The sequence below is a fragment of the Balaenoptera borealis genome, assembly GCF_965194805.1.
Source record: "Balaenoptera borealis genome assembly, chromosome: 12".
Classification (NCBI taxonomy): Eukaryota; Metazoa; Chordata; class Mammalia; order Artiodactyla; family Balaenopteridae; genus Balaenoptera; species Balaenoptera borealis.
The window spans coordinates 68228554-68300487 of NC_138869.1; the positions used below are offsets into that span (position 1 = coordinate 68228554).

The 71934-nt window shown below is 41.3% G+C and overlaps 3 protein-coding genes across 6 annotated transcripts; 1 reads left to right on the forward strand and 2 right to left on the reverse strand.

Moving 5' to 3' along the window:
* Positions 1-6303: 6303 nt before the first annotated feature.
* On the forward strand, positions 6304-13994 carry LOC309607996 (HLA class II histocompatibility antigen, DRB1 beta chain-like). Its single transcript, XM_082347246.1, has 3 exons — positions 6304-8570; positions 10291-10390; positions 13824-13994. Exons 1-3 carry the CDS (start codon positions 8264-8266, stop codon positions 13849-13851), a joined length of 435 nt encoding a protein of 144 aa, XP_082203372.1. The 5' UTR covers positions 6304-8263; the 3' UTR covers positions 13852-13994.
* A 1784-nt stretch (positions 13995-15778) lies between these two features.
* On the reverse strand, positions 15779-45553 carry LOC309607989 (HLA class II histocompatibility antigen, DO beta chain). Of its 2 annotated transcripts, XM_082347236.1 has the most exons (6): positions 40853-45553; positions 28150-28419; positions 27410-27691; positions 26846-26956; positions 26553-26584; positions 15779-26387 (listed from the first exon to the last, which is right to left on the reverse strand). In XM_082347236.1, the coding sequence occupies exons 1-6, from the start codon at positions 40941-40943 to the stop codon at positions 26361-26363; spliced, it is 813 nt and encodes a 270-aa protein (XP_082203362.1). In that variant the 5' UTR covers positions 40944-45553; the 3' UTR covers positions 15779-26360. The 2 variants fall into 2 exon arrangements, with proteins under 2 accessions (XP_082203362.1, XP_082203361.1); XM_082347235.1 differs by having other exon boundaries at positions 15779-26584.
* A 13159-nt stretch (positions 45554-58712) lies between these two features.
* Positions 58713-71654, reverse strand: TAP2 (transporter 2, ATP binding cassette subfamily B member). 3 transcript variants are annotated; one of them, XM_082347192.1, is made up of 12 exons: positions 71459-71654; positions 70538-71038; positions 70343-70457; positions 67955-68085; positions 67505-67710; positions 66717-66914; positions 66433-66561; positions 64378-64506; positions 64007-64180; positions 63665-63824; positions 59772-59908; positions 58713-59472 (listed from the first exon to the last, which is right to left on the reverse strand). In XM_082347192.1, exons 2-12 carry the CDS (start codon positions 71028-71030, stop codon positions 59242-59244), a joined length of 2103 nt encoding a protein of 700 aa, XP_082203318.1. In that variant the 5' UTR covers positions 71031-71038; positions 71459-71654; the 3' UTR covers positions 58713-59241. The 3 variants fall into 3 exon arrangements, with proteins under 3 accessions (XP_082203318.1, XP_082203316.1, XP_082203317.1); XM_082347190.1 differs by having other exon boundaries at positions 64318-64506; positions 71459-71653; XM_082347191.1 differs by lacking the exon at positions 71459-71654 and adding an exon at positions 71146-71289 and having other exon boundaries at positions 64318-64506.
* Positions 71655-71934: the final 280 nt, after the last annotated feature.

Sequence of the window (71934 nt, forward strand, 5' to 3'; positions counted from 1 at the left end):
AAGAAGTAAAACTGTCACTGTTTGCAGATGACATGATACTATACATAGAGAATCCTAAAAATGTCACCAGAAAACTACTAGAGATAATCAAGGAATTTGGTAAAGTTGCAGCATACAAAATTAATGCACAGAGACCTCTTGCATTCTTATACACTAACAACAAAAGATCAGAAAGAGAAATTAAGGAAACAATCCCATTCACCATTGCAACAAAAAGAATAAAATACCTAGGAATAAACCTACCTAAAGAGGTAAAAGACCTGTACTCAGAAAACTATAAGACACTGATGAAAGAAATCAAACATGGCACAAACAGATGGAGAGAGATATACCATGTTCTTGGACTGGAGGAATCAATATTGTGAAAATGACTATACTACCCAAAGCAATCTACAGATTCAGTGCAATCCCTATCAAATTCCCAGAGGCATTTTTCACAGAACTAGAACAAAAATCTTAAAATTTATATGGAGACACAGAAGACCCTGAATAGCCAAAGCAATCTTGAGGGAAAAAAACAGACCTGGAGGAATCAGACTCCCTGACTTCAGACTATACTACGAAGCTACAGTAATCAAGACAATATGGTACTGGCACAAAACCAGAAATATAGATCCTGGTACAGGTTAGAAAGCTCAGAGATAAACCCACGCACCTATGGTCAACTAATCTATGACAAAGGAGGCAAGGATATACAATGCAGAAAAGACAGTCTCTTCAGTAAGTGGTGCTGGGAAAACTGGACAGCTACATGTAAAAGATTGAAATCAGAACACTCCCTAACACCATACACAAAAATAAGCTCAAAATGGATTAGAGACCTAAATGTAAGACCAGACACTATAAAACTCTTAGAGGAAAACATAGGAAGAACACTCTTTGACGTAAATCACCACAAGATCTTTTTTGATCCACCTCCTAGAGTAATGGAAATAAAAACAAAAATAAACAAGTGGGACCTAATGAAACTTTTGCAAAGCAAAGGAAACTACAGTCAAGATGAAAAGACAACCCTCAGAATGGGAGAAAATATTTTCAAATGAATCAACAGACAAAGGATTAATCTCCAAAATATATAAACAGATCATGCAGCTCAATATTAAGAAAACAAACAACCCAATCAAAAAATGAACAGAAGACCTAAATAAACATTTCTCCAAAGACATACAGATGGCCAAGAAGCACATGAAAAGCTGCTCAACATCACTAATCATTAGAGAAATGCAAATCAAAACTACAATGAGGTATCACCTCACACCAGTTAGAATGGGCATCATCAGAAAATCTACAAACAACAAATGCTGGAGAGGGTGTGGAGAAAAGGGATCCCTCTTGCACTGTTGGTGGGAATGTAAATTGATACAGCCACTATGGAGAACAGTATGGAGGTTCCTTAAAAAACTAAAAATAGAATTACCATATGACCCAGCAATCCCATTACAGGGTGTATACCCAGAGGAAATCATAATTCAAAAAGAAACATGCACCCCAATGTTCATTGCAGCACTGTTTACAAGAGCCAGGTCATGGAAGCAACCTAAATGCCCATCAACAGACAAATGGATAAAGAAGATGTGGTACATATATACAATGGAATATTACTCAGCCATAAAAAGGAACGAAATTAGGTCATTTGTAGAGACGTGGATGGATCTAGAGACTGTCACACAGAGTGAAGTAAGTCAGAAAGAGAAAAACAAATATCGTATATTAACGCATATATGTGGAACCTAGGAAAATGGTACAGATGAACAGGTTTGCAGGGCTGAAATAGAGACACAGATGTAGAGAACAAATGTATGAACACCAAGGGGGGGAAACTGACGGCGGGGGGTGGTGATGGTGGGATGAATTGGGAGATTGGGATTGACATATATACACTAATATGTATAAAATAGATAACTAGTAAGAACCTGCTGTATAAAAAATAAATTAAATTAAAAAATTTTTTAAAGTGAGAGAAAGGGAAATATCCCCAATTAAATGAGGAAGTCAAAATGGGAACTAGGAGGAAGGGACTGATCACTTTTTCACATAAAATATTAATTATTCTAAAGCAGAGTTGCTGTGCCAAAGGCTGATTTGAGTCCTTTATCAATCTCTCAGCCCCCTGTAGAATGTGATTTGGACATTGACCCTATTACACTGTTAGTTACATGCTCTACAAAGGTACATTCAAGACCCTCCATTCCACATGGAAGGTCTTGTAGAATGTGATTTGGATATTGACCCTATTACATTGTTAGTTACATGCTCTACAAATACCTTCAAGACCCTCCATTCCACAAGGATTGCCCCCGATAAGTCACTTTCTCTATGTGTATCCTGGAGGTCCCACTAAACTCAGTGACAGCATCTGGAGACAATCCTGAAAACCTTGGGTGACCAGCACAGAGCTGGGTCACGATAGGGCCCCAGTTAAAATGTTACAAATACAACTAGATCAAACCTTTAAAGCACAAAATTAAAACAATCCTCCTAAGGAAGGAAATCGAAGTTTCAAAAGAGGAACTTCATATTGAGTATCTAACCAGCAACTGATGATGATATTCACAGATGAATCTGATTGGTTCTCCAAAACTGAGACGACCCAATCCAGGAACAAAGAAATGAGTTCCTTGGTTGGTAATATCTGAGATGTGGGTTGGAGGAGGGTCCTAGTCCTCACTGAGATTTGTCTGCTCCCCTGCACCCTGTCTTCTTCTCTTCTCCTGCATGGTGTGCCTTTGGTTCCCTGCAGGCTCCTGGACAGTAATTCTGACAGTGATACTGATGGTGCTGAGCCCGCTCCTGGCTTGGGCTGGAGAGGTAAGTGCACACCGTGGATGGTGAGCTATTTTGGGGGGTGGGGAAAGGGAGGGAGTTAGGTTTGTCTGGGTCCAGGCCATGTCACTTAAAACACCGACATCTTCTTCAGTGACTACTTACCTTTATCACATGGATCCTCAATTCCTTCCACAAACAAAAGGAGCCTGGATACTCGCTCTTTTTATGAGACCTGCATAAGGTGCCTTCGTATATATACATATAGGCTATTTCTTGTCAACTCTCTTCTAATAAAACCTCTCCAGCCTTACATCCCATTCCCTCGGGGTTTTGAGAGGATTTAGAAATGCTTTCAAAAATAATCTAAAATGATTATTAATGATTTCAAAATAATTCCCATCCATGGTTCCCTTTATTCTGTTGAGTTATGCCAGAAAATAGGAACAATCCTCTGAAAATTTTATGGGGACTCAAAAGGAGTTAGAAAGATCTCTCCTAGAAGATCCTGCGTTATGTCCATGGGATCTGTGATGCGGCTACCTCTCGCTAATACGTGAGGATGTATCAAGAGACCTCACCATTGTCTCCTTTTCTTTTCTTTTTTTTAAGTTGAAGTATAGTTGATTTACAATATCGAGTTAGTTTCAGGTGTAGAGCACAGCACTTCAGTTATATATATATTTTATATATATATATTATATATATATTTATATAATATATATATATATATATATATATATATATATATATATATATTCTTTTACAGATTCTTTCCCCTTATAGGTTATTACAAAATATTGAGTAGAGTTCCCTGTGCTGTACAGTAGGTCCTTGTTGGTTACCTATTGTCTCCTTTTCTTTCTTCCTAAACCCTGCTGTTTATAAGGCCTGTATGCCTGTACTGGAGGTACTCTGACAAAAGTTGGGGTTAGTTTTCTCCCTATTTCTCCTGCGTAGAGCACCCTGGACCTGAAGCAGGGATCCTTAGTACTTAGAATGACCCTGTAGTTAAGGAGCATCTAAGGGGCATTCTATGATGTCTTAAAGAACTCATAAGAACTGAAAACCTGACACAAGTTAGTGCTTATTAGTGCTTATTCTATTTTGAACCTTTCTATTCTATCAGTTTCTCCTATATCTCCTCTTTCTCTGACCTGAACCCACAAGAAGAGATTCAACTAGTACAGAATAAATTATATGAAATTATATTTTTATAAACCCAAAATAGTCAAATATCAGCAATTTCATATGGTTCAAACCATACACCCTAAGCAGGATACAGAGCGTGTGAAGGCTGTTTCCATCCCATAGGGCTGAAAGCCAATAAGGAAGTCAAGGGAACTCATTGGCCTCTTGGAGTCTTGGGCCCAAATTTCATAGGTTCATTCATCATGCCATCTATTTTCCATATTTAGCCATCTTTGGTTACCTCTCCTTCCGGTTTTTCCCTACTCTTTCCCCAAATATGTCATCACCGTTACTAAAAATCCCCAGTTTGCACAAACCCTCAGCACGGTAACAGACGCATTGGATGAAATGAAACTTCATGAAATGTTCCCTATCTCTTAAAAATCACCTTTTCCTTACCTGTGAATGTTTCTTTCAAGTAGTAAGAGGAGAAAGAGGAAGTTAGTCTGAATTTCTCACAGGAAAGTAGAAGAGACATAAGGTGTCATGATTACAAAAGTGTGTTGGACCTGGAGCCCCTTCTTGCTTTACCAGGAGCCCCACAAAGATCAATTCCCAAAACGATGGCTTTATTCATTTAGATGACAAATACTTTTTTGAGCAACTATTATATACTGGGCTCTGTCCTAGGCGCAGAGGATTCTATTTGAATAACAGAAAAAAGGTCCCATATGATCATGGAAGTTACCTAATGACAAGAGAGAAAGACAACAATCCAATAAACATTGAACCAAGAAAAACATTTCAAACAGCAATAAATGCCCTGAAAAAAATATATAAGGGTTAAGGGACTGAGAAAATTGTATTCACCTGACTTCAGTGCAAGTGTCTAGAGGGCTCTCCCTGTGACATTCATCTGAGACATAAATGATGAGAAGAAGCCAGACATGGGAAGGATCTAAGGGACAAATGCTCCAGGGAGAGGGACCAGGGGAAAGGTCAAAGTGTGGGAAGATGTTTGCTGTGTTTAAGGGACGGAAAGAAGGTTAGAGGAGCTGAAGCAGAGAAAGCAAGTTGGGAAGTGGAATAAGATGAGGTTAGAGAGAAAGTCAGGAGCCAAATCATGTTAGGCCCTGATGGCCATAGTGAGAAATTTGACTTTTATTTACAGAGCTATGTGAAGCTACTAAGGGGTTACAAGGAGAGTCCATTTATATTTATTTTAAAAACTAATTCTAGCTACCTCATGGAGATTGGATTGCAGGGGTTCCAAGTGGAGTCACGGAGACCAGTTAGGGGAGAGTAGAAGGGTTCTCCAGGGAAGATGTGCCTGTGACTTCATTTAGTGTAGTAGCGATGAAGTGAACAGATTTGGGATAGATTGTTGAGTGACTTGTTAATGAATTAAATGGTGGGAGTTGGAAGATAGAAAATCAAAAGCTTATCCCTCAGGATTTTGTCTTGCATGATAACTGGGTGGATGGTGGTGCTGTTTATTGAGATAGGGAGGACTATGGACCAGTACATCTCCTTAGACTGGATCCAAAAGTCACCTAATTAATATAAAAGACTCATTTATAGATTTTACCCCTTAGGAAATTTCCAGGGTTTTAGGAGATCTGTGGCAGAAACGAGGATGAAGAACAAATACATGTTTCTTATCATAAATCACAATATCACAGTGACTAATTGCCAAGACAAAGAAATAGTCAACTTTGGTTGGACTGAACAATTTTATTTTATTGGAAAAAACAGCTCTTCACTGGGACCGGCTTCCCAAAAAACATATTTCTTGTAGGACCAAGATTTTCAACAGATATAATATTGGCAAGTTTTTCTATGTCACTCTCAGCTGCTGCATGATTGAGAGTGGTTTCTCCAGGGCATTTTTTTCATATGATTTACACCCAAGGTTCTCACCCAACGACAGCTCAGCACCCTTTCTCCCCGTTCCTTCACCCGCCGCAGAACATTGGCTCCAGATAGCGCCATTTTTAGTTGTCACACAGGGGGTTTCTTTTGACAACTAATTGGGTAGAGACCAGGAAAGCTGACAGACAGGCTACTATGCACAGAACACCTCCCTCTCCCCAACCACAAAGAACCACCTGGTCCAAAATGTCTATAGTGCTGAGGTTGAAAACACTGCTTTATATACACTATGCTGCTTCTAAAAATTCTAGACTTACACTTTCTCCACACACTCACCTTCCAGTTCAGCTCTTCGTGGTTTTATTTAGCTTGTTTCATTACCCCCAAAACTAGACAGTTGAACAAATTCACTACTTTCTTGTTGAATCCATTCAATCAAAGCAAGTTCAAGATCTTCATTTTGATTTTTTGCCTTACGCCATGTTTTTCAAAATGTCACGAGTTCTTGGTCATCACATCTCTATTTGCTTTCAACAACTTGTCTTTTTAACTCATAAATAGTGGTGGCTGCTACCATGTTTTTCAGTAAAATGATTCAAATTTCTGCAGCAATGCTACTTTCCACACTATTAATGATACCAGAAACTTCCATTTATTCTTCTTACTTTTAACCACAGGGTTATTCTTTAACTCTTTTTGACATTTTCACAGTTCAACTAAATCTAAAGACAAAAACATTAAAAATATTTTCATTTTCATTTTTGAAAGAAACAAAAACATTCATTTGAAAACATACATGCAACCCAATGTTCACTGCAGCATTATTTACAAATATCCAAGATGCAGAAGCAACCTAAGTGTCCATCAACAAATGAATGGGTAAAGATGTGGTTTGTATATATATATATATATATATATATATATATATATATATATATATATATATATATATAAAAACACACACACACAGTGGACTATTACTCAGCCATAAAAAAGAATGAAATTCTGCCATTTGCAACAATGTGGATGGACCTACAGAGTATTATGGTTAATGGAATAAGTCAGACAGAGAAAGTCAAATACTCTACATTATCACTTATAAGTGGAATCTAAAAAATAAAACAAATGTATATGACAAAACAGAAACAGTCTCACAAAGAGTGAACTAGGGCTACAAGTGGGGAAATGGAAGGAGGGAGGGGCAAGATAAAGGTGTGGGATTAAGAGATACAAACTACTATGAATAAAATAAATAAGCAACAAGATATATTGTACAACACAGGGAAATATAACCATTATTTTGTAATAACTTTAAATGGTGTATAACCTTTAACAGTATTGAATCATTATGTTGTACACTTGGAACTAACATAATGTCAACGATACTGTAATTTAAGACCAAATCAAAAATATGTGCATTCATATGATATATATGTGTATATTTATGTCTATATGTATCTTTACACACAGTGAAGCTACAGACCACATGTAACCAATAAGAGCTCTAAGATACGTTTGACCCCTTCCCTCAGCAGGTCAGATTTGCCAAACGAATTTTGGCAGCAAATTTTTAGAAAATCTGATTTTCTGAGCTGTCCAGATTTGGAAATGCAGAAAAGGGATTGTGGACCTGTATTGGGGTTATGGTTTTAATCTCCTAAAACTCTTCAATAGTTCTCATTACGTTTAGCATAAAGTCAAAATCCTAATGTCACCTACAAGGATTTTAAGTGCCTGGTTCCACGTGATTTTTCCAGTCTAATCTTTTCCCCTCCTTTCTCTCACTCTCTGTGCTTCAGTGAACTTTCTAGAGGAAGTTCATCAATTCTTTCAGCTTTTCCACACAGTATTACTGTTACCTAAAATGTGTCTCTCTGTTTCCCCTAAACACACACACACACCACACACACACACACACACACTTCCTCTAGCTCACATCCACTTAACCTTTTATGTTACCACTTAAATGTCTTCAGAGACCACTTCTCTGGCACCCTAACCTAATTTAGGTCATCCTACCATTCTCTGCTATAGAACGCCACACTTTTATCCTGACATTTCTCACTTCTGTATAAATTCTTGCGTGTTTGGCTTTTGTCCATCACTTTCACTAAATTTTAAGCTCCACAAGTAGAGGGGAGATGGCTGTGCTCCCTTCCTTAGAGTCCCAAGGGACAGCGAAGTTTGGGCACAAGCACAGCCCTAACCAAGTACTTACAGAATGAAGGAGGCTCCTAAGAGGAGATGGTGATGGGGCAAATCCCGGTCCAGTTCACACTTGGAGATGTCCAGGCGAGCATGGAAACCAAGTGGAGACCGAATGGCTCAGGAGCAGAGGTGGGGGGGGGGGGTCTCTTCCGCCAGCACGTCCTTCCTCCACCGCTGGCAGGTAGAAGATGAACCCGTGGGGTGCCTGTAGAGCCTCCGAGGGAGTCCTAGCGCCCCCGCCTGCGCCCGAGCGCCTGTCATCGGTGGGCGTCACCGCCAGTCTCTTCCCATGCGCCCGGGTGACAACATCATTCCTGTCCCCACAGCACTTTTCATGGTGCAGGTAAAGTCCGAATGTCATTTCTCCAACAGCGCGCGGCAGGTGCACTTCCTGGGCAGGTACATCTATAACCGGGAGGAGCTGGTGCGCTTCGACAGCCACGTGGGGGAGGACCTGGCGGTGAGCGAGCTGGGGCGGCCGGCCGCGGAGCTCTGGAACCGCCAGAAGGACGCCCTGGAGCGGGCGCGGGCCGCCGGGCACACCTTCTGCAGGATCAACTACAAGTTCTTGGAGAGCAGCGCTGTGCGGCGGCGAGGTCGGGGGCGGGGCGGGGCGGGGCGGGGGGAGGGCGGTGACAGAGAGAGAGAGACACAGAGACAGAGGGACTGAGTCCAGGGTGAGTGTGTAGGATTATGGACAAGTACAAGTTACGAGGGTACACGTGAGAGCCTTCTGTGGGAAAACTAAAGTGAGATTTTGTCAATGTGTGCTGGTGAGAGGGGAGAGAGTGTGTGTATGGTGGGGGGAGTGGGCCCGGGGTCTGAGAGGACCGGGGGGGAGGGGTGTATGGGGAGAGGTATGCAGGAGGGAGGGCTCCAGGCATCCTCCGCTGCCACCCTGGGAGAGCCTGGGGGAGGGGAGACGGAGGAAAAGGCTGACTCGGGTGGGTGGTCAGAGATACGGGAAGGGACCTCCAGGTGTCTGTGGTTGGGGGAGGGTAGGGGAGGAGAGGTGAGAAATGTAAAAGGTTTGGGAGAACGTGAGAGGAGCCCCAGTCTGCTCTGGACACACACCCTCTTACTCCTGAAACCCCTGAAATAAATGTGCTGGCGTCTGTGTGCAGGAGCGTTTCTTTGAGAATGAAATTTGTGAGGGAGACTAATCTCTAGGGGTGCAGCGGAGAAGAACCTCCCATTCACCTCCGACCTTTCTGAGGCTACTTTTAGGTTTAAATTTCCAACTACTCTTTTGCTTTCTTAGTGTGTATATTTTTACGTATTTGAAATGATTGTGAAGCTAGCTTTTCAGATATAACTTTGTTACTTAATAATACCATACTGATGTTACTATTTTTATAATGCTAATAGTACTTAAGTAGTTGTGTTTTCCCTTTGTATGGTTGTAAGCAATTTAATAAAACCACACTCCCCATTGTTAGATTTTATTTTCCATATTGCCACTTAGTTGGAAATTTATATCTTATTATTTTTAACTTACATTTCTTTTATTCCTAAAGTTCTTCTCTCTTTTTTTTTCCCCCAATTGTAATGACTGCCCAAAGCATTATCTATTAATCTGTTGCCACTAGGGTCCTAGTGTTTTTCTCAGTAATTTTATGGGTTGTCTATGCAGTAAGATTATTAACACTTTGCTGATACTTGATTCAACATTTTATCCAGTTTGTGGTTTCTATTAGATTCTGTTCAATATTTTCCATGTTAAGAATTTAACATTTTTTACTTACTGAAATAGAAACTGTGACTAATGATTTACCATCGATCTTAAATCTGCTATTTTGTGGTATTGTACAAATGTGTCCCCCATTTCTCCTTTCTTTTTTTTTTTAAATTTATTTATTTATTTATTTATTTATTTTATTTTGACTGTGCTGGGTCTTGTTGCCACATGAGGGCTTCTCTAGTTGTGGCACGCAGGCTTAGTTGCAGTATGTGGGATCTTCGTTCCCCAACCAGGGATCAAACCCAGGCCCCGTGCATTGGGAGGGCAGAGTCTTAACCACTGAACCTCCAAGGAAGTCCCTCTCCTTTCTTTTAAAATAATTGTATTTATTGAAGGCCTGAGAGTGCTAGAGGTTGTCTCAGATGTTAAGAGTCCCAGACCCTGCCCTGATCTCAAATGTCAGTTTAGAAGGAGAGAGAATTCTAAAACGATAACAACTGCAAAACTAGATGTGGCTTTTTTGAGAAAAAAAAAAAAAAAAAAAGAGAGCAAGAGAGAGAGAGATCCATCAGCTGAGTATAAAACAATAAAAACTTTTTAAATGATTAACTTTCCTTGTTCCTTTTCCTCTGCAGGACTCATGCTTTCCTTGAGACACAACTCACAGAGTTACAGAATGACCTCTGTCTATTTCTGCTTCTCAGGGGAAGAACCATTTCTGTGCTGTTTTAAGACATGAGTCCATTGAGGCAGTGTAACCAGGATTTCACACTCTACATCTCTATCTACCCCACTACTGTTCCCTAATTTACCCTTAAGCTTTGAATCACACTTTCTTTCACAGTAAAAACATTCAATAAGTAACTGACATATACTGAAGGCTAAGTTCTGGCCATTTCTTTTTTGGCCCCCCTGTGCAGCTTGTGGGACTTTAATTCCCTGACCAGGGATTGAATCCGGGCCCTCAGCAGTGAGAGCACAGAGTCCTAACCACTGGACCGCCAGGGAATTCCCCCAGCCATTTCTTTACATAGTTTAAGTCCATTAACTCTTTTTTTTTTAATATGATGATCAATATTTTTTTATTGAAGTATAGTTGATTTACAATGTTGTGTTAATCTCTGCTGTACAGCAAAGTGATTCAGTTATACATATATACATCCTTTTTAAAATATTCTTTTCCATTATGGTTTATCATAGGATAGTGACTATAGTTCTCTGGGGCTATACAGTAGGACCTTGTTGTTTATCCATTCCATATACAGTATAATAGCTTACATCTGCTAACCCCAACCTCCCACTCCATCCCTCCCCCAACCCCACCCTCCTTGGCAACCACAAGTCTGTTCTCTATGTTCGTGAGTCTGTTTCTGTTTCGTAGATAAGTTCATTTGTGTCATATTTTAGATTTCACATATAAGTGATATCATATGGTATTTGTCTTTCTCTTTCTGACTTACTTCACTTAGTATCATCATCTCTACGTCCATCCATGTTGCTGCAAATGGCATTATTTCGTTCTTTTTTATGGCTGAGTAGTATTCGGTTGTATATATGACTCATTTAACTTGAAGAGGTAAATTCATATCATTATCCTCCTTTAGAGGCGAGAAAGCTGAGGCACAAAGGGATTTAAAAACTCTCCCAGGATTAACCAGTTAGAAGTAGAGCCTGGATTTGAACCCAGGCAGCCTAGTTACAGAAATCACCCTTTTATTCAATGCACCCTGTGTCTTGCAAAATTTGTAAATACTTCAACAATAAGTAACTGTTTCAAATTATGGAAAGAAACCCCACAATTTTGCTTAACATCTCTCAACTCTAACAGGCCCTGTTTTAGGGGTTAAATTCAAGACCCATGACACTGACTTCTCCTAAGCCACATGGCAGCCTGGCCTGCCCAAGGCTGCATCTGGTCAGGTTACTTACTGTCTCCCTCGCTATTCCCTCTACCTTTTCTCTCCTACTGGAGCCTACAGTGACTGTGTATCCTGCAAAGACCCAGCCCCTGTGGCACCACAGCCTCCTGGTCTGCTCTGTGAATGGTTTCTGTCCAGGCCACACTGAAGTCAGGTGCTTCCAGAATGGCCAGGAAGAGGAGGCGGGGGTGGTCTCCACAGGCCTGATCCCTAATGGAGACTGGACCTTCCAGCTCATGGTGATGCTTGAAATAGTTCCTCAGAGTGGAGAGGTCTACACCTGCCACGTGGAGCACCCCAGCTGGACGAGCCCTGTCGCAGTGGAATGGAGTGAGAAGTTTTCTGACCTTGAAAATTCCTTATGCATCCGGGAGGAGACTTGCTTACCCCGGAGTGTCAGGTTTCTCCTCTCCCCACAGCATATGTGCATTTGCTCCATGTTCTTCTCTCCTTCAGCTTAGGTTATTGGGGCTGCCCTGTGATAACCTGTGATAGAAATCCCCTGATAGTTTACAGATATCCCGTGATGGTTTCTACAAATACCTATACTCCCTGGGGAGGCAGTTCTGCCTGACAAGCAGAATAGAGATGTCCCTGTTTCGAGCCTCCCATGACATCACAGGTCATGGTCACCCCTTGGCCCTGGGCACCAGTCCCCTGCGTCGGGCTGGGCTTGTGCTTCTGACACTCCTGCTCTGAGTTGTTATTGTGACCTGAGAAGGGGCACATCCTCTACAGGGATGTTCCTGACCTGAGGGGAGTTCAATCTCATCCAGTCCCAGGCTCCTCTTCCATCAGATGTTGAAGACGTGTGGCCTTATGCCAGGGCTGTGATACTTAAACGATTCACTGCCTGAACCTTGTAGCCATTCCTTTTCTAGGAATGGCCAATTATTCTAGTTCTTTCAGATCAGGCTTCTCCCCCCAATCAAAGCTCTCAGAGTCTCAGAGAAGTTGGATTCAGGGTAAAAATCACCCAAACTAGCTTCTTTTCTCAGGGACACAGTATGAACCTTCACAAGGCAGGATGCTGAGTAGACTCGGGGCCTGTGTTATGGGTCTGCTCTTCCTTGGGGTGGGTCTGCTCTTAATCAGGAATTAAAATGGTAAGGAAGCTGTTAGCAGCTGAGATGCCCCGCAGGTTTTTTGGAGGAAGAAATACGGCTTTGTTCAGTGAGTTCTCTGAATATCAATGACCCTATCCTATACAGGGTCATCGATATTCAGAGAACACATCGAGCAACCTTTACCTAGTCGATCTCAAATTTCCTGGAAATCCAGAAATCAACAGTCCATGGTTATTTATGGGTGAAATATAAGAGGTGATGGCCTGTAGAGATAAGAGAAGGGTTATCATGCATGGAGATCTCAGATGGAGATCCTGGGGCAAATGCAGGAAGAGACGCTAAACCTGATGAAATGATGCTGGATTTGTGTGACGGAAGCTTCCTAGGTCACATGCTCTCAGGGTCTGCTCTCCTCTCCACCCTGGCATCAGGTGATATGGGTGGTGATGTAAAGAAATCTCAGGTGAGAGGGGGGAGTCAGGGCCTGGGGACATTGTATCCGGGGACAGACTTGCCTCCGTATCTTTTAAGTATACATCCTCCCTTTCCTTTCCTAGGATACTCTGGACTTCAACCAACAGGTAATGCCCTTTCATCTTCTTTTAGAGATAGATTTGGTCTCCTAGAAATGGTGGTGGAGATGACAAGACAGGAGATAGACAAAATGAGAAAGACTTTGAATTCTGATTAGGTGGTTTGCAATAAAGCTTTGCACCAGCTAGTAAGAGAACAGACTTGTGTTTGCCAAGGGGGAGGGGGTGGGGGAGGGATGGATTGGGAGTTTGGGGTTAGCAGATGCAAACTATTACGTATAGGATGGATAAACAACAAGGTCCTACTGTATAGCACAGGGAACTATATTCATTCAGTATCTTGGGATAAACCATAAGGGAAAAGAAAATGTGTGTATGTGTGTCTGTGTGTGTGTGTGTGTGTGTAACTGAATCACTTTGCTATACAGCAGAAATGAACACAGCATTGTAAATCAACTATACTTCAGTCAAACATAAATAAATAAATAATATAAGAGGCCTGTGCTCTAAAGTATCTTTGGCTCAGGGAGTCTTAAGAATGATTTCCCCCTTCTTACTACAGGGCTTTAACGTGAGGCCCCCAAAAAGAGGGAAAGAAGCAGCATGAAGAGGTAGGTCTGGAAACAACACTCTCCTCTGTCTCCTGTAGGACTCCTGAGCTGAAGCGAAGATGGTGACACTCAAGCAAGAACCCTCTGTCCCATCAACTAGAGGTGATCATACTAAGTGAAGTAAGTAGGAAAGAGACAAATACCATATGATGTCACTTATATGTGGAATCTAAAATATGGCACAAATGAACCTATCTACAAAACAGAAACTGACTCATAGACGTAGAGAACAGACTTGTGGTTGTCAAGGGGGAGGGGAGGTAGGGGAAGAATGGAGTGGGAGTTTGGGATGAGCAGATGCAAACTATTATACATAGGATGGATAAACAACAAGGTCCTACTGTATAGTGCAGGGAACTATATCCAATCTCCTGTGATGAACCATAATGGAAAAGAATAGAAAAAAGAATGTCTATATGTGTGTAACTGAGTCCCTTTGCTGTACAGCAGAGATTGGCACAACATTGTAAATCAACTCTACTTCAATTAAAAAAAAAAATTAAAAAAAAAAAGAAGAACCTTCTGTCCCAGCTTCTTCACAGCACGAAACACTCATTCTTCACAACAAGAGTACTTTCTCAGGATCTGGTATGCTCAGGATATGGTTGAATGACCCTGCAGGAAATGTCCTGGATGGCTTCCTCAGTCCCTAACCTGGACCTGGAAGTTCCCAATGTTGATTCCAATACCTTATTTCATTCTTTCCTGATCCTCTTTGTTTTCTACCCTTGCTGCCTCCTTTGGCCCACATTTCCTTATATTTATTTTCTGAAATACACAGGGAGTGAAATCTTCTGCTTCATACAGCATCAAGGACAAGAAATAGACAGAAAAGAGAAAGGGAGAGTTGCATCACAAAACAAAGATGGTTTTCATTTACATTCCGGAATTTTGGACACATGTGATCTGGAAGGTTTCCTTGCTTCCTTCCCTGTTTTATCTCGGGTTTTCTGCATTGTGTATTTAGATGTGTTGCCCTGAGCTAGGAGAAAGCCCTTACTGAACCCACTTCCTGGTCTCCTACATCTTTGCATTCTCAAAGACAGACACACAAGTCCCTTCACACCATGGGATACAGAAAGGGGACAACAAATACAAGACATGCAGGTAACTTGTAAGTATATGATGCCTTCAATCACATTCTTTTGTCTCTTTTCCCTGATTTTTTTAAAAGAAAATATCTAAACCTGGGTACTTCTAGAACTTTCCTTTTATTATTAAGGGTAGACTTCAACACCTCAATTTTTTTTTCTATCTCTTGAATAAAAATCAGCTGCATGCTGACTCTGACTTGGGATGTGCTCTTTTCAGAAAGCTATCAGGACAAAGCCACTGTAGTGGAAAAGATGTATTTCTGAGCCCCGCCCCCCAGATAGTATGACAAACTGTCTGTCATGAGAGAATCCTGTGTGGACCTTACCTTAGCAGAAAACAGAGAAAGTGCTGGGAAACAAAAGGGAATGCATGAATACACTGATCTAAACGATGAAGTACCCTGCAGCTAGAAAAAAATGAGAAGCTCTCTGTACCCTGCTATGGAATAATCTCCAAAATATATTTGGAACAAGGTACAGGAGAGTATGTGTAGTATACAACATTTTGCTTAATAAATTAGAGGAGGAGAATAAGAATATCTAGCTATACCCATTCTATTCTACTCACATGTGTATATAGAAACAATGGAAGGTTTGTAAAAGTGGTTGCCTAAATGACAATGAGAATATATGTTGTAACGAACAGATTTGAAAGCTTGACTTGTCTGAATATCTTATTTAATCATTTTAAATTGAAGAACATTCAAATATTTTATGTAATCAAAATTTTATTTTTTTATATCACTAAACACTAAATATGGTGTGCACCAGTAAATCAATTAATTGATAAATTTATTCGGCAAACACATATTAAAAACCCCTTTTATATTAGGTACAACTTTATTTTTTTTTCTTATTAGTCATCCATTTTATACACATCAGTGTATACATGTCAATCCCAATCGCCCAATTCATCACACCACCACCCCCACCCCCCGCCACTTTCCCCCCTTGATGTCCATACGTTTGTTCTCTACATCTGTGTCTCAATTTCTGCTCTGCAAACCGGTTCATCTGTACCATTTTCTAGGTTCCACATATATGCGTTAATATACAATATTTGTTTTTCTCTTTCTGACTTACTTCACTCTGTATGATAGTCTCTAGATCCATCCATGTCTCTACAAATGACCCAATTTTGTTCCCTTTCATGGCTGAGTAATATTCCATTGTATATATGTACCACAACTTCTTTATCCATTCATCTGTCGATGGGCATTTAGGTTGCTCCCATGACCTGGCTATTGTAAATAGTGCTGCAATGAACATTGGGGTGCATGTGTCTTTTTGAATTATGGTTTCCTCTGGGTATATGCCCAGTAATGAGATTGCTGGGTCATATGGTAATTCTATTTTTAGTTCTTTAAGGAACCTCCATACTGTTCTGCATAGTGGCTGTATCAATTTACATTCCCAGCAACAGTGCAAGAGCGTTCCCTTTTCTCCACACCCTCTCCAGCATTTGTTGTTTGTAGATTTTCTGATGATGCCCATTCTAACTGGTGTGAGGTGATACCTCATTGTAGTTTTGATTTGCATTTCTCTAATAATTAGTGATGTTGAGCAGCTTTTCATGTGCTTCTTGGCCATCTGTATGTCTTCTTTGGAGAAATGTCTACTTAGGTCTTCTGCCCATTTTTGGATTGGGTTGGGTTTTTTTTTAATATTGAGCTGCATGATCTGTTTATATATTTTGGAGATTAATCCTTTGTCCGGTGATTCATTTGCAAATATTTTCTCCCATTCTGAGGGGTGTCTTTTCGTCTTGTTTATGGTTTCCTTTGCTCTGCAAAAGCTTTCAAGTTTCATTAGGTCCACTTGTTTATTTTTGTTTTTATTTCCATTACTCTAGGAGGTGGATCAAGAAATATCTTGCTGTGATTTATGTCCAAGAGTGTTCTTCCTATGTTTTCCTCTAAGAGTTTTATAGTGTCTGGTCTTACATTTAGATCTCTAATCCATTTTGAGTTTATTTTTGTATATGGTGTTAGGGAGTGTTCTAATTTCATTCTTTTACATGTAGCAGTCCAGTTTTCCCAGCACCACTTATTGAAGAGACTGTCTTTCCTCCATTGTATATCCTTGCCTCCTTTGTCATAGATTGGTTGACCATAGGTGCGTGGGTTTATCTCTGGGTTTTCTATCCTGTTCCATTGATCTATATTTCTGTTTTTGTGCCAGTACCATATTGTCTTGATTACTGTAGCTTTGTAGTATAGTCTGAAGTCAGGGAGTCTGATTCCTCCAGCTCCGTTTTTTTCCCTCAAGACTGCTTTGGCTCTTCGGGGTCTTTTGTGTCTCCATACAAATTTTAAGATTTTTTGTTCTAGTTCTGTAAAAAATGCCATTGGTAATTTGATAGGGATTGCATTGAATCTGTAGATTGCTTTGGGTAGTATAGTCATTTTCACAATGTTGATTCTTCCAATCCAAGAACATGGTATATCTCTCCATCTGTTGGCATCATCTTTAATTTCTTTCATCAGTGTCTTATAGTTTTCTGCATGCAGGTCTTTTGTCTCCCTAGGTAGGTTTATTCCTAGGTATTTTCATCTTTTTGTTGCAATGGTAGATGGGATTGGTAAATGGTAAATTTAATCCAAAAGATTAAAAAGGAGATACATAAACTGAAAACAGACGATAAGAATGGAAACAAACTTGACAAAAAGTATGTGATTAGAAACAAGCTAGAAAAGTAAGTCAAAGAAATATTTTACCCTGGTATAAAACATTGTGCAACTATTAAATCATTATATAATTCTAAATTCCATAGACTTTGGGAATATAAGTAAATTATTATATTAGAAGTAATTATAAGTAATATAGATTATATAAAGATGTTGGACAAGTCTCAGAGAAAGAAATTGGTTGAGAAAATAGAGGATTCTGCTATTTTGTTCCATTTGAAGAGTCAGTTTCAAAAAGAAGGAAATCCTAAGTGTAAGTGATTGATTTAGAAGTTTATTTCAAAGTAATAATCATTTGAGCACAATTCCTCCAGTGTCAGAGACTATTATTCTATTTTTAAGCAAATTCAGTCTATTTTTTGAACATCTTAGTTGCATTGTGTATTATTTACACTAAACAAGTCATCATGCTATAGGAATTTAATAAGGAGATAGTCATGTCTGCAATAGACATACAGTTGAGATAAGTTTTATTTGATCCCAAGGTTGCAGCTTTACTCTTGCTTTGTTATCTGAGGTGAAGAAACGCTTCCTCTCATTTTATTTGAAACCTGGTGTGAAATTATAAGGTTGAATTAAAATGTATGGCCTGACTATTTCAATGAAGATGCTTTCTGCTGCTAGTAGCAGAAAAAACCCAATCAATTTGGCTTTGATTTTTTTTTTTTTTTTTTTACTTATTTTACATAGCAGATGGGCCCCAGGTAGGGCACCTCCAGAGCTGATCAATGTAGCTGTCCAATGGCTAAATGTATCCATCACCTCCAAAAATTTCCCTGTGTTCCCCAACTTTAATTTTGATAAGAATCCTTTCCATGAGACCCACCATCTTAACAAATTTTTAATTACACAAGAGGCAACTTAATTTTTCCCAGAGTGTGATATTGGGTTTCATAAAATGAAATCTATATTTGGTCTTTTTCCCCATTCCTGGCACAGTTCTCCTAAAACCCTTGGAATTTCCAAAGTGATGAGAGCCACAAAGGTGTCCCGTTATATTAATGAGGTGACAGTTGGACCCCACTTAAGTGTGGGGGCTGGTTGTGGGGAGAACCAACCCTGTGATCAGACCCACTCCCTGACCTCTGGGAAAGAGAAAGTACTTGGTGGTTGAAACAACAGCCAATGGCAACTCAGGGGATCCCAGACACAGCAGAAGAGCCCCCATCTCAGAGCCTCAGGTGGCAACACCAGCAACACTGGCAGCAGCAAAGCACCAAATGACTCCAGAGGCACAAGAAGTGACAGTGAGAGCACCTTGCAACACCTCTGACAGAAGAACTCAAATATAACCAGAGGCAGCTCAGATAAGAGAAACCAAAACCGTGTGCTCTAGTGCCACCAATTGGAAAACAAAAGAAAAGCCTCTAACTTCTAAACCCTCGATTCATTAGAATCGAAGTGTGCTCGCTACTTCAAATGTGCTGGCAGAGGACAACTCATCAAGCACCATGAAGAACCACAGCAATAGTGTACCACAAAAGTAAATGACAATTCTCCAGAAACCAATCATAAGGTCATGGGATATGATGATCTAAGTGACAGAGAATTCAAAACAGCTGTCAGGAAGAAACTCAAGGAGCAACGAAACTCACAAAGGCAGAACAGAAGGAATACTTTCCCAAAGAGATTGAAACCCTAAAAAAAAAAGAACCAAACAGAAATTCTGGAGCTAAAGAACTAATAAACGAGATGAAGAATTCATTAGAAAGCATTGGAAATAGAGCAGACCGTATGGAAGAGAGAATTTGTGAGCTCAAAGATAGAAATGTAGAAATGATACTAGTAGAAGAAGAAAGAGAAAGATCTTTTTATTTGTTTTTTTAACATCTTTATTGGAGTATAATTGCTTTACAATGGTGTGTTAGTTTCTGCTTTATAACAAAGTGAATCAGCTATACATATACATATATCCCCATATCTCCTCCCTCTTGCATCTCCCTCCCACCCTCCCTATATCCCACCCCTCTAGGTGGTCACAAAGCATCAAGCTGATCTCCCTGTGCTATGTGGCTGCTTCCCACTAGCTATCTATAAAAATATGGAACGCTTCACGAATTTGCGTGTCATCCTTGCACAGGGGCCATGCTAATCTCTCTCTGTATGGTTCCAATTTTAGTATATATACTGCCAAAGCAAGCACGAAAATCTTTTTTAAATGAGGAAATTCTATGAGAGCCATTTGACTCTTTTAGGAAGGGCAACATTAGGGTGATGGGTATCTCAGAAGAAGAGAGCGAGACGGGAGGAGAGAAGTTTATTTAAAGAAATAACGGCTGAGGGGCTTCCCTGGTGGTGCAGTGGTTAAGAATCCGCCTGCCAATGCAGGGAACACGGGTTCAAGCCCTGGTCCGGGAAGATCCCACATGCCGTGGAGCAACTAAGCCCGTGAGCCACAACTACTGAGCCTGTGCTCTAGAGCCCACGAGTCACTACTGAAGCCTGTGCGCCTAGAGCCCATGCTCCGCAACAGGAGAAGCCACTGTAATGAGAAGCCCGCGCACCACAAGGAAGAGTAGCCCCCACTTGCCTCAACTAGAGAAAGCCCACACGCAGCAACGAAGACCCAACGCAGCCAAAAAAAAAAAGAATAAATAAAATAAATAAATTTTTTAAAATATAATAAAAAGAAAGAATGGCTGAGAACTTCCCAACCAGGGGAAGGAACTGAATCTACAAGTCAATGAAGCAAATAGAGCCCCTCATTAACTCAATGCAAAAAGACCATCTCCAAGACACATTATATTAAAATTGTCAAAAGTCAATGACAGGATATGGTGGGATGGGAAGGGAGTCCTCTATTATGAGCTTCTTCCAGAAAACCAAACAATTAATTCCAACAACTACTGCTCCCAAATAGACCAACTGAAAGCTGCACTCAACGAAAAGTGTCCAGAATTAGTCAACAGAAAACACATAATCTTCCATCAGGATAACGCAAGACCGCATGTTTCTTTGATGACCAGGCAAAAACTATTACAGCTTGGCTGGGAAATTCTGATTCATCCGCCATATTCACCAGACATTGCACCTTCGGATTTCCATTTATTTCGGTCTTTACAAAATTCTCTTAATGGAAAAAATATCAATTCCCTGGAAGACTGTAAAAGGCACCTGGAACAGTTCTTTGCTCAAAAAGATAAAAAGTTTTGGGAAGATGGAATTATGAAGTTGCCTGAAAAATGGCAGAAGGTAGTGGAACAAAAGGGTGAATACGTTGTTCAATAAAGTTCTTGGCGAAAATGAAAAAAAAAAAATAGTCAATGACAGGGACTTCCCTGGTGGTCCAGTGGTTAGGACTCCATGCTTCCACTGCAGGGGGCACAGGTTCAATCCCTGGTCAGGGAACTAAGATTCCACATGTTGCACAGCACAGCCAAAAAGAAAAAAAAAAAGTCAAGGACAGAGAATTTTTTAAAGGCATCCAGGGAAAAAAGGATCTTAACCTGCAAAGGAACCCCCATTAGTTTATCAGCAGAGTTCTTAGCAGAAATTCTATAGGTCAAGAGGGAGTGGAATGACATTCTCAAAATACTGAAAGATAACTGTCAGCCAAGAATGCTCTATCCAACAAGGTTGTCATTCAGAGATGAGGAGAAATAAAGACTTTCTCAGACAAACGAAAGCTGAGAGAGCTCATCAACGTATACCTTCCTTACAAGAGATGTAAGAAGGAGCTCTTCTACCAGAAATAAAAATGTAACTGAACACAGGTTCAGTTGCTCGCCACTCATAAGCCAATAATTTGAGAGGCAAGTGTCAGTAGAAAGGAAACATGCTTTAATCAGAAAATCCAGAAATCTGGGGATAAGGTGGACTTGTTTCCCAAACCAACTCCAAAGATTCTGCTCAGCCATGACAGTTTTTAAAGGGAAAAATGGAGGGAAAGAATCTTAGTGAATCACCAAGTCAGGAGGCTGGGTTCTGCATCATTCTCCATTGAGTGCAGACTGGCTGACTCTCTCTTCAGATGTTATCTTGCCTGCGTGATCTCCTGCAGGATTGCTTGGGGGGGTTGGGCTGCTGGGGGTAGAGAGCTAGTCATTTTTTAACTGCTTTTTATCTAGGAAAAGAATCAACAGGTTAGACAAGGCATGGTGTGCATTCAGGAGAGCATAAGTCGGGAGTTAGTTTTAATTGCCTAGTGATCTCATTCCTATAATTAGGTTCTTTTAAGGTTAGAGGGGAACAGAAATGGGCAAATAGGAAAGGGGCAAAAGAGCTGCTTTCAAAAAGGTAAAATGTACACACAACTTTGAGTAAGGTGATACACAGACAGAATCAGAAAATTGCAGCTCTGTATCAGAATAGGTTTTCAAACACTTATTGTAGCATAAAGGTAAAAGAGGGGGTGAGGCATAAAAATAACTAGAGCTACTTCAATTTGAGAACAAACACAACATAAGGGATAATTTGAGACAACAAAAACATAAAAAGGGAAGAGGAAAAATACAGAAGCCATATAGGTAAATGAAGATAAGATGCTATCAGCAGAAAAAAAGACTATTTTATATATGAGATATTTTATACAAATCTCATGGTAACAACAAAACATAAACCTAGAATAGAGACATGAAACATTAAAAAAGAGGAAACTGAGAAAAACATCCTTTAACAGCACCAAACTAAAATGGCAGATAGAAACACAAAGAAAAAAGAAGCAATAGAGATATAAAACAACCAGAAAACAAAAGATAGAATGGCAGTACCATATCCTCATCTATCAATATTCACCCTAAATGTAAATAGATTGAATTAACCAATCAAAAGACACCACTGTAACCACTACTCTGTTCTCTGTATCTAAGCATTTATTTTTGTTTGATATGTCTTGTTTATTTTGTCTTTATTTACTTGTTTTTGCATTCCACGTATCAGTAAAATCATACATAATTTCTCTTTCTCCATCTGACTTATTTTACTTAGGGTCATACACTCAAGGTCCATCCATGTGGTTGCAAATGGCAAGACTTCATCTTTTTTTTTTTTTTTTTAACTGTGTTCTCATAGAATTTTTTTTTTTAATTTATTTATTTATTTATTTTTGGCTGTGTTGGGTCTTCGTTTCTGTGCGAGGGCTTTCTCCAGTTGCGGTGAGCGGGGGCCACTCTTCATCACAGTGCATGGGCCTCTCACTGTCGCGGGCCTCTCCCGTTGCAGAGCACAGGCTCCAGATGTGCAGGCTCAGTAGTTGTGGCTCACGGGCTTAATTGCTCCGTGGCATATGGGATCCTCCCAGACCAGGGCTTGAACCCGTGTCCCCTGCATTGGCAGGCAGATTCTCAACCACTGCGCCACCAGGGATCATCTTTTTTATAGCTGGTAGTATTCCATTGTATGTGCATGTTTGTGTGTATATATATATATATATATATATATATATATATATATATATATATACACCACATTTTTTTTTATCCATTCATCTGTTGGTGGGCACTTAGGTTGTTTCCATATCTTGGTTATTGCAAATAATGTTGTGATAAACATGGGGACGCATATATCTTTTCGAGTTAGAGTTTTCATAGTCTTTGGATAAATACCCAGAAGTGGGAGGAGGGTGAAATGGGTAAAGGGGATAAACTCTCCGAAGATGAATGGAAACTAAATCTGGCAGTGAGCATACTCTAGTGTGTACAAAAGTAGAAATATAAGGTTGTAACATAAAACTTATATAGTGTTATAAACCAATGTTACCTCAATAAAAAATAAATTAAAAGAAAAAAACTATAATTCACTGAAAGCATTAAATTTTACATGTACAAAGAGTGAATTTGTGGTAAGTAAATTATACCTCAAGAAGCCTGTTAAAATAATCTTTCTTAAAAGAAAAAGAGTCTTCCTAAGCAAGACAGAAAGTCTAGAAGACATAAAGAAAAATATGTATTTGAATAAAAATTTTAAATTTATTTGCATGGATTAAATAAATTTTAAAGAAATATGTAAAGCTCAGAAAACTTTGCAACACACAAGGCTGACAATGGGCTAACTTTCTTATTGTGTAAAATTGCCAACAAATCAACAAATAAATGAACAAAAATAAACAACAGAAAAGTGAGCAAAGATACAGACTATTTACAGAAGCAAATACACCAAAGGCCAATAAACATAAAATATTTACTCAAACACACCAATAATCAGAAAAAAATACAAATTCTAACAGCAATGTGATGAAATATTTCTCCCCCAAATTGGCAAATATAATAGTCTGTTTTTTTTAAATAAAGGATTTACAAGAGTCTGTGGGAATGGATTCTCTCATATATTATTAGTAGCGTGATGAATGAGTGGGAGTTTGGTGGTATCTATTAAAAAATTAAAGTGCAAATGTTACATGATTGACAACAACAATAAAATCCACACCCATATATCTGTAATGTTCTGAATGTTTGTGCCTCTACAAAATGTATCTGCTGAAACCTAGTCCCTAATGTGATGGTATTAAGACGTAGAGATTTGGGGGGTGATTAAATCCTGAAGGTGGACCCCTTATGAATGGGATTAGTGCCCTTATAAAGGGCCAAAGAGACCAGGGTCTTCCTTTCCACCATGTGAGGCCACAGTGAGATATTGACAGTCTGCAAACCCAGAAGAGGGTTTTCACCAGAACCCGACCTTGCTGGTATCCTGATCTCAGACTTTCCACCTCCAGAACTGTGAGATATAAATTTCTGCTGTTTATAAGCTACTCAGTTTATGGTATTTGGTTGTAGTAGCCTGAATGGGCTAAGACAATATCTATCTAAAAGAAACAATCCTACATGAGCTTAAAGAGACTTGTAATTGAATGTTTGTTGCACCAGGTTAGGAATAACAAAATTATTTCCAAATTCAAAAAGAAAAACTGACAACTTTGTCTTGATTATGAAAATTCTGTACATCAAAAAATTATAAAATATGTTAAATATTGGTATATATCCCTTTGGGTAGTTGGATAATCCCAGACTTCCATCCTAGATAAAAACATTCTAAATAAATTCTCATACATGTGCCCCAGATGACATATAAAAAAAGTAATTGAAGAGAAAAAAAACAGTCTTAATTTTAAGAGAGAGAATGGATGAATTGTGATATAGCCATGCAAAGGACTAATATACCAAGTTTTAAGTGAACGAGGTAGGACTAGCAACCTGTATAGCAAAAAAATCATAAACTACAAAAGACCCAGAATACCCAAAGCAACCCTGAGAAGGAAGAACAAAACCAGAGGTTTCGCACTTCCTGGTTTCAAACTATAGTAATAAAAACAGTATAGTACTGGCATTAAAATGGACACATAGACCAGTGGAACAGAAAAGAGAGCCCAGAATTAAACCCTTCCATATATATTCAAATGAAATAATGAAGATAAGAGAGGAAATAGAATGGACAATAGATGTATAATAAAGAAAATCACAAAGCTAGAGATTTCTTTTTTTCTTCTTTTTTTTTTTTTTGATAAACCACCTGCAAGACTGTTAAGGAAGAAAAATCCAAATTACAAATTACTAACATCTGTAACAAAAAGATGCCATTCCTACAGATTCTACAAACATTAAAAGATACTAACAGGATATAAAGAATTTTGTGCCGGTTGATTTGTTGTTTTGATAAAATTCTTTGAAAAACAACATTTCATGATCTATTTCTGTATAACAAATTACACCCAAAAACAACATTTCATGATCTATTTCTGTATAACAAATTATACCCAAACTTAGTGGCTTAAAACTACAGCCATTTAATGATTTTTCACAGTTCTGGGAGTTGATTGAGCTTAGAAGGTGGTTTTCACAGAGGGTCTCTCATGTGGTTGCAGTCAGATGGTAGCTGGGGCTGGGGTCCTCTGGAGGCTCAACTGGGACACGGAGACACTCTCTCCCTCAGCAATTCCAGTGCCTTTAACGTGGCCTATGTGGTCCCATCAGCATTGAAGGCAAACTTCTTACCTGATGGCTCACAACTTCCAATAGGAAAGTAAAAGCTGTAAGCCTTCTTTAGACGTACTCTCAGAATGGTCTAAGTCCAGGGCCAGCTACATCTCCATGAGATGAATGACAAATACTTTGTACCCTTATTAATCTACCCCACAAAATTTACCAAAGCTGACCCCGAAATTAGACAATCTGTATAGTCCTACAGATGATTTTTTTAAAATTGTAAGTGTAATAAAATCATCCCTCAAAGGAAATTCAATGCCCAAATAGTTTGCAAGGATATGACTACTTTTGAGAGGAGGGAGTGGGCTTTGATTGGCCTGCAGCAGGGAGACTTATGCAGCGGCTGGAAAAGTTCTATTTCTTGAACTGAGCATTGATTACAGGGGTTTTGCCTTAAGTCATGTATTGAATTATACATTTTATGTGGTTATCTCTATCTCAGTTTTATTTTAAAGGAAAAAGTCTTTTAAAAAACAATGAAAAGGGAGCAGTGACTATCTGAACGTTTGTCTTCTGAAGACTGTGGGGCTGCCTTTGGAAGAGAGAAAGATGGAGATCACGACTTAGAGGGTTAGGGTTGGACCACAGAAAAGTAAAGTTTGGGATTGGAAGGAGCTAGGTCTTAGGGGAATTTCTGGACACTGTCCTTGGAAATGGGGACTAGTATAGACAAGGAGGAGGAAGAAGGGCACAAGGATGAGAGATGCGTGATCTCAGAACACAAGACTCTAGAATCAGTTCAGGACTCCTCCAAGGTCGCATGGAAACGAGTCATCCAGAACATTGACCTCATGAATGTCCTTCACTTAATCCAGGGCCACTCGATCCCTCTTCAGGCTCCAGGGGGAGAAGCTTCTATTAGGACCTTAATGTGGTTATGGACGAAGAACTGCTCTTGGGACCTGCAGGGACAGTGATAAAGTCCCGTGAGTCCCCCACCCTCCAGCACAGGGACTCAGCAGGCAGCGCACCCAGCCAGAGTCACTTACATCTTATCCCCGTGACCCTCCCTCCGCCAAAGGATGGGTGAATGATCTGGCACCAAAAGCTAAGGAAGGAGACATTACCTCAGCACCAGACAACAGAGTCTCCACATGTCCTACAATAAAAAAGGAAGAAATAGGATGCCCCAGTTAGAACCAAATGTTGTGATTACCCTGAGCGATGGGGGATGACCCAGAGTATCAGAACTCCATCTCCAATTACCCCCTGGAATGTTTCTGGCTTCAGGAAAAACTATCCCAGTGATCCCTGAGAGGTATGATCAGCCCTCCCTGCCTTGCATCTTAGACGTTAGGAAAAGTGGAAAGTGGGGAAAACCAGGGGGCAGGTGGCAGGGCTACTCCTCAGAGCTCATTACCTTTCCGAGCCCTGGTGTGGATGACGATCCCCACCAGAAGGAAGACTAGCCCAACCAGGAAGGCTGCAATTCCACTCAGCATCTTTCTCCAAGAATATTCAGACTGAGCTCCTATGGAAAACATGTATTAAAGTGAGCCAAAATCTCCCAATATTTGGTGTACCTTCCTGAAATCCCAGAACCTGTGCTGGACACCAATCCAATGCTATCTAGGGAAGGACTACATCTTTGAAGCCAAGGTTTGTACTCATGGAGTTTCTGTTAATGATTCTTATAGCCAATAATAATGCCCCCCTAAATGCCAAGACCAAAGCATTAGAGGACAGTAGTTCCCAAAGTTGGAAGTAAGTGACAAAGTGATTACACCTCCATATTTCTTGGAAGATCCAAGGATAGCTATCTGCCATGTTTTTTCCCACCCCAACCCAAAGACCCCAATTTCTATGACTCCCTGAGATCAGAGGGAAGAAGAACTAGTATTGTAGCCAAGATGAACACAGAGGTAACACAGGTCTTGAGTCAGGTTGGCCGAGTTTCGTCCAGAAAGTATAAGCTGATTCTCACTCCACTCCACAGAAACAGGGCTCAGCAGGCTGGGATGATCAACAAGGCAGGTGTAGACCTCTCCAAGTTCAGGTGTCATTGCTAGCATCACCATTGTCTGAAAGGTCCAGTCTCCATTCCTAATGAGGCCAGTGGACATGACCCCCTCTCTCTGTTCCTGCCCATTCCGGAACCACGTGATCTTGATGTCCCCTGGGTAGAAACCTGTCACAAAGCAAAGCAGCAGATTGCGGTGCTGCAAGGCTGGGATCCTCTCTGGATACACTGTCACCTCTGGTTGCACTAGCGGGGGAGAGAAGAAATGAGACATGGTGAAGGAAATCCACAAAGCCAACACAGGAGTTTCATAAAGGTTATCTCAGCTCCAAATCTCTTTCCCAAATCACCCAAGTAGAAACTGGAAATGTGGGAAAATCTCACCCCCAAAGACTCAAACACTGGATATGTTAGTGTCGCAAGGAGGATTTAGGCTTTATCACATGCCCACAATTGCCCCTTTTATTTGGGAAGACACTAGCCCTTAAAGTCCCTGAGAACTGGGGGTCTGGGACACAAGACCACCGTGAACTGACCCCTGAGGATAGTGAGTGAGTCACAACTGAGGACAGAATATATACAGACTCCCCTGTTCCTGACCCATCTATCCTGAAGCAGGAAACTGCCCAGTACAAGGAAGAGCCACGGCCAGGCTTACACGGGGGAGATTCCTGAACCCCTGCAGTCCCCACCTTACACCTCACCTTTTCTCCCCACAGTGAAGGGTGCACCCAGCTTGTAGTTGTGTCTGCAGAGCGCATCCACAGAGGCTCTACTCCTTGCCAGTATATCGGGCCGATTGTTCCACAGCTCAGCGTCAGGCTGGCCCAGCTCCGTCAAGGCCACAAACATCCCCAAGTTGCTGTCAAAACGTGCATACTCCTCCAGGTTAAAGATGAATCTGACCACAAACTGCACATTTTCTGTCCCATTGGTGAAGTAACAGTCAGCCTTTGCCTGAATCACAAAATCTTCTAGAAAACCAAAAAAAAGACTATGAACCAGCCCCAATTAGGAAACCCATACCTGGTTTATTATGCCAGACCACATTGATTGGAGAGGAGGCCTTTGACCTCAGTAAATCGGCCAAAGTAGCCTCTGCTCCCCTGGGCCCCACCCTGGTTCCTCTTAGCAAAGAGACACCCATTCTTCTTTGAAAGAAGCCTGAGGTCCAGCTTACCAGGCCAGCCAAACAGGAGACATGTAACCCAAAGAAGAAAGTCAGAATGAGTCCAGAGACATAAACTTTCATTCAACAAATATTCATTCCTTTGACCAATATTTATAGACTGTTTGCGTTTTGCCAGACACTGTGCTAAGTTTCTCCAAGCCAAGCTTTCAGAAGCCCAAGAATTCCCAGCCCTGTATGGAATAGTTCAATAGTATTCTTGCCGTTAGTAGGCTAATTCTATATGTTCCTTCTGGAGTAAAGTGAAAGGAGGATGGAGGTGGGGTAAAGAAATTCAGATTAGGTTCATAGTAGGTGTGAAATAATCTCCCCTTCTACTTTCCACTCACTATGGGTTTTCTCAAGAATTTTCTTCTGGGGACTTCCCTGGTGGTCCAGTGGTTAAGACTCTGTGCTTCCACTGCAGGGGGCATAGGTTCAATCCCTGGTTGGGGAACTAAGATTCCAGGTGGCGCAGCCAAAAACAAATTTTTTTTTTAATGAATTTTCTTCTGGACATTTTCCTTTGCACAATTACTCAGAGACCTCATCCCCTCTGTTGGCTCTAGTAAGGTAATGACCTCATTACCTCTATCTATGTTGGGTAAAATAATATTAATTCATGACTTGAAGATGCCTTTTATTATCATCATCATCATCATTGGCCCTGTATGCACAGTTCTAGCGGTTGTAATAACATGGTGAATATAGGGCTAACTTAAACCTTCTCTGGAGGCTTTTATATTAAACACTTCCACTGAAGAATGAATTAAAAAATCCAAGTCCTTCAATATCCTGTGATAAACCATAATGGAAAAGAATATGAAAAAGAATGTATAACTGAGTCACTTTGCTGTACAGCGGTAATGAACACAACATTGTGATTCAACCATACTTCAATAAAAAATAAATTTTAGGGACTTCCCTGGTGGCACAGTGGTTAAGAATCTCTCTGCCAATGCAGGGGACATGGGTTTGAGCCCTGTTCCAGGAAGATCCCACATGCCACGGAGCAAATAAGCCCGTGCACCACAACTACTGAGCCTGCACTCTAGAGCCCGTGAGCCACAACTACTGAGCCTGTGTGCTACAGCTACTGAAGCCCGCAAGCCTAGAGCCCGTGCTCCACCACAGGAGAAGCCACCATAATGAGAAGCCCGCACGCTGCAACTAGAAAAAGCCGGCGTGCAGCAACGAAGACCCAACGCAGCCAAACATAAATAAATAAATAATTTTTAAAAAAATAAACTTTAAATAAATAAATAAAAATGCAAATCCATTCTCCATTATGATTTTCCACTTTCAAAGTACCTTATTAGTATCGATAGTGATTAGTTTGAAATCTATACTTTCATACAATGTAACTCTTTTCTAATTGGCATGTTCTCCAAAACAATTTAATTTCCCAAAGCTATTTAATCAATCTTCATAGGTAAGAAAAAGTATGATTGTGTATTGTGGTCTGGACGTTTGTGTTGCCTCCATTCACATGTTGAAATCCCAACCCCCAAGGGTAATGGTATTAGTCGGCGGTGTTGGGGGAGGTACTTAGGTCAGGAGCATGGATTCCTGATGAAAGGGATTAGTGTCCCTAGAAAAGAGGCTCCAAAGAGCTCCCTAGCCCCTTCCACCATGTGATGACACAGAGAGAAGGTGCCAGCTCTGAACCAGAAAGAGAGCCTTTCCCAGAACACAACCATGCTGCAGCCTTGATCTCGGACTTCCCAGCCTCCAGAACTTTGAGAAATAAATGTCTGTTGTTTATAAGCAATGCAATCTGTGGCATTTGTCATAGCAACCCAAACAAACTAAGGTGGTGATAGTTGTCTTAGATTTGAAGATCTAGACAATTTTAAGAGACAAACTGGTAAACGGACCTGGATTGGTCTCAGTTCACTTAAGTTCTAGTTCTATATCTAGTTATTTTACATAGAAACAGACACTTCCCTTCCCTGACCTGCTTCCCTATCAGTAAAGACAGGTTTGGATTCACAAACACAAACACCGAGGTAGAGCTCAAAAGCATTGTGTTAGGTAAGAAAAGAAACAGAATGTGATTCATCGCATGATGACATTTATTAAAATTTAAAAATACACACAGGGGCTTCCCTGGTGGCGCAGTGGTTGAGAGTCCACCTGCCAATGTGGGGGACACGGGTTCGGGCCCTGCTCTGGGGGGATCCCACATGCCAGGGAGTGGCTAGGCCTGTGCACCACAACTGCTGGGGCACACGTGCCTAGAGCCCATGCTCCACAACAGGAGAGGCCACCCCAATGAGAGGCCCACACGCCGCAGCGAAGAATAGCCCCTGCGCACAGCAATGAAGACCCAACGCAGCCAAAAATAAGTAAATTTTAAAAATAAATACATAAAGAATACATGAACAGAGTCTTTCTGATTTAATAAATGTGCACCTCAAAACACTGGTACCTATTTATAAAAATTTTCTTTAAAAATAAAAATAAATAAAAAGTAAAAAATAAAAATACACACAGGAGGGAGCAGAGTCAAGATGGCGGACTAGGAGGATGCGGAGTTCGTGTCTTCCTGCAACTAGGGCACCCACCAGAGGCTGGTGGGGGACCTTGACACCCAAGGGGATGGGAGAAACCCCCGAGTGACTGGGGAGGACATGGGGGGGAGCAAGGGGGAAAGAGAAGTGGAGGTCGGAGGGAACCAGTGCCCCTGAGGGGTGGCTGGGGGAGGGGAGGGGTTCCCGTGCCCGGAGGGACCCTAGGAGTTTCAGAGGACTCGGGGGAACGTGGATAGCATTTCCCCTGCCTACTCGGGCCCTGAGTCCTCCACCATCCGGGGACCCCTGCTGCCACATGGGTCCTAAGGGTGTGGGAGAGAGGGAGTGGAGGAAGAAGAGTAGAGGTGAACGGGGACCTTGCTAAGGTCTCAGGCCTGATCATACCTACTCTGAGGCCAGAGGCACATCAGGGCCCCTCCAGTGGCGCTGAGCCTAATTCCCACCCCCCACCCCAAGGGCTTAAGCGTAGGTCCTGCCCCCACCTAAAAGCTGCCCATGCCTAAGCCCCACCCCCCATAGCCAAGGCCTTTACCGGCCTTTTTTTCCCTATATTTTTGCTATTGTGATTCTGTTTTACCTTCTGGTTGTTGTTTCATTTATATTTTATTTTTTCTAACATATCTGTTAGTTTTCTAATCTTATATTATTTTTTACTCTTTGTTACTTTCTGCCCTTTTTTATTTTTTTGCCACCCTGTGCAGCTTGCAGGATCTTGGTTCCCAGGCCAGGGGTCAGGGGTCAGCTCCTATGGTGGGAGCACTGAGTCCAAATTGCTGGACTAACAGCCTCAGACCCCAGGGAATATTAATCAGAGTGAGGTCTCCCAGAGGTCCTCATCTCAGCACCAAGACCCGGCTCTACCCAACAGCCTACAAACTCCAGGGCTGGAAGCCTCAGGCCAAACCACCAATAAGACAGGAACACAGTCCCACCCAACCAAAAAAACAAAAAAAAATGAGACAATAAAAAAATATGTTACAGATGAAGGAGCAAGATAAAAACCTACAAGATCAACTAAATGAACAGGAAATAGTCAACGTACCTGAAAAAGAATTCAGAGTAATGATAGTAAAGATGATTCAGAATCTTGGAAATAGAACTCAGGCATGGATCGAGAAAATACAAGAAATGTTTAACAAAGACCCAGAAGAACTAAAGAATAAACAAAGATGAACAACACAGTAACTGAAATGAAAAATACAATACAAGGAATCAATAACAGAAAAACTGAAGCAGAAGAACAAATAAGTGAGCTTGAAGATAGAATGGTGGAAATAACTGCCAAGGAGCATACTAAAGAAAAAAGAATGAAGAGAATTGAAGACAGTCTCAGAGACCTCTGAGACAACATTAAATACACCAACATTCGAATTCTAAAGGTCTCAGAAGAAGAAGAGAAAAAGAAAGGGTCTGAGAAAATATTAGAAGAGATTATAGTCAAAAACTTCCCTAACATGGGAAAGGAAATAGCCACCCAAGTCCAGAAAGCACAGAGAGTCCCATACAGGATAAACCCTAGGAGAAACACACCAAGACACATATTAATCAAACTAACAAAAATTAAATAAAAAGAAAAAATTTTTAAGCAGCAAGGGAAAAGCAAAAAATAACATACAAGGGAATCCCCATAAGGTTATCAGCTGATTTTTCAGGAGAAACTCTGCAGGCCAGAATGGAGTGGCAGGATATATTTAATGTGATGAAAGAGAAAAACCTACAACCAAGATCATTCTACCCAGCAAGGATCTCATTCAGATTCGATGGAGAAGTCAAAAGCTTTTCAGACAAGCAAAAGCTAAGAGAATTCAGCACCAACAAACCAGCTTTACAACAAATGCTAAAAGAACTTCTCTAAGTGGGAAGCACGAGAGAAGAAAAAGACCCACAAAAACAAGCCCAAGGGGCTTCCCTGGTGGCGCAGCGGATGAGAATCTGCCTGCCAATGCAGGGAACATGGGTTCGAGCCCTGGTCCGGGAAGATCCCACATGCCACAGGGCAACTAGGCCCGTGAGCCACAATTACTGAGCCTGCGCGTCTGGATCCTGTGCTCCGCAACAAGAGTGGCCGCAATAGTGAGAGGCCCGTGCACCGCAATGAAGAATGGCCCTCGCTTGCCGCAACTGGAGAAAGCCCTCACACAGAAACAAAGACCCAACACAGCCATAAGAAAATAAATAAATAAATAAAATTTAAAAAAAAAACAAGCCCAAGACAATTAAGAGAATTGCAGTAGGAACATACATATCGATAATTACCTTGAATGTTAATGGATTAAATGCCCTAACCAAAAGACTCAGACTGACTGAATGAATACTAAAACAAGACCCATATATGTGCTGTCTACAAGAGACCCACTTCAGATCTAGGGACACATGCAGACTGAAAGTGAGGGGATGGAAAAGGATATCACACGCAAATGGAAATCAAAAGAAAGCTGGAGTAGCAATACTCATATCAGATAAAATAGACTTTAAAATAAAGACTGTTACAAGAGATAATAAAGGACACTACATAATGACCAAGGGATCAATCTAAGAAGAAGATATAACAATTATAAATATTTATGATTTAAATAAAATAAATATGATTTAAATATCCTCCCAACATAGGAGCACCTCAATACTTAAGGCAAATGCTAACAGCCATAAAAGAGGAAGTCAACAGTAACACAGTAATAGTGGGGGACTTTAACACCCCACTTACACCAATGGACAGATCATCCAGACAGAAAATAAATAAGGAAATACAAGCTTTAAATGACACAATAGACCAGATAGATTTGATTGATACTTATAGGACATTCCACCTAAAGTGGCAGAATACACTTTCTTCTCAGGTTCACATGGAACATTCTCCAGGGTAAATCACATCTTGGGTCACAAGTCAAGCCTCAAAAATTTAAGAAAATTGAAATTGTATCAAGCATCTTTTCCGACCACAATGCTATGAGATTAGAAATCAATTACAGGAAAAAAACTGTAAAAAACACAAATACATGGAGACTAAATAGTGCACTACTAAATAACCAAGAGATCACTGCAGAAATCACAGAGGAAATTAAAAATACATAGAAATAAATGACAACAAAAACACGACAACCCAAAACCTATGGGACGCAGCAAAAGACTTTCTAAGAGGAAAGTTTATAGCAATTCAATCTCACCTCAAGAAACAAGAAAAACCTCAAATGAAAAATCTAACCTTACACCTAAAGCAACTAGAGACAGAAGAACAAAGAAAACCCAACGTCAGTAGAAGGAAAGAAATCATAAAGATCAGAGCAGAAATAAATGAAATAGAAACGAAGAAAACAATAGTAATGTCAATAAAACTAAAAGTTGGTTCTTTGAGAAGATAAACAAAATTGATAAACCTTTAACCAGACTCATCAAGAAAAAAAAAGGAGAGGATGCAAATCAATAAAATTAGAAATGAAAAAGGAGAATTACAACTGACACCACAGAAATACAAAGGATTATAAGAGACTACTACAAACAACTATATGCCAATAAAATGGAAAACCTGGAAGAAATGGACAAATTCTTAGAAAGGTACAATTTTCTAAGACTGAACCAGGAAGAATTAGAAAATATAAATAGACCTATCACAAGTAATGAAAATAAACTGTGATTAAAAGTCTTCCAACAAACAAAAGTCCAGGACGAGTTGGCTTCACAGGCGAATTCTATCAAACATTTAGAGAAGAGCTGACACCTATACTTCTCAAACTCTTCCAAAAGATTTCAGAGAGAGGAACACTCCCAAATTCGATCTATGAGGCCACCATCACCCTGATACCAAAACCAGACAAAGGTATCACACACAAAAAAAGAAAATTACAGACCAATATCTCTGATGAACATAGTCACAAAAATCCTCAACAAAATACTAGCGAACAGAATCCAACAACACATTAAAGGGATCATACACCATGGTCAAGTGGGATTTGTCCCAGGAATGCAAGGATTCTTCAATATATGCAAATCAATAAATGTGATACACCATATTAACAAATTAAGGAATAAAAACCATATAATCGGGCTTCCCTGGTGGCTCAGTGTTTAAGAATCCTCCTGCCGATGAAGGGGACATGGGTTCGAGCCCTGGTCCAGGAAGATCCCACATGCCACGGAGTAACTAAGCCTGTGAGCCACAACTACTGAGCCTGCGTGCCACAACTACTGAAACCTGTGAGCCTAGAGCCTGTGCTCCACAACGAGAAGCCACCACAATGAGAAGCCCGCACACCACAATGAAGAGTAGCCCCCACTCGCCACAACTAGAGAAAGCCTGCACACAGCAACAAAGATCCAATGCAACCAAAAATAAACAAACAAGCAAATAAATAAATAAATAAACCATATGATCATATCAATAGATGCAGAAAAATCTTTTGACAAAATTCAACACACATTTATGATTAAAAAAAAAAACTCTCCAGAAAATGGGCATAGAGGGAACCTACCTCAACATATTGGGTGGGCCAAAAGGTTTGTGTGGTTTTTTCTGTAAGATGGCTCTAGTAGAACTTAGTTGTCTTTAAATTCATTCAAAACAATTTTGTTAGATTGTATACGACAGCTGTCATATCAGCATACATTTTAAAAAAATTATCAAAATTGGTGAATATTTGTGTAGCCATTTTAATATTGAAGATGGAAGAAAAAAGCAACATTTTCAACATATTAGGCTTTACTATTTCAAGAAAGGTAAAAATGCAATTGAAACGCACAAAAAGATTTGTGCAATGTATGGAGAAGGTGCTGTGACTGATCAAACGTGTCAAAAGTGGTTCACGAAGTTTCATACTGGAGATTTCTCACTGGACAATGCTCCACTGTCGGGTAGACCAGTTGAAGTTGATAGCGATCAAATTAAAACAGTAATTGAGAACAGTCAGTGTTATACCACGCAGGAGACAGCTGACATACTCAAAATATCCAAATCAAGCATTGAAAATCATTTGCACCAGCTTGGTTATGTTAATGGCTTTGATGTTTGGGTTCTACATAAGTTAAGCGAAAAAAACGTTCTTGACCATATTTCCTTATGTGATTCTCTACTGAAACATAATGAAAACGTTCCATTTTTAAAACAAATTGTGATTGGCGAAGAAAAGTGGTTACTATACAATAATGTGGAATGGAAGAGATCGTGGGGCAAGGGAAATGAACCTCCAGCAACCACACCAAAGACTGGTCTTCATCCAAAGAAGGTGATGCTGTGTATATGGTGGGATTGGAAGGGAGTCCTCTATTATGAGCTCCTTCCAGAAAACCAAACGATTAATTCCAACAAGCACTGCTCCCAATTAGACCAACTGAAAGCAGCACTTGACGAAAAGTTTCCAGAATTATCAACAGAAAACGCATAATCTTCCATCAGGATAATGCAGGACCGCATGTTTCTTTGATGACCAGGCAGAAACTGTTACAGCTTCACTGGGAAGTTCTGATTCATCTGGTGTATTGACCAGACATTGCGCCTTCGGATTTCCATGTATTTCGGTTTTTACAATATTCTCTTAATGGAAAAAAATTCAATTCCCTGGAAGACCATGCAAGGCACCTGGAACAGCTCTTTGCTCAAAAATATAAAAAGTTTTGGGAAGATGGAAGTATGAAGTTGCCTGAAAACTGGCAGAAGGTAGTGTAAAAAAATGGTGAATACGTTGTTCAATAAAGTTCTTGGTGAAAATGAAAAATGTGCCTTTTATTTTTACTTAAAAAACCAAAGGCACTTTTTGGCCCACTGAATAATAAAGGCCATATATGACAAACCCACAGCCAACATCATTCTCAATGGTGAAAAACTGAAAGCCTTTCCACTAAGATCAGAAACCAGACAAGGATGTCCACTCTTGCCACTCTTATTCAATATAGTTTTGGAAGTCTTAGCCATGGCAATCAGAGAAGAAAAAGAAATAAAAGGAACACAAATTGGAAAAAAAAAAAAAAAGTAAAACTGTTGCTGTTTGCAGATGACATGATACTATACATAGAAAATCCTAAAAATGCCACCAGATAACTACTAGAGCTACTCAATGAATTTGGTAAACTTGCAGGATACAAAGTTAATGCACAGAAATCTCTTGCATTCCTATACACTAACAACGAAAAATCAGAAAGAGAAATTAAGGAAACAATCCCATTTACCAGCACAAAAAAAAAGAATAAAATACCTAGGAATAAACCTTCCTAAGGAGGCAAAAGACCTGTACTCAGAATACTATAAAACACTGATGAAAGAAATCAAAGATGACACAAACAGATGGAGAGATATACCATGTTCTTGGATGGGAAGAATCAATATTGTGCAAATGACCATACTATTCAAAGCGATCTACAGATTCAATGCAATCCCTATCAAATTACCAATGGCATTTTTCACACAATTAGAACAAATGATTTTATAATTTGTATGGAAACACAAAAGACCCTGAATAGCCAAAGCAATCTTGAGAAAGAAAAACGGAGCTGGAGGAATCAGCCTCTCCAACTTCAAACTATACTACAAAGCTACAGTAATTAAGACAGTATGGTACTGGCACAAAAACAGAAATATACATCACTGGTACAGGATAGAAAGCCCAGAGATAAACCCACGCACCTATGGTCACCTAAACTATGACAAAGGAGGTAAGAACATACAGTGGAGAAAAGACAATCTCTTCAATAAGTGGTGCTGGGAAAACAGGACAGCTACATGTAAAAGAATGAAATTAGAACACTCCCTAACACCATACCCAAAAATACACTCCAAATGCATTAAAGACCTAAATGTAAGACTGGACACTAGAAAACTTAGAGGAAAACATAGGAAAAACACTCTTTGACATAAACCACAGCAAGATCTTTTTTGACCCCACCTCCTAGAGTAAGGAAAATAAAAACAAAAATAAACAAATGGGACCTAATAAAACTTAAAAGCTTTTGCACAGCAAAGGAAACCATAAACAAGATGAAAAGACAATCTTCAGAATGGGAGAAAATATTTGCAAACAAAGCAACAGACAAAGAATTAATCTCCAAATAACACAAACAGCTCATTCAGCTCAATATCAAAAAAACAAACAACCCAAAAAATGGGCAGAAGACCTAAATAGACATTTCACCAAAGTAGACATTTCACCAAAGTAGACATTTCACCAAAGTAGACATACAGATGGCCAAGAAGCACATGAAAAGCTGCTCAACATCACTAATTATTAGAGAAATGCAAATCAAAACTACAATGAGCTATCACCTCACACCTGTCAGAATGGCCATCATCAAAAAATCTACAAACAATAAATGCTGAAGAGGGTGTGGAGAAAAGGAACCTCCTTGCACTGTTGGTGGGAATGTAAATTGATACAGCCTCTATGGAGAACAGGATGGAGGTTCCTTAAAAAACTAAAAATAGAACTACCATATGACCCAGCAATCCCACTACTGGGCATATACCCTGAGAAAACCATAATTCAAAAGGACACATGTACCCCAATGTTCATTGCAGCACTATTTACAATAGCCAAGACATGGAAACAACCTAAGTGTCCATTGACAGATGAATGGATAAAGAAGATGTGGTACGTATATACAATGGAATATTACATAGCCATAAAAAGGAAGGAAATTGGATCATTTGCAGAGATGTAGATGGACCTAGAGTTTGTCATACAGAGTGAAGTAAGCCAGAAAGAGAAAAACAAATACCGTATATTAACACATATACATGGAATCTAGAAAAATGGTTCAGATGAACCTATTTGCAGGGTAAGGGTAGAGATGCAGACATAGAGAATGGACATGTGGAAACAGGGGTGAAGGAGAGGGTGGGACGAATTGGGAGATTAGGAATGACATATATACACAACCATGTGTAAAATAGATAGCTAGTGGGAACATGCTATAACGCACAAGAAGCTCAGCTCAGTGCTCTGTGATGACCTAGATGGGTGGGATGGGGGTTGGGAGGGAGGTCTAAGAGGAAGGGGATATATGCATACATATAGCTGACTCATTTCGTTGTACAGCAGAAACTATCACAATATTGTAAAGCAATTACACTCCAATAAAAACAATTTTTTTAAATACACACAGGAAAACAATGCTACATCTTCTTAAAAGCCACCCTCATACTTAAAGACATACCAGGCACATTAGAATGGAAGGGAGGGAGTGAGAATGGAGACAAGGGAAGAGAGGAGAGCGTCCTTGTTCTGATCAGTGATTACAAGGTGCTGTGAAGTCACTGGGGAAGATTAACTCCATTCTGTGCATTTGAGAACAATATAAAAGGACATTCAGGGGCTTCCCTGGTGGCGCAGTGGTTGAGAATCTGCCTGCCAATGCAGGGGACACGGGTTCGAGCCCTGGTCTGGGAAGATCCCACATGCCGCGGAGCAACTAAGCCCGTGAGCCACAACTACTGAGCCTGCGCGTCTGGAGCCTGTGCTCCGCAACAAGAGAGGCCGCGACAGTGAGAGGCCCGCACACCGCGATGAAGAGTGGCCCCCGATTGCCGCAACTGGAGAAAGCCCTCACACAGAAACGAAGACCCAACACAGCCAAAAATAAATAAATAAATAAATAAATTTAAAAAAAAAAAAAAAGGACATTCAAATGGGTTAATAATGTAAGTTGATCAGGAAAGAGCTCCCTGAAGAAATGGCATTTCAGTTGAGACTTGAAGGGTAATTGTTACTGATCTCGAGTGTAGATTTTCCTTCATTTCTACGTTCAGAGGAACTATTGGACTGAGTGTCAGGACAGCAGCATCCTTCCTGGGTCAGCCAGACTCATCTCGAACTCAGCTAGTTTCAAACAAGGCTCTAATCTCCAAATCTCTATTTTGTCTTACATTCTAAATAAAAAATTTTTTAAAGTTAGTTTTCAGTCAGATCTGTGTCACAGTTTAGATCTTACTGATTGTGTATGTGTTGTTGTTGTTCAACGGATATTATAAGCTCGGAGAGGTTTCTGTTCTCCAAGAATACTGATCTCCTCACACCCACACCCCACACCCCTAGGTTTGTTCCTCTTTTGTGTTTAATGAGACTTTGACGTTCAAAGGGGTTCTAGTTTTTAGCACATTATATCCTGTTTTCTTCTGATAAATATGTTTTCAGAATGTAATACCACTTCATGTTTGCATAGCTTAACTCCTCAGCTAGAAAAATAACAGCAGTAAATACATGTACCTGGTAACACAAGGACAGGGCTAATACATTCAATTTCTCTCATTTCTCAAGATCGCTTCATACAGTCTGACCATATTATAGGGGCTTAAAAATGTCAAATGAAGCAACCTTCGTTTCCAAGTTCTTTTGTTCACATATACCCCAATTGGATACATACAGAAACAGTCACAATCATCAAACTCCTGGCTGAAGGATAGCAGCTATTCTCAGACTGCCTCAATTTTTTACAGTTCTCCAGACTGACATTAATACCATAAGGACCCTAAGCAAGCAATGTTTCCCTTTTTCCTGCCTCTAGACTCCTTGAATCCATGGCTCTGGGACAGGAAGACCCTCTTCCTGCTGGTCCATTGCATGTGGTAAAGAGGGAAGGAATAATTTCCTGTCAAAGGGAAGAAGACTCTCTTTGAACCCAGAAGCCACTTCCGGTCTGGACTGGAGCCTGGACCTGTAGGGAAAGGCCTTCCTCCTCCACGCCAGTTTTTGCATGTACACCTGAAAGAAATCACTGTGTCCTTACCTGGAGAATCTCTGCCTTGAGTCATGGAGGAATCCAGCCTGTTTACCGTCCCTAACAAAGCCACCACCCAGGGAATCCAAATAGAACCCATTCTGGAAGAAAACAAGCGAGACAGAAAAATCCTCCACCTCTTCAGAATGGGGCTTGCCCACACACAACTCAGTCAAAAATATTCATGAAGAATAGAGATAACTTTCTGGCCTCCCCAGGATTGGAAACTCCTCACATGGATAACCAATCAAGACAGAGGAGCTTTGTGTCATTAGGTGCTGGGTAGAATACTTTCATAAAGTTGTTACCACTCAAGAACTATTTACCTGCAGAATCACTGGCAGCAGTTCAGGTACAAGGAAACCGGCTAGGAGAAAAAGAAAATACTACTCTGCAAGGTATGTGGTCTTAGAAGAACTGGGCAGATTGTTTATCATGGGTCTTACTATACTCATATAGCACTGTCCCTGGCCTGCTGTGACTAATAGATCTCCATGCCAGTGGGGTGGTTCACATTGCCTACAGAGAGTGTGTAAATAAAGAAGACAGTAGACAGCATTCTGAAGCATGGACCTTACAAGGAGTTAAGGAAAGCATTATCAGAGAAGAAATTGAAGAGACTGAGAATTACCTGAAGAGGATTTCCTGTAAACCAAGATAAGGGGAAGAAAAAAAAAAAAAAAAAAAAACATGGGGAGAGGATTCTCAAAAGAATAAAATACTGCAAAAATGGCTAAGAGGATAAAAGAGAAGAAGGCATTATTGCGTTTTATAAGTAATGGGGCACCAAAAACCTTCAGTGGAACAGAGTGTTAAAGGTAGAAACAATATTTCAAAAAGGTAAAGAGTGAATTAAAATGAGAAAATGAAGGCAGCAGATGTAAGCAGTCCTTCGGGAATTTTGGAAGTGAAAACAAGGGAAAAAATGAGACTCTCTCTTGAGAGAAAACCAACACTAAGGGAAAATTGCTTTTAAGCTAGAAAAGACCTTCCTAAGTTTCTGAGTCAAGTGAAAGTCACCTGTACTTAGGAGAAATTGAAGATAAAAAGGAGAAGAAAAGAGAAATTACCCTCCAAATGTTGATTGGAATCCAAATAATTGTCACACATGGCAATAAAAAGAGAAAGACTTTTTCAGATACATGAATGAAATAGGAAGGTTGGGGTGATAAAGAGGGGAATGAGGAAGTTCCAGTTGTGTGGCTTCAATAAACTCAGTTTAGAACAAGGCAAGATCTTCTGCTAAAAAGAAACTGGAAAAAAAATATTTGATAACTAAGGAGAGCAAGACCCCTTTTTCGCCAAAGTGGTCTGTAAGTGCATTATCATTTAATTAGCATCACGCTCTATAGCCCAATATTGTGGACAGTGCAAGATGAAACAGACATGTTTCTTGTCCTCAAGAAATGTAAAACCTGGGTGGAGTGACAGGGAAACAATCCACTGTAATGTCAGGAAGAATCAAATCAACATTGTAATGCTTGAGCACACAAGAAGAGAAAATTCTAACCATCTAAGAAAGAGTTCATGATGAAATTGATAAAGTTGATACTTGATACACATGGCTAACAGAGAATTTTATAACTCCACATTTGTGCATGTGGACAAAAGAGAGGAAATAAACAGTTAAACAAAAAGTGTATCTGGAATTCCTTAAAAATTACTGATTAGCCACAATAAATATGTATATGTATTTTATACACACACACACACACACACACACACACACACACTACTTCACTGAATGAGAAGATACAATAGAATTTTTTTCTCCTTCATTTCCCTAAAGGAACACATGCTTTTATAGATGTGTAATGTGGGATTATGATGGTAATTGACCAGGTGAGCCTGGAATACTTGAATTATGCCTTACCAAATATGCTGAGGTGCCCTCAGGACAGCTCTACCCATAAATGTGATAGCAAATTGTAAATCAAAGGCTTTATCAGCTGGTCAAATCCCTGATACTCTAATAGAGAGTTTTATGCTAAGCTTCTGTGAAGCATGAGACCCCAAGCAAGGTCTCATGTTCCCACTTTTACTGCTAGCCAGATGTAAATCCTGAAGGATTAGAACTTCCAAGCATATGAAGTGTGGGAAGAAGAAAGATGACAGGGGGAGTCAAGATGGCAGAGTAGGAGGACGCGGAGTTCATGTCTCCTCACAACTAGGGCACCTACCAGGCACTGGTGGGGGACCTCGGACACCTAAGGGGATAGGAGGAACCCCCACACGACTGGGTAGGACTTGGGAGGGAGGGAGGGGAGGAAGAGAAGGGGAGGTGTGACAGGACCGGCATCCCTGAGGGGCGGATGGGGGAGGGAAGGGGTTCCCATGCTCAGAGGGGCCCACTTACAGCAAGAGAATTAGCGGAGATGGGGATAGACTTTTGGGGGATCGGAGGATGGGAAAGGAACGGGTCCAGCATTTCCCCCTGTGTACTTGGGCCCCGAGGAGCCTGCTGGAGTCCCAGGCCTGAACCTCCACCCTCCGAGGCTGCCTCCAGGCATGCTGAGCCTAAGCCCTGCCCCTGCCACCCCTCTCAGAACCTGCATGGGTCCTGAGCGTAGGCCCCGCCCCCGAAGCCCCACCCCCACCTAAGCCCCTCCCCATCCCCCCAGCCAAGGACTTTTCTGGACCCTCTTTCTTTTTTTTTGCTGCTGTGGTTTTGTTTTGCCTTGTTGTTGTTTCATTTATTTTTTTTCCTAATGTATTTTTTAATTTTCTAATTTAATTTTATTTTTTATTCTTTGTTATTCTTCTGCTTTTTTTTTTTTTTTCTTTTTTTCTGTGCCACACAGCTTGTGGATTCTTGGTTCCCAGGACGCCAGGGGTCAGGCCTGAGCTCCTGTGGTGGCAGCGCTGAGTCCAAATCGCTGGACTAACAGAGAGCCTCAGACCCCATGGAATATTAATCAGAGTGAGATCTCCTGGAGGTCCTCATCTCGGCACCAAGACCCGGCTCTACCCAATGGCCTGCAAACTCCAGAGCTGGAAGCCAGAGGCCAAACAACCAGTAAGACAGGAACACAGCCCCACCCATCAAAAAAATGAGATGACAAAAAAATATGTTACAATGAAGGAGAAAGGTAAAAACCTACAAGACCAAATAAATGAAGAGGAAGTAGGCAACCTACCTGAAAAAGAATTCATCTTTACTAGTGATAGTAAAGATGATCCAAAATCTCAGAAATAGAATGGAGGTACGGATCAAGAAAATACAAGAAATGTTTAACAAGGACCTAGAAGAGCTAAAGAACAAAGAAACAAAGATGAACAACACAATAACTGAAATTAAAGATACACTGGAAGGAATCAATAGCAGAATAACTGAGGCAGAAGAACGAATAAGTGAGCTGGAAGATAGAATGGTGGAAATAACTGCCAAAGAGCAGAATAAAGAAAAAAGAATGAAAAGAATTGAGGATAGTCTCAGAGACCTCTGGGACAACATGTAATACACCAACATTCGAATCAAAGGGGCCCCAGAAGAAGAAGAGAAAGAGAAAGGGTCTGAGAAAAAATTTGAAGAGATTATAGTAAAAATTTCCCTAACATGGGAAAGGAAACAACCACCCAAGTCCAGGAAGTGCAGAGAGTCCCATACAGGAGAAACCCTAGGAGAAACACACCAAGACATATTAATCAAACTAACAAAAATTAAATAAAAAGAAAAAAATTTTAAAGCAGCAAGGGAAAACAAAAAATAACATACAAGGCAATCACCAAAAGGTTATCAGCTGATTTTTCATCAGAAAGTCTGCAGGCCAGAATGGAGTGGCAGGACATATTTAAAGTAATGAAAGGGAAAAACCTACAACAAAGATCACTCTACCCAGCAAGGATCTCATTCAGATTCAATGGAAAAACCAAAAGCTTTTCAGACAAGCAAAAGCTAAGAGAATTCAGCACCACCAAACCACCTTTACAACAAATGCTAAAGGAACTTCTCTAGGTGGGAAGCACGAGAGAAGAAAAAGACCCACAAAAACAAGCCCAAGATAATTAAGAAAATTGCAGTAGGAACATACATATCGATAATTACCTTGAATGTAAATGGATTAAATGCCCCAACCAAGACTCAGACTGGCTGAATGGATACTAAAACAAGACCCATATATGTGCTGTCTACAAGAGACCCACTTCAGATCTAGGGACACATACAGACTGAAAGTGAGGGGATGGAAAAGGATATCACATGCAAATGGAAATCAAAAGAAAGCTGGAGTAGCAATACTCATATCAGATAAAATAGACTTTAAAATAAAGACTGTTACAAGAGATAATAAAGGACACTACATAATGACCAAGGGATCAATCTAAGAAGAAGATATAACAATTATAAATATTTATGATTTAAATAAAATAAATATGATTTAAATATCCTCCCAACATAGGAGCACCTCAATACTTAAGGCAAATGCTAACAGCCATAAAAGAGGAAGTCAACAGTAACACAGTAATAGTGGGGGACTTTAACACCCCACTTACACCAATGGACAGATCATCCAGACAGAAAATAAATAAGGAAATACAAGCTTTAAATGACACAATAACCAGATAGATTTGATTGATACTTATAGGACATTCCACCTAAAGTGGCAGAATACACTTTCTTCTCAGGTTCACATGGAACATTCTCCAGGGTAGATCACATCTTGGGTCACAAGTCAAGCCTCAAAAATTTAAGAAAATTGAAATCGTATCAAGCATCTTTTCCAACCACAACGCTATGAGATTAGAAATCAATTACAGGAAAAAAACTGTAAAAAACACAAATACATGGAGACTAAATAGTGCACTACTAAATAACCAAGAGATCACTGCAGAGATCACAGAGGAAATTTAAAAATACATAGAAATAAATGACAACAAAAACACGACGACCCAAAACCTATGGGATGCAGCAAAAGACTTTCTAAGAGGAAAGTTTATAGCAATTCAATCTCACCTCAAGAAACAAGAAAAACCTCAAATGAAAAATCTAACCTTACACCTAAAGCAACTAGAGACAGAAGAACAAAGAAAACCCAACGTCAGTAGAAGGAAAGAAATCATAAAGATCAGAGCAGAAATAAATGAAATAGAAATGAAGAAAACAATAGTAATGTCAATAAAACTAAAAGTTGGTTCTTTGAGAAGATAAACAAAATTGATACACCTTTAGCCAGACTCATCAAGGAAAAAAAGGAGAGGATGCAAATCAATAAAATTAGAAATGAAGAAGGAGAATTACAACTGACACCACAGAAATACAAAGGATTATAAGAGACTACTACAAATAACTATATGCCAATAAAATGAACAACCTGGAAGAATTAGACAAATTCTTCAAAAGGTACAACTTTCCAAGGCTGAATTAGAAAATATAAACAGACCTATCACAAGTAATGAAACTGAAACTGTGATTTAAAATCTTCCAACAAACAAAAGTCCAGGCCCAGATGGCTTCACAGGCAAATTCTATCAAACATTTAAAGAAGAGCTGACACCTATACTTCTCAAACTCTTCCAAAAGATTGTAGAGGGAGGAACACTCCCAAATTCGATCTATGAGGCCACCATAACCCTGATACCAAAACCAGACATAGATATCACAAAGACAAGAAAATTACAGACCAATATCACTGATGTCCATAGATGCAAAAATCCTCAACAAAATACTTGCAAACAGAATCCAACAACACATTAAAAGGATCATACACCGGGCTTCCCTGGTCACGCAGTGGTTGAGAATCTGCGTGCTAATGCAGGGGACACGGGTTCGAGCCCTGGTCTGGGAAGATCCCACATGCCGCAGAGCAACTAGGCCCATGAGCCACAACTACTGAGCCTGTGCGTCTGGAGCCTGTGCTCCGCAACAAGAGAGGCCACAATAGTGAGAGGCCCGTGCACCGCAATGAAGAGTGGCCCCCGCTTGCTGCAACTAGAGAAAGCCCTCACACGAAATGAAGACCCAACACAGCCAAAAATAAATAAATTAATTAATTAATTTTTTTTTTTTTAAAAAAAGGATCACGCACCATGATGAAGTGGGATTTGTCTCAGGAATGCAAGGATTCTTCAATATATGCAAATCAATGTGATACACCATATTAACAAATTAAGGAATAAAAACCATATGATCATCTCAATAGATGTAGAAAAATCTTTTGACAAAATTCAACACCCATTTATGATAAAAACTCTCCAGAAAGTGGGCATAGAGGGAACCTACCTCAACGTAATAAAGGCCATATATGACAAACCCACAGCAAACATCATTCTCAATGGTGAAAAACTGAAAGTATTTCCTCTAAGATCAGGAACAAGACAAGGATGTCCACTCTCACCACTATTATTCAACATAGTTTTGGAAGTGCAAGCCATGGCAATCAGAGAAGAAAAAGAAATAAAAGAAATACAAAATGGAAAAGAAGAAATAGAACTGCCACTGTTTGCAGATGACATGATACTATACATAGAACATCCTAAAGTTGCCACCAGAAAACTGCTAGAGCTAATCAATGAATTTGGTAAAGTTGCAGGATACAAAATTAATGCACAGACATCTCTTGCATTCCTATACACTAACAATGAAAAATCAGAAAGAGAAATGAAGGAAACAATCCCATTCACCATTGCAACAAAAAGAATAAAATACCTAGGGAAAAACCTACCTAAGGAGGCAAGAGACCTGTACTCAGAATACTATAAAACACTGATGAAAGAAATCAAAGATGACACAAACAGATGGAGAGATATACTATGTTCTTGGATGGGAAGAATCAATATTGTGAAAATGACCATACTATTCAAAGCGATCTACAGATTCAATGCAATCCCTATCAAATTACCAATGGCATTTTTCACACAATTAGAACAAATGATTTTACAATTTGTATGGAAACACAAAAGACCCTGAATAGCCAAAGCAATCTTGAGAAAGAAAAACGGAGCTGGAGGAATCAGCCTCTCCAACTTCAAACTATACTACAAAGCTACAGTAATTAAGACAGTATGGTACTGGCACAAAAACAGAAATATACATCAATGGAACAGGATAGAAAGCCCAGAGATAAACCCATGCACCTATGGTCACCTAAACTATGACAAAGGAGGTAAGAACATACAGTGGAGAAAAGACAATCTCTTCAATAAGTGGTGCTGGGAAAACAGGACAGCTACATGTAAAAGAATGAAATTAGAACACTCCCTAACACCATACCCAAAAATACACTCCAAATGCATTAAAGACCTAAATGTAAGACTGGACACTAGAAAACTCTTAGAGGAAAACATAGGAAAAACACTCTTTGACATAAACCACAGCAAGATCTTTTTTGACCCCACCTCCTAGAGTAAGGAAAATAAAAACAAAAATAAACAAATGGGACCTAATAAAACTTAAAAGCGTTTGCACAGCAAAGGAAACCATAAACAAGATGAAAAGACAATCTTCAGAATGGGAGAAAATATTTGCAAACAAAGCAACAGACAAAGGATTAATCTCCAAATAACACAAACAGCTCATTCAGCTCAATATCAAAAAAACAAACAACCCAAAAAATGGGCAGAAGACCTAAATAGACATTTCACCAAAGTAGACATTTCACCAAAGTAGACATTTCACCAAAGTAGACATACAGATGGCCAAGAAGCACATGAAAAGCTGCTCAACATCACTAATTATTAGAGAAATGCAAATCAAAACTACAATGAGCTATCACCTCACACCTGTCAGAATGGCCATCATCAAAAAATCTACAAACAATAAATGCTGAAGAGGGTGTGGAGAAAAGGAACCTCCTTGCACTGTTGGTGGGAATGTAAATTGATACAGCCTCTATGGAGAACAGGATGGAGGTTCCTTAAAAAACTGAAAATAGAACTACCATATGACCCAGCAATCCCACTACTGGGCATATACCCTGAGAAAACCATAATTCAAAAGGACACATGTACCCCAATGTTCATTGCAGCACTATTTACAATAGCCAGGACATGGAAACAACCTAAGTGTCCATCGACAGATGAATGGATAAAGAAGATGTGGTACGTATATACAATGGAATATTACATAGCCATAAAAAGGAAGGAAATTGGATCATTTGCAGAGATGTAGATGGACCTAGAGTCTGTCATACAGAGTGAAGTAAGCCAAAAGGAGGAAAACAAATACCGTATATTAACACATATATGTGGAATCTAGAAAAATGGTACAGAAGAACTTATTTCCAGGGCAAGAATAGAGACATAGATGTAGAGAACAGAGGTGTGGACACAGGGAGGGAAGGGGTGGTGGGCAGAATTAAGAGATTAGGTTTGACATAAATACACTACCATGTGTAAAATAGATAGCTAGTGGGAACCTGTGGTAGAGCACAGGGAGCTCAGCTCAGTGCTCTGTGATGACCTAGATTGGTGAGATCGTGTGGGGGTGGGTGAGGGGAAGGTCCAAGAGGGAGGGGATATATGTATACATACAGCTGATTCACTTCGTTGTACAGCAGAAACTAACACAACATTGTAAAGCAGTTATACTCCAATAAAAAAAAAAAAAAGATGATGGGTCACAAAGGGACTCTTTTCAAGATGGCGGAAATAAGATTCAGGAAAGAAAGGTGAAATGCAACTCTGTAACCTTTAATGTCCTCTGACACCCCTCCCATGTTACTCTTAGTAAACATGTCCTGCCCTGGGATCTGAGCCATCCAAGAAATCATTTCTTCCCCTGGGAGGTCATGACAGGTAGAATAAGAAAAAGATGGGGCGGTATGGAAGACATTACTAGTGTTCACCAACTTTCTCTACTCCTTAGGCATATGGAAAAACTATACCACCTAGTCTCCGATACATCCCAGAGACTAGTTCTAGCCAATGGTTAGTGGACAAAAGGTTCTTGGTCAAAGAATTTAACTACCAATGTCTGACTCGTTTCCTCTTCCCCTGGTGAAACCAAGCAGGACCCTGTGAGGCCTTCCCAGAATAGACCCCCACCCATGTCCTCTGACTGCCTTTGGTCTTAGAAAAACTTTAGTCAAAGAATAAATTTAATCAGAGAAGTGAGAAAATGCAGGAAAAAAAGGAAGATAGTCAAGCAAGACAAAACAATAATACTTTAGCCATTAAACGAAGTGAAGGACATTTAGTTCTTCCTCAAGGGCTATAAATAATATTCTAAGCCATGTCCTTTGAGTTGTTTTGCAGACACTGAAATCCCCACCTGGTGGGAGAAGTTAACTGTACACTGCCCAGAAGTACATAGACCCCAGACCAGTTGGAACCAGAAGGTTGATGATGCTGACTTCCAATTACCTCACCACCAATCAGTCAGAAGAATGTCCACGAGCTGACCACGCCCTGCTCCTTGAACACTGTAAGACTCCTCACTACCCCCTCCAAGGCAGGACACGCAGGCTTGAGGGCACTAGCCCTCTGTCTCCCCATTTGCCTGGCAAAGAAATAAAGCTATTTCTTTCTACTTCATCCAAAACTCTGTCTCCAAGATTTAATCCAGCACCGGTGTACAGAGGTCGAATTTCGGCAACACTACCAAGTCAACTAAGACAGACTTGTGTTATATAAAGAGTTGAAACCAGAATATAAAAGCAGTCTAATTAGATGAGTCATCAGGGAAAGAAGGTGTACTAGAGAATCACCTAATCTGTGGTCAGGTGATTAATCTATAACTATAGTTAATCTATAACTTTGGTACCAGGACAGACCTTCATCCCTATCTCTTCAAAAGAAGTCAGTGGTTTCGTATATCACAAGCAAGGAATGACATGGAGACCATCTGTAGGAAGAGGTAGCAATGTCAACCAAGAAGAGAAAGCAATACCAACCTGGGAATCTCCCTTGTCAATGGCCTCTGATACATCTTGAATAAATCGAAGCCTCTGATTGGTCCAGTTGGAAGCTTTGTTGAGTCATTTTCTGTGCTTCTTGTCAATGTCTACAGTGGAAGGATCTGAGCTTCAGAGGCTCATCAGAGAAAATAGACATTTCTGGGGAGACAACTAATAAAGGGAGAGGTCATGCCCTGGTTGCCTTCTCCCACATTTTTGTTTTTGTGTTCTACTTGTATGAGTTTGAAAAATAAAGTGGGGCGTTTTCATCTATCTCTTCCCGTCTGACTTCAGCCAAGAGCCCTACCTAATAGAGACACGGGCTTTTCTGTGATTTTTCCCCCAAACTCATATTTTGCATCCCTCTTTCTCATTCCCTCCCCGTTCCCTAGGGAGTGAGAGAAGTTGGGTGTGGTAGATGTGGTTGTTCATTGAGGTGGTAAAAAATCATTCTCCATATTACCTGACAAAAATATCTCTTCCATTGCTATCTTGATGACTTTATTAATTTTTATTGAGATATAATTAACCTATAACACTCTGTTAGTTCCAGATATACAACATAGTGATTTGATATTTCTATACATTACAAAGTAATCACCATGATAAGTCTAGTTACCATCTGTCATCATACAAAGTTATTACAATATTATTGACTATATTCCCCACCTTGTACATTTCATTCCTGTAACTCATTTATTTTGTAACTGGAGGTTTATACCTCTGAATCTCCCTCATCTATTTCACTTATTCTCCCCAGCCTCCTCCCCTTTGGCAACCATTCTGTATCTATGAGTCTTTCTGCTTTGTAATTGTTTGTTCACTTGTTTTGTTTTTCAGATTCCAGATGTAACTATAACCATACAGTGTTTGTCTTTCTCTGACATTTCAATTAGCATGATACCCACTAGGTCTATCCATGTTGTTGTTAATGTCATGATTTTATTTCTTTTTTATGGCTGGATAATATTCCATTGTATACGTACCACGTCTTCTTTATCCATTCATCTATCGATAGACATTTAAGTTGTTTCCATTTGTTTGATTTTGTTTTCTTTTCACTTAATTCACTTCATTTCATTCTTTCTTTTCATGGATGTAAGCAACTGAGGTCATGAATTCTCCTCTGAACACTGAGGAGCTATATCCCAAAAGTTTGATATGTGATTTAATTGTAACAGGGAAGAGCAAAGTCGGACTCCATGTTGGATCTGTTTCTTTGATTTTAAACTTTGTTTTTCGTTGCTTTTGTTATTATAATCATATATAATGGCCTGCCTCAGGGAACCCTGCCCATCTGCTTGAATGTTATAATAAAGTACCTTTGTTCAGCTCCCAGGGAGACAATCTGACTCTGCCCACCTGTGAATGGCTGCAGAAAAGAAGAAATTAACACATCCCCTACCCGATGCTGGCCAAGCCAGGCAAAACTAATGGCCTTTTCACTTTACTTCCTCACCTCCTCCCCCTCTCTGTTCTATAAAAGAAACTGCCATCCAGACGCTGATAAGATGGTTTTGGGGGGACCCTAGTCCCCCATCTTCTCGGTCTGCCGGCTTTCTGAATAAAGTCGCTATTCCTTGCCTCAACACCTCGTCTCCCGATTTACTGGCCTGTTGTGCGGCAAGCAGAGTGACTTGGTAACAATTTTTAATTGTCATTTTCTAGAAAATCTTCAGTTGTTTGTTTGTTTGTTTGCTTGTTTGTTTTCTCACTCTCTGGGCCAAGAGAAAGACCATTTCTTTAAGTTCCTATGTGGAAGGGCATTTACATTTTCTGACCTGATTATTATCTAGCTTGCTCCATTATAGTCAGAGAATAGTATCTGTATCATTCCCATTTGGGGGAAATGATTGAGTGCCAGAATGTGTGGTCTATTTTCATTAATATTTTGCTGAAATTTGAAAAATTGTGTTCTCAATTTTCAATGAAGAAATTTCAGTATAGAGCCATCAGATCTAATTTTTGACTATGTTAGTAATATTTTCTGTGTTCATATTTATTTTTTGTCTACTTGATTTGTTTAGTCCTAAGAAAAGTGAATTAAAATCACCTATTGCTACATTTCTGAATATTTTCCTGGTATCTACCTTCATTTCTGCTTTGTGAGGGTTACTTATATGTTATTTAGAACTTATATATTTCTTAGATATGCATTTTGAATTTTACACTTTACATTATAAAGTGTCTTCTTATCCCAGTCAATCTGGGGAGATTGGTCTAATAATAAGATTGTGACCTCTGCTTTCTTTATGTTTGCATTCTCTTTTTATGCCTTTGTCCATCATTTTATTTGTTGAATAAATGAACGAATCTATTTGAGTCACTTTATTTTTAGGCATATCTTTTGTATATTGCAAGCAGCAGAGTTTTTCTTTTAATCTAATCCAAAAATATTTTTAATTTTAATATTTTAATAAGTTAAGTTCATTTACAATTATTAATATGGCAAATAGTTCAGTGTAATTTGGAGATTATTATTTTCTGGTAAATATGATGTTTATATGAGTATTTCTTTTTTACTTATTTATTTTTTTTTATTTTTTTATTTTTTTGGCTGCATTGAGTCTTCATTGCTGCGTTTGGGCTTTTCTCTAGTTGAGGCGGGTGGGGGCTACTCTTCATTGCAGTGTGTGGGCTTCTCATCGTGGTGGCTTCTCTTGTTGCGGAGCACGGTCTTTAGGTGCGCAGGCTTCAGTATTTGTGGCTTGCAGGCTCTAAAGTGCAGGCTCAGTAGTTGTGGCGCATGGGCTTAGTTGCTCCGCGGCATGTGGGATCTTCCCGGACCAGGCCTTGAACCCGTGTCCCCTGAATTGGCAGGTGGATTCTCAACCACTGCACTACCAGAGAAGCCCTGAGTATTTCATTTTTAAAATCTTTTACTATGTCATTTTGTGGTTTTCTAAATTGCAGTTTTTCAGATATTTAGGAAAGTGTATATGTTGGGATTGTCTTGATAATTTTATTTTTATATAATTCAGTTAGCTCCTCTCTTCTTTAGATAGTTCCTATTAGTTTTCTACTATAAACATCAGAAAACAAGCTTATATTCTCTCCCTTTCTCTTCCATTGTCTTTGTGTATAACTCTGTACTCTTACAAATGTTCTAAATATAACTACTTGATTTATCAGTCTTAGGGCTATCTTTTGACTCTCAGATATTAAAGACTAGGCCATCAGCAAGCTTATTCTATGTCCTTACTCATTTTTCCACTTTATCTGTAATTATTAAGAAATGTGTTTCTATTTGTCAGTTTCTTCTATAATTTGGGATACAGATATAGATATAGATATTTTTTTGCCCATGCTGCTCAGCTTGTGGGATCTTAGTTCCCCTACCAGGGATTGAACCCCAGCCCTCAGAAGTGAAAACGGGGAGTCCTAACCACTGGACCACCAGGGAATTCCTGTGGTCTATATTTTCTTACCTATATCTGACTTTATTGCTAGGTGCAGACTGATTCAGTTATAGCATAATGTCCTGGTGACTTCTTGTTATCATTATGCATAGTTTTATTTATTTATTTTGTAATATTTATTTATTTATTTTGGCTGCACCAGGTCTTAGTTGCGGTGTACAAACTCTTAGTTGCAGCAAGCATGCAGGACCTAGTTCCCTGACCAGGAATCACACCTGGGCCCCCTGCGCTGGGAGAGCAGAGTCTTACCCACTGGACCACCAGGGAAGTCCCATTATGCATATTTCTAGATGTCAATGTAACTACATGAACTATCTTCTATTAGTGTTAGCTTTACACATCGTATTACACATTTTGATTTTAACCTTTTCAAGTATTTAAGTTTTCTTTGTGACTCATGTCAAGGGCTTATAACTAGATTTTGTGATAGTATTAATCCAATCTGAGAACTTCTTTCTTTTAACTTCTAAATTCAAGCTATTTACATTTCTGTGACTACTAAGTTGTCTGGATTTGTTTCTATTATCACATATTATGCTATGTTCTTTGCTTCCTTTTTTCTCTTTTCATCACTTACATTAAACTAATTAAATATTCTAAGTAATCTCTAATTTCCCCCTACTGGCTTAGGAGTTTTAATTTTTATTAATTAAGATTTACCCCTACATTTTTAACATGACTGCCTAATTTAGCAACATCCGAAATTAATCAATATCTCTGCCCGCCTTCCAAATACGACCAAGACTTTAGAATGCTTTTACTTTATCTGCCTCACTCTCATGTTATTTCTGATTATTCCATCATGTTCTTAAATTTAATTGTCATTATTGCCAGTGATTTTTGTAGTTATAGTCACTTTTCATTCCTCAGTCTGATTTACCAATATTTTAGACAGGTTTCAGTTAATGATGGTTGTGGTGGTGTGTGCGCACGTGTGTGTGTTTACTCATCTTTGCTTATTGCATCCCAATTTTTCTTTCTGGGTTCAGTATCCTTCTTCCTTAAGTGGTAACAAAAATAAAGCAAATGACAACTTCAGTACGATGCCACTTTTTATCTATAAGAGTCACAAAATCTAAAAATTTTACAACATTCTGTGTTGATGAGAATGTGCGGAAGAGATAAACTCATACACTGCTGATGGAATTCTGCATTCATACAATCTCCATGAAGGCAATTTTTCCAATATCGATCAATATTAATAATATATAAACACTTAGACTTGGCAACATCCTCTTTAGGATTTTATCCTAGTCCTATTCTCGCACATGTGTATAACAATGTCTATACAAGACATTGCTTATAATAGCAAAAGACTTCTGATAGCCTAACTACTCATCAATATAAGGAGACAGGCTAAATGAAATACGGTACGTCCATAAAATAGCATACATTAGAGCCATATATTTCTAAAGTTTAAAAAGTAAATTTCAGGACTTCCCTGGTGGTGCAGTAGTTAAGAATCCGCCTGCCAATGCAGGAGACACGGGTTCGAACCCTGGTCAGGGAAGATCCCACATGCCAAGGAGCAACTAAGCCCATGTGCCACAACTACTGAGCCTGTGCTCTAGAGCCCTCGAGCCACAACTACTGAGCCCACATTCCACAACTACTGAAGCCCGCGTGCCTAAAGTCCGTGCTCCGCAACAAAAGAAGCTACCGCAAAGAGAAGCCCGCTCACCACAACGAAGAGTAGCCCCCGCTCGCTGCAACTAGAGAAAGCCCGCATGCTGCAACAAAGACCCAAAGCAGTCAAAAATAGATAAAATAAATATTTATTTTAAAAAAGTAAATTTCAGAACTGGGAATTTAGGGAGCTGCTATTTGTAAAAATACGGAGCAAGAATATATACATATATATGCTTAAATATACAGTACATTGTTTCTCTGGAAGGATAAAGCTTGAAGTATGGATTGCCAAAGCAAGGGGTATTGGCAAACTGTGGGGAAGGATGGGAGTGAAGCTTTCCTCCGTAGACCATGTTGTGCTTTTTGAATTTTAAACCACATTAATTAATGTATTGCTTATTCACATGAATTGTATCTTTAAAAAAGAGAATAGTAAGAGGGTAAGTGGATACAGGCAGTATAGCGAACTCTTTTGAGGAGTTCTGTTGTAAAGTTAAGCAAAGTCCACCTTTTCCTAGCTCTGTGTCCCAGGCAAGTGACTAAATGTTTCTAAATCTCCATTCTCATTCTTAGAATTGGGATAGTAACACCTGCCACGTAGGATTATCTTAAAGATAAAGTAAGACGGTATATGGCAGGCACTTAGCACAGCAGGAGCACACAGAAGGCACTCCGTGAATGATTATCATTGATACTGAACTATTACAATTCATAAAAGTCCTTGAAACTCTAGGTTGAAGACTCAGTCTTTCCTAGGGCCAGCAGGTGGCATCAGACCCAAGTGAATGCATGCTCCTTTCACTCAGCGCCCAAAACAGAAGATTTTTGTTTTCCTTATTCCCTTCTCCTTTCCCCCCCAAATTCTGACTCCACACTTCCTTCTCCTGAACCACGACTGCCATGCAGACTACAAGTGGCTGCCCCACTCAGCTGGGGTGTAAAGTACTTTAAGTTCAATGTTATTCCCACACTGGGCAGGGCAGATGGGGCGGGAGGTTGTTTGGGGCTCCAAAGTAATCTGAGAGTTTCCTCAGGTTCCTCCTCTCCATTCATATCTCGCTTTGGAAAGAGCAGTACATGGCTGAGCAGGAAAGGCACTGAAGGTAAGTGACAAGAAGAAGGGGAAATTAAGGGGCGGAAGTCAAATGGTGATGGGTAGTAGGAGGGGGAAATGAAAAGAACTCTGGACAAATCAGAATTACTAATGTCTGTGGTTACCAGGCAGACCACACTTGTAGGGATTTGTTGAATACTCTGTCGGGGAACATTTTTCTGTGTCCCTGAAATAAGGCGTACCTGGAAGTTTCCCTGAGATAACAAGTTTTCATGACCACTTATGATCCTAAGGTCTGCTGTATCTTCCCGTACTGCCCATCAGGATGCCTGAGTTTTCCTCCCAGCTCTGTCACTGATTAGCTGTGTGATTTCAGGCCACTTTCCCTATCTGTAAAGTAAGATTTGACAGCTATACTATTTTTAAGATGTCTTCCAAGTTTAAAGTGTTTTGAGTCAATGGGTATAATTTGTACTGAGGACGTCAAAGATTAATAGATCTTCTTCTGTGAGGACTGTAGTTTCCATAAGGTTGGGAGATACAGAAATTATTATTCCTACTTTATTAATAGAAGAAGGACATTTGGTGGGGAGGGGAAGGAATCAGGCCAGACTTCTCTCTCTTCCAATGCTTATTTCACCCTCGGTGAAATTTGAGAGATAAACAGGTGTGGAGCAGTAGGATAGCAGCAGGCTGAAGCAGAGGTTTATCTGCATAAGAAGTTCCTTACTCTGGCCTCACCTCGCTCCCAACAGTTGCCAGGCAGAAAAAAAAAAAAATCCAAAACAACAAAAAGTTCCAGTGAGTTCACTGCTAGCCGGGAAAGTACCTGCTATTTCTGGGAAAGTGAAAGTTTCAATTTCCTAGAATAGGAACCGTCCAATTTAAGACCCTTCCAATAACCAGTGACGTGTACAGCTTTGGATTTTCCATGATTTGTACGTGTAGGGAGGATTAAGATGGAAGACAGTAGAGGAAGGAGATTTATTCATTTACCCAACAAACATTTATTTATTGTCCACTATGAATGGAGCCCTGTGCCAGGTAGTAGATATAAAGCTTAATAAGACAGACGGCCTCCCCCGCAAGGGCTTATGGTCTAGTGGAAAGACAGAGGTCTACAGTGGGCGGTGGAGAGTTTAATAGGGACTGTGAGAGAGGTAAGCCCCAGGAGCAGAGCAACAGGAGCATGCAGAAAGGGCACTTTCTCCAGACTAAGAAGATAAAGCAAGGCTTCTTGGGAGACTTAAATCCTGAGTTGAATCTTAAAGAACTGGGGCAAATCCGGGAGCGTCTTTCACCAAATGGCAGGAAACAACATATTCAGAGGCACAAAGGCATCAGGAGAGCAGGAAGTTTGTTGTGGATAGAACTTAATCCAACAGGAAAGGGTGAGACAAATGGGCTAGAAAAACTGTCTCTGAGGAAGACCTGAGCAGAAAAAGGGGTGAAGACACAGGGAGGATTTTACAGGAGTGACATCGTCTTATGCATCTTTTAGAAAGAATGACTTTGTGAACAATGGCTGGAAGAGGTGCACCAACGGTAGGGGACCCTCTCTGAATATGAGATTATCTCACACTATGAATGAAAGTTACAACAACGAGATCAGAGAGAAGATAAGGGATTCAGAGCTGTTTGGAGCTAAAAGTGAAAGAGCTTTACTTGATCTGATTATAAAGTAGATTATGACACAAGATGCAATATAATGTATTAGTTGAGAGCGTGGACTCTTGGGTCAGGCCTGGATTCCAAGTCCAATTCCACCACTGTGCAACCTTGGGAAAGTCCTTTAATCTCTTTGAGACTCAGTATTCTCATCCATAAAATGGGGATAAAAGCTAACGATCTCAAAGGGCTGAGGATAAGGATTAAAAATGATAATACATGAAAAATGCTTAGCATAGTTCCTACTCATATTAAAACTCTGTACACAGTAACTCATCAATATTTTATTCATACTGTTAATTAGGGAACGGTGCTCTGTCCCACCATACCCTAGCTCCCCAACAAAATATCAGGTCCTGGTGGGAATGGGGAAGGACAGAAAGGCACACTCATGAATATTTATGTCATACTGGTTAATATGTATCTCAAAGAACAATTCAAAGGTTGATAAGACAGCCAGCAAAATAGTCCCTGTGATTATCTCTGGGATGTGAAACAGTGTGTAGTTTTACTTTTCTCCTTCCTACCTGTCTCTATTGTCTACACTTCCTATACGAATGTGTGCTATTTATATAAGGAAAAAATATTTTGAAATATATTTATGATGCCACAGTACAGTACTCAGCACCAGGCAAAGCTCTATTCATCAAGGAAATAAGGTCCCTGGATACAGAGAGCAACCCCCTGCCCTCCCATGGCCCTGACAAAAGTACACATGTTCTACATCTCCATCATCGTGCCTCCAGCTCCAAAAACAATCACCCAGGGGAACATCCCCAGGGAAAGCCAAAGCAGGAGCTACTCTGGGTCACTGAGATGGCCCTGAGAAGGCTCCAGCATCTCTGGGGTCTCAGTCCTCCTGCTCTGCTGCACCAGGCGGGAGTAGAGGTCCTGCCCCTCCATGAGCTGCACGTGCTCCTGCAGCTCCCCCTGCCTCAGCACCAGGATCTGGTCGGCGCTCAGAACCGTGTGCAGCCTGTGGGTGATCACCAGCACCGTTCGGCCCTCGTGAGCTTTCCAGTCCTGCAGCTGAAGGGGGAGAATCGTAATGCCTCAGAAAGATAAGAATGAGATGGAAGCCAAGGCCCCACTGGGCACCATCTCTAGTGACTTAGGGTAGAGAAGGCATGAAACACGAGAAGATAAGACAAAGCGGGAGGGAAAGGTCTGCACTGCCCTCCTCTCTCAGCGGGGCTGTGGCAACTGGAGGATGGGACAGGAGCCATGGCGGCATCAGGGATGTCCCCACACCACCCCACGTATCCTCCATTCCATTCCAGCCCTAAGAAGGGTCCCACCGCCCCTGCCCCTCCCAGCCCAGTACTCACAGCCTGCTCACACTCCACGTCCAGGGCACTGGTGGCTTCATCCAGGATGAGGACCTGGGGGTCCCGCACAAGGGCCCGGGCGATGGCCAGACGTTGCTTCTGTCCCACAGCCAACTGGTTCCCTTTCTCCCCCACCTCTGAGGAAACCGAGAAATCCCTCTCCTCAGACACAGGTGACCACGACAACATCCTCCTCACAAGCACAGCTGGTATTTCCACAGCCAACATTTAGGCGGATGAGGGCCCGGGGTAGGGGACGGACCTCTAGGGCTGCCCGTGTACATAGAGCATCATCACCCTGCCCTGCTCTCCGGGAACAAAGGCTCCTGAGCTGGACAGGCAGCTATAGAACTCATGATGCTGGGGAGGGAGGTGAATGGGTTTGGCTGAAGGTACCTGTATCCCTAAAGCAATTAGAGAAAGAAGAACAAAAAAACCCCAAAGTTAGCAGAAGGAAAGAAATCATAAAGTTCAGATCAGAAATAAATGAAAAAGAAATGAAGAAAGCGATAGCAAAGATCAATAAAACTAAAAGCTGGTTCTTTGAGACGATAAACAAAAGTGACAAACCATCAGCAAGACTCATCGAGAAAAAAAGGAAGAGGAGGCAAACAATAGAATTAGAAATGAAAAAGGAGAAGTAACAATTGACACTGCAGAAATACAAAGGATCATGAGAGATTACTACAAGCAACTTTATGCCAATAAAATGGACAAACTGGAAGAAATGGACAAATTCTCAGAAAAGCACAACCTTCCAAGACTAAACCAGGAAGAAATAGAAAGTATCAACAGACCAATCACAAGCACTGAAATTGAAACTGTGATTAAAACTCTTCCAACAAACAGAAGCCCAAGCCCAGATGGCTTCACAGGCAAATTCTATCAAACATTTAGAGAAGAGCTAACGCCTATCCTTCTCAAACTCTTCCAAAATATAGCAGAGGGAGGAACACTCCCAAACTCATTCTACAAGGCCACCATCACCCTGATACCAAAGCCAGACAAAGATGTCACAAAAAAAGAAAACTACAGGCCAATATCACTGATGAACATAGATACAAAAATCCTCAACAAAATACTAGCAAACAGAATCCAACAGCACATTAAAAGGATCATACACCATGATCAACTGGGGTTTATCCCAGGAATGCAAGGATTCTTCAATATACTCAAATCAATCATTGTGATAAACGATATTAACAAATTGAAGGAGAAAAACCATATGATCATCTAAAAAGATGCAGAAAAAGCTTTCAACAAAATTCAGCCCCCATTTATGATAAAAACCCTCCAGAGAGGGAACTTATCTCAACAAAATAAAGGCCACATATGACAAACCCACAGCCAACATCATTCTCAATGGTGAAAAACTGAAACCATTTCCACTAAGATCAGGAACAAGACAAGGTTGCCCACTCTCATCACTATTATTCAACATAGTTTTGGAAGTTTTAGTGACAGCAATCAGAGAAGAAAAAGAAATAAAAGGAATACAAATCGGAAAAGAAGAAGTAAAACTGTCACTGTTTGCAGATGACATGATACTATGCATAGAGAATCCTAACGATGCTACCAGAAAACTACTAGAGCTAATCAATGAATCTGGTAATGTAGCAGGATACAAAATTAATGCACAGAAATCTCTTGCATTCCTATACACTAATGATGAAAAATCTGTAAGAGAAATTAAGGAAACACTCCCATTTACCATTGCAACAAAAAGAATAAAATAGCTAGGAATAAACCTACCTAAGGAGACAAAAGACCTGTATGCAGAAAACTATAAGACACTGATGAAAGAAATTAAAGATGATACAAACAGATGGAGAGATATACCATGTTCTTGGATTGGAAGAATCAACATTGTGAAAATGACTATATCACCCAAAGCAATCTACAGATTCAATACAATCCCTATCAAACTACCAATGGCATTTTTCACAGAACAAGAAAAAAAAATTGCACGATTTGTATGGAAACACAAAAGATCCCGAATAGCCAAAGCAATCTTGAGAAAGAAAAACGGAGCTGAAGGAATCAGGCTCCCTGACTTCAGACTACACTACAAAGCTACAGTAATAAAGACAGTATGGTACTGGCACAAAAACAGAAATATAATTACATGAAATTTCTAAAAATCTAAAAAAAAAAAAAAAAAAAAAACAGAAATATAGATCAGTGGAACAGGATAGAAAGCCCAGAGATAAACCCACGCACATATGGTCACCTTATCTTTGATAAAGGAGGCAAGAATATACAATGGAGAAAAGACAGCCTCTTCAACAAGTGGTGCTGGGAAAACTGGACAGCTACATGTAAAAGAATGAAATTAGAACACTCCCTAACACTATACACAAAAATAAACTCAAAATGGATTAAAGACCTAAATGTAAGGCCAGACACTATAAAACTCTTAGAGGAAAACATAGGCAGAACACTCTATGACATAAATCACAGCAAGATCCTTTTTGACCCACCTCCTAGAGAAATGGAAATAAAAACAAAAGTAAACAAATGGGACCTAATGAAACTTAAAAAAGCTTTTGCACAGCAAAGGAAACCATAAACAAGGCCAAAAGACAACCCTCAGAATGGGAGAAAATACATGCAAATGAAGCAACTGACAAAGGATTAATCTCCAAAATTTACAAGCAGCTCAGGCAGCTCATTATCAAAAAAACAAACAACCCAATCCAAAAATGGGCAAAAGACCTAAACAGACATTTCTCCAAAGATATACAGATTGCCAACAAACACATGAAAGGATGCTCAACATCACTAATCATTAGAGAAATGCAAGTCAAAACTACAATGAGGTATCACCTCACGCCAGTCAGAATGGCCATCATCAAAAAATCTACAAACAATAAATGCTGGAGAGGGTGTGGAGAAAAGGGAACCCTCTTGCACTGTTGGTGGGAATGTAAATTGATACAGCCACTATGGAGAACAGGATGGAGGTTCTTTAAAAAACTAAAAATAGAACTACCATATGACCCAGCAATCCCACTACTGGGCATATACCCAGAGAAAACCATAATTCAAAAAGAGTCATTCCTTAGAGGAGCGACCTGAAACCAAAATCTTCCAAACTCCATGTGCAGATTCAAAGATTTATGAAGTCTTACAACTAAACATGCACCCACACAGTCTAACGGAATTGTCCTTAGATCTCATAATGTGTTCCTGAAATAAATTCCCATGCCAACTGGAGTATTAAAATAAAGTGCTTTGGATGGAGAAAAAAAAAAAAAAAAAGAGTCATGTACCACACTGTTCATTGCAGCTCTCTTTACAATAGCCAGGACATGGAAGCAACCTAAGTGTCCATCGACAGATGAATGGGTAAAGAAGATGTGGCACATATATACAATGGAATATCACTCAGCCATAAAAAGAAATGAAATTGATTTATTTGTAGTGAGGTGGATGGACCTAGAGTCTGTCATACAGAGTGAAGTAAGTCAGAAAGAGAAAAACAAATACCGTATGCTAACACATGTATATGGAATCTAAAAAAAAGGTTCTGAAGAATCTAGGGGCAGGACAGGAATAAAGACACAGATGTAGAGAACGGACTTGAGGACACGGGGAGGGGGAAGGGTAAGCTGGGACGAAGTGAGAGAGTGGCATGGACATATATACACTACTAAATGTAAAACAGATAGCTAGTGGGAAGCAGCCGCATAGCACAGGGAGATCAGCTCTATGCTTTGTGTCCACCTAGAGTGGTGGGATAGGGAGGGTGGGAGGGACACGCAAGAGGGAGGGGATATGGGGATACATGTATACGTATAGCTGATTCACTTTGTTACAAAGGAGAAACCAACACACCATTGTAAAGCAATTGTACTCCAATAAAGATGTTTAAAAAAAAAAAAAGAAGGTACCTGTATCGAGTCCATGCTTCATTTCCTTTATGAACTCCTCCACTCTGGCCGCCCGTGCAGCAGCCAGCACCTTCTCATCACTGCAGCCCTTCAGCCCATAAGTGATGTTGTCCCTCACCGAACCCGAGAACAGCACAGGCTCCTGCCCGACCAAAACCACCTGGGCAGAGGTGACAGGAGCAGAGGACCATGTGGAAACCCCCATGGCAGGGACCCTTCTTTCCTCCCCGCCTACCTACCTCACAATGGACCCCTTATGTTTCTTCCCCCATCTCCACCCCCTGCTCTCTGCACATCCTTCTTCCCTCCAATCTGCGATCCCTCTCCTTCCTCCCCACCCACCTGTTGGTGTAGGTAGCGGTGCTCATACTGGGAGATGGGCTTCCCGTCCAGCAGCACCTGCCCCTCGGTGGGCTGGTACAGATTCTGCAGCAGGGCAGCTACTGTGCTCTTTCCAGATCCATTGGGCCCCACCAGTGCGGTCATCTGCCCAGGATGCAGGGTGAATGTCAGACCCTAGAAAAGCCAGGAAAGAGTTAGGGGCCTGCCTCTTTGCCCTCCCTCTCCTCTTCTTTCTATCAGAGGAAGATAAGCTTCTCATCACTCAGGGCGTGAGGGGCCCAGATTCCCTCCCTGGGGTCTCCGTTGGGCACCTTGAGCACAGGCTGGTCAGGGCGACTGGAATACACAAAGGAGACGTTTTGGAATTTCACCAGGGCCTGCAGAGTGGGCGGGGCCTGTGTCCCAGCTGGAGGCAGATTTGGCTTTCGGTCCAGGTAGCAGAACACCTTCTCTGCAGCCCCCACGTTGCTCAGCATGTCCCCAAACATGTACACCAGGGTCTGCAAAACAGGAAGGCAGGGGTCAGCCAAGCAAAGGAAGCTCCACCAGGAACCAACTTCCCAACTCCTCACACACTCCCTGCCACACTCCACCCCAGCCATGCTTCTCCCCTCATCCAAAAAAGATTCCCTACCTTTTTTTTATATATCTATATATACATACATATATATATATATGTTTGTTTATTTATTTATTTATTTATTCTTGGCTGCGTTGGGTCTTTGTTGCTGCACGCGGGCTTTCTCTAGTTGCCGTGAGCGGGGGCTACTCTTCGTTGCAGTGCACGGGCTTCTCACTGCGGTGGCTTCTCTTGTTTCAGAGCATGGGCTCTAGGCACGTGGGCTTCAGTAGTTGTGGCGCGCAGGCTCAGTAGTTGTGGCTCGTGGGCTCCAGAGCGCAGGCTCAGTAGTTGTGGCACATGGGCTTAGTTGCTCCACGGCATGTGCGATCTTTCCGGACCAGAGATCAAACCCGTGTCCCCTGCCTTGGCAGGCAGATTCTTAACTGCTGCACCACCAGGGAAGTCCCGATTCCCCACTGTTAATGTGCGATTTTTTTTTTTTTTTTTTTGGCCGTGCCACAGGGCATGTGGGATCCTGTTTCCCCAACCAGGGATCAAACCCGTGCCCCCTGCAGTGGAAGCATGGAGTACTAACCACTGGACTGCCAGGGAAGTCTCCCTAATGTGTAATTTGCTTGAATTTCAAAGGGGCACCAATACCCCATTATTCCAATTTGCCAGGTAAAGGATGGAGATCATAGTCCTTCCATCCCCAGACCTTTCCAGTTACTAGTACACAGTTCTGTCTGGCCCAATTACACAGGGAACTCCTCAAAAGCAGGTGCTGTGCCCACCTCCTCTTTGCAGATGCCAGACTGCTTTGCACAGCTCTCCACCCATAAAAGATGTTTAATCAGTGTCTACAAAACTTATAAAATAAAGCCCAAGATGCAGTAACTAATTATTTTTGAAAACTGGTAAATATAGGGAAGGAACTAAACACTTACTCTGCCTTTCCTAATCAAACTGTACCACTTGGCAACCAAACAGTAGATGAGGAGACATCTCCCTTGAGACATACATCTGGCTAATAAATGAAGGAATGGTGGAGTGTCACCATTTTGCCACCCCAAATGATTTAACGGATCTGGGCACTAAGCTTTACTGGTTGCTGCCACCACAGATGTATATGAGAGAGAGAAAGAGATCAGTGTAATATATACCTCTATGAGAAATGTGAAAATCTGATCACTGACTTGCATTTGCTGAAGTTGTTGTTAATTCTTTTGGTGTGGTCATGGCTTTGTGGTTACATGTATTTTAATGTTTACGTATTTACAGATGAAACCATATCTTGGATTTGCTTCAAAATAATATGGGGGGAGGGAAGTGGGTGGGGTTACAGATTAAATAAGATTGGCCATGAATTGGTAATTGTTAAAACAGATGCTGGGGGATAAACAACAAGGTCCTACTGTATAGCAGAGAGGACTATATTCAATATCCTATGATATATACACACTACTATATATAAAATAGATAACTAATAAGGACCTACTGTGTAGCACAGGGAACTCTACTCAATACTCTGTAAAGACCTACATGGGAAAAGAATCTAAAAAAGAGTGGATATATGTATAACTGATTCACTTTGCTGTACACCTGAAACTAACACAACACTGTGAATCAACTATACCCCAATATAAAACAAAAATTTTAAATAAAATAAAGAAAGAAAAAGTTAAAAAAAAAAAAACAGATGCTGGGTACATGGGGGTTCACATTATAGTTTTTTTCTCTTTTTTTGCCCATGTTTGAAATTCCCCATCACAATGAGCTGGGGTTATTTCAGTTTGGTTTTTTTTTAAGGGGAACAAATAGAAGCCAAAGTGGGAAAAGAGAGCGTGCACAGCTCCTGACTCACTTGCACGTGGTCGCCCACGTCCTCCCGGTAGAGCAGAAAGGAGAGCAGCCCGCCCCGGGTGAGGTCCCCAGCCAGGATCTGCTGCAGCCCACGTCTCAGCAACAGCACCTGCATTGCCAAGTGCAGCATCTGGAGGGAGAAGGAAAGGGAGCCTGAGAATCTTCCATTCTTTGGCCTCCCTGCCCCTATGACACTGAGTGAACCCCGGACCAGCTGTAGGAAGAGGACCATCACTTTCCCTGCCCCCTCCCTGGGCCCTTCTTCCAGCCACTCAGCCTTCTCACCCTCCTTAAGAGCACGTAGACGGCCCATTCCAGATCTCGTCGCCACCACAGCTGCCGGCATCGGTCAAGAGCCTCCTTATAGCGACGGACCTCTTGCTCCTCCGCCCCAAAACTGCGCACAGTCTGCAGCCCTCCAACTGCCTCACGTACCACCTGTCCTGCTTTCGCCACAGCATCCTGGATCTCCTGAAGGACTGCCTGGAAAAGTGGGGCAGGAGATGGGAGGGGCTGATTCGGCAGAAGACAGCCGACCCCCACGTCTCATTCCAGCCCTTGGAACGCTCTCTTCACGCTAAGTGAAGTAAGTCAGACAGAGAAAGACAAATATTATATGATATCATTAACATGTGGAATCTAAAAAAATAATACAAATGAATCTATATACAAACAGAAACAGACTCACAGATGTAGAAAACAAACTTATGGTTACCAAAGGTGGGGGAAGGGGGGAGTGGATAAATTAAGAGTTTGAGATGAACAGATAGAAACTACTAACACAAAATAGATAAGCAGCAAGGATTTACTGTATAGCACAGGGAACTACATTCAACATCTTTTAATAACCTATAATGGAAAATAACCTGAAAATATCTCCCTCTCTCTCTCTCTCTCCCTCTCTCCCTCTCTCCCTCTCTCCCTCTCTCTCTCTTCCCACCCCCCCTCTCTGTCACACACACACACAAAGTCCCAGAGGGTCATGGACCTTCTGAAGCCTCTAAGGGCCTGGAGGAGAAGGCCTCTAGGAGAATTTTCTTCTTCCGTGGGGATTCCCTACCATCCACACGTACCTGATGGCGAACACTGTACATCTTTTCAGCCGCTATCATTAGAGGCACCTCAAGCAGAGAAAGGAGGGTGAGTCGAGGTGACAGGTTGAGCATGAAGCTGTAAAGTCCCAGCACTTTCACCAGGCTTCGAGACAGCACGTTGGCATTAAGAGGAAGCCAATCACTCATCAGTTTGGTATCCGAGCTCAGCCGGGAATTCAGCTCCCCTGGGCAGGACAAAGCAGGTGAGGAAACCACATGTTGTAATGCAGAACCCCCAGAAACTCCCTCCTGAGCTCCCAATCTCACACAGCCCTCCCTCTGTGCAGACAGACAGGTGGAGACCGCCTCTCTACATGGTCCCCAAAGAGAGAAAAACAGCTCCAGGCCTTGGCACCAGGGATGCAGGGGGAGGGCACTGGAGGGGAAAGGAAGTCCTGGGGGACCCCAGACCTGGACTCCAGGCCCTACCTGTCTTAGTCTCCTGGAAGAAAGCAAGGTCCTGGCACAGGAGGGAGGAGAAAAGCAGCTCCCGGATCCGCAGGTTGATTCTGGACATGATGTAGGTGAAGGTGCTTCCTCGGCAGCCTGCGGACAGTGAGCTGCGGGGAAGGAGGGCGGCGGAGGATGAAGAGAAGAGATGCAGAGAAGGACGGAGGGAGGGAGAGAAGCAGAGGAGAAAGCATGGAAAGAAAAGAAATACAAAGTTGGGGGCAGTACATCATGAGAGCAGAAGAGAAACAAATAAGAGAGAGGGAGACACAAGGGGCAGGAATCAACAGACGAAGAGAAAAGAGGACACAGTGAGCCAGCTGTGGGAACCACATCATAACACGGACAGATTCACCAGCATCACTAGTTCATTCTGTGCTAGACAGGAGGGAACAGTACAACAGAAATGGAAAGATGCTCTGAAGGGAAAGAGCCTATGGCTTGCTTCTGACCTGGTCTCCCTCAGGGCCATCCCTCCAGCTTTCCCCTTGGTCTTGGTCTCCTTCCTCCCCACCCCGGGCGTCCTTCTTCCTACTTCCAGATATTGATACTTTCTTGTGGGAACTGCAGCAATGGACTCCCTGCCCTCCCATCTCCAAAGCCCTGGGATCCTGCTGTTCTCCCCTCTCCACTGTCCTTGGGATTGGAGAATTCCTCTTAGACCAAGTGAATTTTTACAGTCAAACTCAAAGGAAAAATGTGAAAGCACACAAGCAGGAACTGTACAAAATATGGGTTTCTAATACAAATCTAATTACCATGTTTAGAGGGCTGTCGGCATACTCAGACATGAAATGGTGAGGGTTTGGACTTTGGTGATCACAGTGAGAATGGAGAGAAAGGAGCCACAGGAGCACATTTTGAGTGTGGAAAATGCCAGAACATGAGAAAGGCAGCGACGATGCTGGTGCTTGGAGCTGAGGATACTGATGGTTTCATGAATGGGAATAAGAAGAGGGAGGCATTTTCAAGGAGACCAGGAGGGAGTGGGATGCACTTGGAGCTCTGGGTGCATGGAGTCTGAGGTGACAGGGCGTCAGCCAATGGGAACGTCAAGGAGGCCTCTGGATTACAAGACTGGAGCTGGATGTGGGAATGTGGATGTGGGAATGTCCTGCAGACGTGAGCTGCATTAGCTCAACAGGAAAAATGTTCTTAAAGATCAAAGAACTGAGTCCTGAGAAAAGTCCATAATTAAGGATCCAGAGGAGGACGGTTCTCCAGAAGAGGGAGAGTGGACTGGAAAGTAGAAAGGGAGTTCATAAAAGCTACCTGAAAAACAAGATCAATCATAAGAGACTGTTCTGGGACTTCCCTGGTGGTCCAGTGGTTAAGACTCCGAGCTCCCAGTGCAGGGGGCCCAGGTTCGATCCCTCGTCAGGAAACTAGATCCCGCATGCTGCAGCTGAGAGACCATATGCCAGAACTAAGACCCAGCACAGACAAATAAATAAAATACATAAGTAAATAATTTTTTAAAAAAAGAGAGATTGTTCTGATGCCAGATGCTACAGACACATAGAGAACTGAGGGCTGATTTTTTTTTTTAAAGCAGCAGCTTGATCAATAAGAAGTTCACTTTTAAGTAGTTAGTTTCAGCAAAGAGTAGTAAGTATGAAATAATGAAGAACTGGTTTTTGAGGGATTCTAAATGAAGTCTGACCATAGCAAAGAAGCAGGATCAAGCAGCCGGCTGGTATTTGCGGAAGGCTAGTGAGGTACTCGCACGACCCTGAGAATGAGCACCTCCTTAAATTTTGCAGCCTAGGTACCTGACTCACCTCATCCTAGCCCCAGCCCTATCAAGCAGTTAGGTAATTAGTTAGTTAGTTTGTAGACAGCGGACTCCTGGCTACGTCTTAAAACAGAAGGAAAAGTAAATGAAGTGGAAAAGAGTAAAGATGCTGGAAAGAAAGGTGACAAGCCTCAGAGTAAGATCTTCCAGGATAGACAAGATGACTTAAGGACGAAGAGTCAGGAGGAAGAAACGTGCCCACCCTGACAACAGGATAACTGTGGAAACAAACACAGGGTGGGAGATTGGAGACACAAAAGAGAAATGGAACTTCATGGAGATAAAAATGTTGAGAGGTAACTGAGAGACATTCCATTCGACACATAAACACCTTGTGTACTACATTCACTCCTATCTGTAACTATAATAAGTAATATAAACTTTGAAGATGTTGGAGCCACGTGGTGAACGGAGGAATAAATGAATGGATGCATGACACAGAATGGTGAATAAACAAATACGGATTTTTAGTTTAAGTATTTTGTGCTTTGGGCACAAGAGGGTCTGAAAACTGAGTTAGGAGAGTGAGGGTCCCTGTAAAAATTGGGGGCTAGCAAATCTCCATCACCTACCTCCCAACGGAGAAGAGACACATGAAAAAGATGGCGCTGGCAAAGGCATCAGGATCAAAATCACCTCCCAGGATGTCAATCACACGACCGGAATAGTAAGGGATTAATGTCTCACCTGCGTGAGGACAACAGTGAATGTGCTGGCGCCCAGGGCCTTTTCCCACCTCCAAGTCACAGCGCCCTCTCCCGACTCACCCAACACGGCAACAGCGAGGAAGAAGAAGGCCACACCCAGGAAAGGCAGGTCTGGCCAGGAGAGCTTCAGCAACCTCCACATCAAGGCTCTGTTGTTCTTCTGGCCCTGCTCCCTCTCCGGGGCTCCTGGAGGGCTCAGCACAGCCCACACGCCCCAGCTCAGCCCGGCCGCCCCGTACCCCAGCAGCAGCCAGCTCCAAGGGGCTGAAGCCGCCCTGGCTGGGGGAGCACTCAAGGTCCCTGGGACCAGGGCCCTCAGGGAGAGAAAGAGAGGGGTCACCAGGCAGAGGGGGGGCAGCAGTGCTCCCACAAACCCCAGCAGCCCTCCCAGCCTCAGCAGCCACCAGAGCCCTCCCAGTCGCAAGGTGCCCTCTAGCCACAGGCCTGGAAGCCCGCGGGGAAGCAGAGCCCCCAGGCTCGCCTGCAGCAGCCAGAGTAACGCCGAGTCGGCCAGCAGCAGGAAGGCCCAGGGTCTCAGGTCAGGGAGCCGCATGGCGAGATCTAGGGGTAGAAGGTGAGACACGACAGAGGTGAGTCCCAATCCTTGTCCCCACTCCTCCCCACTCGCACTAGGTCGAACGCGTCCACGGGCTTCCCATTTTATTTACCCAGTGCTACCCTGAAAGATGCCTGAAAGGTGCTTGGTCCTCATCAGTATCGCCCTCCTAGGATAGGACCCCAAGCATTCAGCCTGACAGAGGGAGCTGGGAAGCCGGACCATCTGCAGCCTCATCCTCTAAAACAAAGACCCGTGACCCCCGACCCCGCCAGCCGCCGCCGCCGAGTTCCAAAGGGCCAGGCGGTCCCGCCCCGCTCCCTTGCTCCCGGGGTCCAGAAGGGCAGGAAGCCTGGGGCGCGGAGTGGCTGGTGGGTGGGCTGCGTCCCTGTTAGCACTCCAGGTTCCCACGCGCACCAACTCACCGGAGGGGGCTTCTGGGCTGCAGCTCAGGGGTCTCTCCTTTACGTGCCGGGGGCCAAGCTCTGAAGTCCCCTCGCGCCGCCTCCGCTTCGTTTCCCCTCTGTCGGCGGGCGAGGATCCCCGAGCCAGGGCGGCCGGGCTCCCTCGGCTTTCGCTTTCGCTTCCTCAGCCGGTGCCCGGTTGTGGGCCCGGCGGCCAGCAGGGGGCGCGCGACACCTGCAGCCCGCGGAACAGACCCCCGAGTCCTGCTCCACGTGCCAGGCTCCGGTTAGTCTCCACCCTCAGCAACAGTTACTCTGTCATAGGAAGCTACTGCAGTTTTTTAAATTGCCACTAAGTAAAATAAAGCTGTTTCGAGGATTGGGATGCTTTGTAATTGGAGAACCGCTGGATTTTCATACCTCAGCTCTGAACCTATTTTGAGAACTGCCCTCTTTCCCAATCCAAGTTCCAGTTGTAGGATATTGGGGTTTAAAAC

What these genes read in the sequence shown, in the direction of transcription:
- LOC309607996 (XM_082347246.1), top strand. Translation starts at nt 8,264, where the DNA reads ATGCGCCCGGGTGACAACATCATTCCTGTCCCCACAGCACTTTTCATG. An exon ending in CAGCGCTGTGCGGCGGCGAG is followed by an intron (nt 8,571 to 10,290) that starts GTCGGGGGCGGG and finishes TTTCCTCTGCAG; the next exon opens with GACTCATGCTTTCCTTGAGA. An exon ending in TTTCTGTGCTGTTTTAAGAC is followed by an intron (nt 10,391 to 13,823) that starts ATGAGTCCATTG and finishes TGTCTCCTGTAG; the next exon opens with GACTCCTGAGCTGAAGCGAA.
- LOC309607989 (XM_082347235.1), bottom strand. Translation starts at nt 40,943, where the DNA reads ATGGGTTCTATTTGGATTCCCTGGGTGGTGGCTTTGTTAGGGACGGTA. An exon ending in TCAAGGCAGAGATTCTCCAG is followed by an intron (nt 28,420 to 40,852) that starts GTAAGGACACAG and finishes TTGGTTTTCTAG; the next exon opens with AAGATTTTGTGATTCAGGCA. An exon ending in CCACACCAGGGCTCGGAAAG is followed by an intron (nt 26,585 to 26,845) that starts GTAATGAGCTCT and finishes TTTTTATTGTAG; the next exon opens with GACATGTGGAGACTCTGTTG.
- TAP2 (XM_082347190.1), bottom strand. Translation starts at nt 71,030, where the DNA reads ATGCGGCTCCCTGACCTGAGACCCTGGGCCTTCCTGCTGCTGGCCGAC. An exon ending in TGTCTCTTCTCCGTTGGGAG is followed by an intron (nt 68,086 to 70,342) that starts GTAGGTGATGGA and finishes CCTTCCCCGCAG; the next exon opens with CTCACTGTCCGCAGGCTGCC. An exon ending in GAAGCATGGACTCGATACAG is followed by an intron (nt 59,909 to 63,664) that starts GTACCTTCTTTT and finishes CGGTTTCCTCAG; the next exon opens with AGGTGGGGGAGAAAGGGAAC.